This window comes from Telmatherina bonti (genome assembly GCF_933228915.1).
Source record: "Telmatherina bonti genome assembly, chromosome: 3".
In the NCBI taxonomy this organism is placed as follows: Eukaryota; Metazoa; Chordata; class Actinopteri; order Atheriniformes; family Telmatherinidae; genus Telmatherina; species Telmatherina bonti.
Window position 1 is genome coordinate 34,550,730 of NC_136621.1, and position 72,089 is coordinate 34,622,818.

The following is a 72,089-nucleotide window of genomic DNA, read 5'->3' on the forward strand; positions in this document are numbered from 1 at the left end:
GCCGGTCGGATTTTATCTAAGGCAGATCCTATCCATCTACAGGATATGCTTTTATCCAAAATCATGTTGTGTGTGTGTTTTTTTCCTGCTCTTCTATTAGTGCTGATGGCAAAGCTTTGATGAGCTCCAGCTGATGTAACCACGAGAAGATGAAAAGAGATAAATGACAGCCCGTGGAGAAACACAGGGAGAATCAAATCTCATATCATCTGTCACGGTGTATTGGTGAGAGAGAATGTTTACAGCTCAGCGGCGAGGCTTTCCTGAACAGAAGAGCACAGCTCTGACAGAATTTTTCATTAAGCTTTTCATGCTCCATTGCTCCAATGCCAAATGACTATGTGGTCTTAGGAGGTAACAGCCCACTGCAGATGTTAACTGACTGGAGATCTCAAGTAATTTCCTCTAATCAGGTTGCACAAAAAGAGTCAGATAGAAACACATCAGCAGATTAGAAGAAGGTGCATTTTCACTTTCGAGCATAAAAGTCAAGGTCCTTGCTGTGAAGGCGTTTTAAAAGAAGTTCACTTCAGATTGATGTAATGCAGAAAAAAAAAACCCATCTGCTTTAAGCCATTAAAAGCTTCAAACAGCTTTGAGACCATTTGATATACTGGACAGTGTATATGGAGGTTAACGGCAGGGATTTACTTCACCAGGAGCTGCGGTAGCCTTACGTTTATAAAAATCAATAAAATGCACCTCCTCTGGGTCCTCTACTTATATTTAATTAAGAGTTCAAAACAACTGACATCCCTTTTTTTTTCCTGGTGCAGAAAAATGCCTTGTCTGTTTACCTGGAGAAACACTGATTTATCTGCAGGTCATATGTTGCGTATCTAATTGTTATGATTCCTGATGCTTCTGATGTTTCAGAGAAGGTTGCTAGCATCTATTACTGTGAGATTTAACCCTTTAAAGTCTGACCCAAGGAAAAAAAAATGCGAAAAAAAAAAATTGCAATTTTCAAAGATGTAGCCTTTATTTGACCAATTGACCAAATCTAAGAAAAGAGGTAATTTTTATTTTTCATTTATCTATATTTTCCATTTTTTTTATTGTGTGATATGTAAGAAATGATTGTTATTGTCTTCTGGCTCATGGTATGTACCAGAAGACTGAAAATAAGTCTTACATTATGTACAACAGGGTTTTGAACAAACCTGCATAAATATTACCTTCAATCACCTTGTTTTATTTTCTCAGATGCAACCCCTCCTCTGCTGTAAACCAAACAAGCAAACATGTTGGCTCAAAATTGTTTGGTGGTTTGGCTGAAATGAAGAAAACTGATTTATCAGAAGCAAGATATTGACAAATCTAAAGAAAATCACTTCTTTTTTTTTTTTTTTTTTTTTTTTACAGTGTTCGCCTGTGAATACTAATCCTGAGCACATTAAAAAAGACATATAAAAATGTGGACAAATAACAGTATAGTAAAATGTGACCACACGGTGTCAGTGTTGCATATTAGACAAATGAAAATATTCATTGCGGGACCCCCTTTTTTCCTTCCCTTCCAATGTTTTTTTTCCCCTTTTTTGTGACATTTTAGAGTCCTTCACGCTAATCTTTGCAGCAGTTAACACCTGTGAAGCATTTACAGATAAGTCTTAAGTCCAAATTGCTTCCACATTTAAAAAGTTTTCATAGAGCAGGATCAAGTTCAGAATATGCACCTTTCAAAGATTAAGTTGATGGAATGCACGGCATCTTAGTGCTTCACTAGATATGTCACCGTGTTGTAAAATGACATGACAGGCCTACATTGAAATAAGGCATCCGCTGAAAATGGAAAGATTTTCCCGCAGTGGGAAGCTGTTTGGAAGTTAAACTTGACAGCACATTCATGACCTTGGAAAATAGAAATTGCAGAACAACCTCCACTCAAGGTCCTCGAAGTAAGTTGTTCTAAGCTTGTGCAGGAGAAATACAACAGGTTATACTGAAATGTATCCTAAACTAATACTGAAGGTAAATAGTGTGTCGGTGGAATATTACGTCTAAATAAATAGTCCTAACAATGCCATCAATGACTCCTAAATGATTGTATTTATCAAAGGAAACCTTGTTCATTTTTTTTTGTCTGTTTTATAAAAAACTGGAAATATTTTCAAGCTGTAATTCAATTAACAAGGCAATAAAACTTAAACATTTTAAGATGCAAATAGAAAAATGACTTTTTTGTGGTTTTCATTATAGCCCACATCACAGCTTATGTAAATGTATCTTTTTCAACTAAAATAAAATTTTCAACCAGGTCAAGGAAATGACAAGAATGTCTGTTTCTATTTAATAATGCAGGGACAGCTCTAAAAACTTTTGATGAGGGGGGCCAGGCTCGGGCAGATTAAAGGGTGGCAAATGTAAACCCAAAAAAAAAAAAAAGAATCTCGATTTTAAAAAAACAATTGAATGAATATCATTACTTAAAGAAACACTACAGAACTTTTGCCATTTTCCTCGTCACGTGCCCCCTCTCTCCCCCGATCTTACGATGACTCTTGTACTCATTGCTTTCAATCTTCTTGAATTTCTTCGCTGAATCAGCAATGTGCGTGTTTAAAACAGTCAAGGTATTTTCTAGTGTAAAAAATTCTGCCGCAATGCATATTATATACTTTTTATATATATATTATATATATATATATATATATATATATATAATATGTAATATGTTTATTGAAAAAAACCTGCTTTCAGTTATATGAAACTGCTTTCAGTCAGCTATATGAACAGCAGGTATATGTTTCTTTTCAGCATTATTGCTGTTGAGGTAGTTTTATATTTTTACATTCTCTTCATAAAATGAGGTTTAATAAATCTGGTTTTAGGGGTTGCTCACGCCTCCCACCCCCCTGGTTACCCCTCAGGCCCCGGCAGTCAGTGTATGATCTTGCTTTGATTAGAATCATCTGTGAAAAGTAAAAGAGTGAAAGTCAAATGAGAGGGTTTGAAGTTTTTAATGCCAAAGTCAAACTTTTACATGATTCATCTTCATACCAAACCAATCATTGACAGCTTCTATTCTTCCTCATCATAGCAAATGCAATTAGTTCATTATGTAATTACAGGAGGGGAGCAGCAAAAAGAAAGAAAAAATACTGAGCGAGTTCCTTGAGAAGACAAATAAAAAACGTAAAAATACATTTCTTTTTTTTTTTTTCTTGCTTTTTTCTCGAGTGCAGATTTGAACCTTAAGCATGCCATAGTCTGTTATGGTATCCAGTTGTCTTTCTACAGTGTAGCTTAACCTGTACATGGCAAGGAGAGTAGCATGAGGGGGAAATGACAGGTACATAATGTCCATCGAAGCGTCTGTTTATAAAAAAAATGTCTTGATTAGTAGGTGATAGACTCCTTCTCTGTCTAGCTTCCCTCTTTACTTTGCAGTAGATTGAAACATATTAACATTTAAACGTGCAGTATAAAAAAAGTACACATCCACACAGATTCATGTACAGCAGGATCCCTTCAATTCAGATTCGAGGGGTTTGAAATGTGCCATTGAGGAGCTGCCATAAAACAGCAGTTAGAAGAATTATGTGCCAAGATGAGGAGACAAGGCTGTGTCAAGAGTCTCTTTACCAAAACAAAGTTTCTGCCCAAGTTCTTCAAACGTATCCCAGTGCTTCGACTCCACAGCACAACCGTGCGTCTTTTAGTTCCTCAGAATCGGCACCGTTGCAGGATATTGGAATTTCGTTATCATCTTGTCAACGCCAAGGTTTCGTGAAAACAAAAATTCCAAAGTTTTGAACTTTGGTACAATTTTCAGCACAGTCCATCAAAGCAGAGCTCAGCAAACAGTCAGTGTTGGCGGATTTTTCTTCGGGGGTAATGAAGGCAAGGGAGCAAATTCACCAGTGGCCTCAAAAGCTTAAAGAGTGTTCACACAGTAGTAAAGTTTAAAGTATATACAGGTTTACAAAGTGTGGTCACACGCAGACAGAATGCCTCGCCCTAATTAATCCTTAAAAATGTAAGCAGGCGTCGTGATTTCAGCTGTTTCCTTTTCCCAGACGCTGACTTCTCTGCCAGTCAAGCAGCAGCGGCATGACTAGTTTAAAACACTGTTGCACACCTGAGCTGGGCGCGTTTCTTTCTTACCCCTCATTTCCTGAACAAAGATGTGTCCTCTGCCTCTGATCCGCTACAAGCACAAAAAAAAAAAGATGAAGACACATTTACTGGCAGTTTCCAGCAGTGTTCCTTTCACCTATCCAGACATTAATGAGATCAGTGCAGATCACGGGAGGAAAAGAGAGGAGAAAGGAAACTCATTAAGACCGCAGGGACGACCTAACCCTATTATCCCTATCACACCACTGAGCCACACGCACTGATGATGGGAATTAAGATGCGTTGGCCTCGATCCACACCCACTCTTCAGCCCAATGCAACGGAGTGTGTCGGAAGTCGTGCAGCAGCTGATTGGAAGGACGGATGTGAAGGAGTTTGTTCTCTGTGCAGTTCAACACGGCGGTGTGGGCCCGCTCAGGTCAGCGGCGTGCATGGCAACAGGTAGCGGCAGAACTCCGCTCTCTCTTTTAGCTACAGCCTCTGGCACACTTTGTGCCAACTCCAGGGCTGTGGAAAACTGAGAGAAAAGGCCCGAACACGTTCACCCACTGAAACTAAAACTCACTCCATTCCCCCCCCCCCCTCGAGAACGCTCACTCTGCACAGACGTATCCAAATAACCCTGCTGTTCGAGAAAAGCACGAGGTTTACAAAAAGAGAGAAAAAAAAAAAATCCGCATCATCTTTCTGTCATGCAAAGTCTCTTTTTCTTTCCCATTTTTTCTAACAGTAAAAAACAGAGATTTGGTTTTTTATGAGTCCTACTTACAGTGCGCAGAATATCTCCTGCTCCAACGTTTTCTATCAATTACTTACAGTAGATGTCATTGAAATTCTCTTTAATGCATCCGCACGCATCAGTCAGCGGGATGAGTAGTTATTTAGATACACTTCATGTATAAATACTGGCTGGAGAGGAGCAGGCAAATTGCTACAGCTAGTTTAATGAGGCAATATGCTAAAAAATGATGATCCAAAGCACGCACACACACTTGCGTATGAGCCGAGCTTTCAGAGCATCTTAATACCTGTTTGAGCTTCTAGTTAGGTTTTAATATGTGTGTGTGTGTTCGTGTGTGTTTGTGTGTGAAAAGGTTTTTTCTGTCGTCTGAAGTGAGTAAACTTTATGTCACACAGCCACTAAAACTAAAGCGTGGCCCTACATGTGTGTCGACATTCTGTAAATGCACTGCATGAGTTGGAGTTTACATGCTCATGTTTGTGTGTATACGTGTTTGCATGCTTGTGCGTGTATATATGTGTGTGCATGTGAATGAGACAGCGCTTATCATACATTAGGACACAGTAGATGTGAAATGAGTCAGGCACCTCTGTCTGTTCTGAAATGGCTGAAAGCAGCAGAAACAGAATGCTGCCGTTTTTATCAAATACACACATGATATATACATACAGACTGGGCGTAAAGGGAAAATAATGAAACATTTTCATACACAGCAGAATACTGCGGCGCTAGAGACTATGAAAACCTTGTATTCTGAAGTAGTACTATCTGAGTACATCTTAGAAAAGAAGTCTTGTTTTCACCTTGTTGCTGTTCGCTCTGATTCATGTTTTTAAAGAACAGACTTGACACTGTTTACACGGCAAGATTCTCACGGAACTGGTTAATATTTCCCACCTGTGTTATGATACCGGTGATTAGGCATTAGAAAGTTTGATTGGTTGGAATTAGATCCAAATTACTCATTCAAAGACCCATAACTTCTTTTTTTAAATCTTTTCTGACAGAAACGAAGCCTCGGCGGTTTTTCAGCAGATGGTTCATTAGTTGTGTCCAAATTTGGACCGCTTTTGCCTCAGTTTTTAGATGCAACCAGGCTTTTCGAGCATCGTGACGTACGCAGTTTTTAATCTCTCTTATTTGCACAGATACCTTTGTGGTCAAAGGGTTAGGCATGCATTGGATTTAGAAAGGAAAAATAAAAGAGAAGATTGTCCTCTTCTACATGAACATACAGTCTTCGCCTGAAGGTAGCTTTCAGTATTGTTAAAAAACTTTTCTTTTGTTGTTTTTTTTTTTTTTTTGTTTGTTTTTAGAAAGACTTTCTGTTCAAATCACTCCAATGAGTTTATAGATGACTTGAGTTGAAGTGCCTGTGAGCATTAGTCAGAATCCAAAAGTTTGATGAAGGTGTTCGGAAGAGATCCTTTTTGATATTTTTCCTGTCTCAGTTTTTAAGTGTGGTCAGAAATTCTACGTGGAGGCCGTCACAGGTAGACCTCACGGCGTGACAATGTGAGGCAGGACGTAGTCTTGTAGTCCCCTCCAGTTCGGGTCAGTGGTATGACCTCAGGCTGGTTCTGGCCTTCTCCTCCCTCCTCCTCCGGCTGGCGCCTCCCAAAGCCTGCGCTGCTGAATGTGTCGTAGGATGCTGAAGTCATCTTGCGGTTCAGTAGGTTGCGGTTGTGATCGCCCACATTCCTGTTGCGGTCTCCACGACCCAGGGTGCCAAGAGGATCCCCGTTGACTAGAGGTAACCCCTGACCTTCTCCGCTGACCACAACCCCGGGTTCAGAGCTTCCTGCGCTGCCGGCGCTTTCACTGTCGCTCTCATGGTTGTTACCGCGGAGATTGTTGTTGTCATCTCCCGGGGCAAAAGTTGAGAGTCGTGGGGGGTCGCTGCCGTGGCGCTGACGCTGCCGTGGTGAAGGGCGGACAGGCATCCAGCATGTGTCAGAGTGGCCGAACTCATCACACTCTCTAGTGCACTTTCCTGTCAGAGCGACATCTGGCAGCTGTCTGGCATCTGGACACAGGACAAAAAAAAAAGTGATAAAAAGGAAAAAAAAATTAAAGACTTAGATTTCAGTTTCTGGCTTTATTTTTGTCATTTTTGTAGCTGGAAGCAGAGATTTCTCACAGAGGGAAATGGAAAGGTGTGATTTCAGTATATCTGCAACACCACCTGGATGCCCCATGAAGAGGCAATCAAACTGAAAGTACAACAAAAAAAAAAAAGAAAAAAGATAAGCTAAACACTGAACAAGAAGAAAAGAAAAATTGAAAACAAACCACACGATTAGATTAGAGCTGTAAAGGAGAGGATTGAGTTTGAAGGGAACAAGAAAGGGAGGAAAAACTGCTGTTGGAGCAAAATGAAAATCGCTGACTTCTAGAGAACGTTCAGAAAAACCCAGCTGTGCTCAGCATTACATGAAAGGTGAAAGGTGAGTTCAAGCCAAACAACTATCAGAGCCACAGGGAATGTAATTATCAGCTATCTGAATAGCAAATCTAAACTTCTTATGTGCAAAGACAAGACTACATGCTTTAAATATTAGCTTAATCCCACGAGTGCGAACAGTTCAGATGGAATGCTGATGTCCTGCAGGGCCAGATTTCCTTCTTATCTCCAGCAATCTATCATAAATCCATACAGAAAACAAGTCAAAGCAAGAGATGATTGGCAAAGAAAAGTGACATTCCTGCAAATTATTACAGTACAAACAGGAATCAGACACTGAATATGTCTCGTCTTTCCCATTTCACAGGTTTCAGGCGTTTTTATGGATGAAAAAGGTCTGCAAAACTATAAAGATTGAAGTTTTTTTTATAACTATTGTAAAGAGAATAGCAGGCTGCTGGTTACTCCAGAAGGTCGAAATGTAGGTTCTTACTTATAGATACAATCCACTGGAAAAAAAAAACATAACTGTGGACATCCAGAAGGAGAAACTTATGAAGCTTTGCTCATGAAGCAATTAATACGTTGTATTAATGCAAGAGTTGCAACATTGTTAAAGAAACCAGAAGAGAGGAATTTTTCAGGAATTACTTTCATCTCTGGGAATATCTTGGATAGTATTATTGTATCTGGGAAGATGCATCACTTGGTCAAAAAGCACGAGTTTACTGTTTGCAGACGACAGAAACAGCAGGTGAGTCGTGTAATTTTAAGATCACATGTGAGATGCAAAGTTGTGTTTCATTTAGACTGATGTACATCTAATCTCTCTTTAATCAAAGTGAGAGAAAAAGCATAAACACCTCAAGTCAGATTCGCTTTTTGCACATTATTAAAACTTTTTTTCAATATTTAACCTTTTCATTCACATTTTTTATTTAATTGATAAATATGAATAAAAATTCAGCTTCTGGACTTCTTACTTTAGACTTTTCTGTCATTTCTGTGTTGTATCACCATGTAACAGACTGGCACCCCACCTGGTTGGTGGCTGGTGTGAAGAGCGTCAAATGAAAATGAGCCACTGGCTCATATGCCACCATGTTTGACGAATCCGCTGACTAATTGGAGCAGTCCTTTTTGGGAAGGATGTCCAAGACACTTGAGTAAAAACTGAGCAATTGAATGATTTGTTTTTTGTCCCACAATACTGAACTATTTAAACCTAAGAGCATTGTATCTGTTGTAGGCCAATCATCAACTTATTTCTGGTGTCTGCTTTACTAATAAAACTAATAAAAAAGAAAAAACAAATAAAGAAAAAACCCCATATCAGTTGTAATCTCATCTGCATTTTTTATAGAACATGTCCAACAGCAGCAGCAGTGTCTGTAAATACACATGAAACCAAACAAGCATTTAATTATGCACAATAATTACAACCATTACTAAGAATTCACGGTTCAATTCTTCTCTTCATCTGACAGACAGAAACTTAATAAGCTCCACAAAATCCACCCAGATTTTCATACAGTGAAAATGCATAATTTCACTGAAACTACACTGAGAGTCTCAGAGGCAGTCAGTTGCCACGGACACGGTGACCTTGGTGAGCTGCCAGCATTCCACCGTACGATCTCATGCAGCAGAAAAGAGATGGAAATATTTTTTGTGACTGACTGGGAGGCTTAAGGCCTTGGATGAGACTCTGCCACAACATACTGCAACATTAGCTTTTCAAAAAAAAAATCTCCTCACATAATACAAGGAAGCCTTGCACACAAAAAACAAGGTGTGTGTTTTGTGAAGTAATGCATGCATATACACAAAGGACAACTGCTTTATTGTGTAAAACACATTCCCAGCAAGACGGGAGAAAAGAAACTCTGGAAACCTTGACAGCAAGTCAAGGTTCCAACGAAAATGTTTGTCTAGCATATTCCAATATCTCTGTGTGTGTGAGCAAAAGAAAGAAAATGTGTGTGTGTGTTTATAGTCGAAAACATGTCCATTCCTTTTACAGTATGACGTAAACATAACCTCGAGACGAGAAATATTTTAGTCGGTGTGTTTGGCAGCAGGTCAAGTTCAGTGAATCTTACTGGCTGAGCACCAATAGACGTCAAACAAGAACGGCGTACCATTCTCCACGTGCTCCTCCTCCCCCACGCTGCCTTCCGGTGTGGTTCGCTCGTAGCCTTCTTCAGGAAGCGACAGGGCTCCCAGCCGCGGGCCGGAGGAGCTCTTGCTGCTCGGCGTCTCGGAATCTTCCACGCCGCTGTCATAGCAACCACCTTCCTGGGGTTGGTTCACGACGGAGAAGGTCACCCGGCGAAGGGTCCCCTGCAAGAAACACACACACACACACACACAATATGGGATTAATCATCCAGGATTCCTAATCTGAGGTTCTAAATCTGAGGATTAGGCAGTTGGGAAGGGTCTGGAAAGACATATTGGGATTATCTGATCATGTTCGCCTTGATTATGGGCTTAGCTGTTACAATGCAGGGTAATAGTCAACCAATCGTGGCGGTCTTTCAAAGTTTTCAATTGTCTTTTAATCTCCGTTTAGATTAATGCTGCTGGACATGGCGGGTGTGTTTACAAACCGCTGGGACACTTATTCCCAATCTGGATTGGCGCCTAATAGTAGCAGCTGGGGTAATAGAGTTTAGTTTCAAAATGCTTAGGACATTGAGGACATTCCAATACTGTCAACTAATGCAAGCGATGCTCTGATCTCATTAAACATTTTGTCTGTTTCCAGTGCTCCACTTCTCAGCTAATGCAATTCAATATCAGCCTCAGCACTGAGGTTACAATACACGAGTAACAGTGTTTACAGTGTTAAAATGCAGCAATCATGGAATTCCTTCATCCTGGCATTCACATGGATGCAACATGGATGTCTGTAGACTAGAGCAGCCTTCACCCAGCCGAACAGAAGAGTCCCGCAAAAACAGCTTTGACAGAACTCAAAGAAAATTACAAAGAGTCTGAGTCTGAGTTGTTGACCTGGTTACCAAACTCTCCACATGCTATTCTGATGGCATCTGTAGGATGCAAACAGAGTCCACAACTACCCCGTCCTATTACTGGCAGGGCACAAAGCATCTGTTCCTGATGTTTTTCTACATGATGCCCTACTATAAGTCGACCTTTAGATGTTCTTTCATAACAGTGCCCGGATGGAGAACTTCTGACCGCATGAGGAGTACTGATATGAAATCTATTCCAGCCAGAGTCACCTAATGTAGTAATAAATGATTATTTACTAGGGTTGGGGAATCAAATTTGCCTCACAATTTTGAAATAGATTTTTCTGTTAAAAGATTATTTAAAATGATTAAAAATAATACATTATCTTTTTTTTTTTTTTTTTTTTGCCATTTTTATCGTTTTTATTGATCTTTTTACTTGTCTTCTTGGGCATTATAGCAACAGAGTGATGGTCTGGCTACTATGTTGCTATTTCCTAATTAACATGAAGAAAAGTGACGAGTAAAAAAAACTTTCTTACATGTTGCAGTTTAAACAAAATCGGCCCAAATATATTCTAAGAATCAAGTTACTTGGAAAATGAGCACATTTTGTTACTTAAGTGTAATTATTATGAATCAAAAATCTGTTTGAATCAAGAAATCGATCCTGAATTGAAATGTCACCTAAAAAATCTGAATCGAATAGAATTGTGAGTTGTTGTTAGGTTCACATCCCTAATATTTACTTCTGTCTCGATCTAAAAGATCCACATCTGAATGGATGGATGGATGAATGGAGGGATGGATGGATGGACGGATGGATGGCGGTATGGAGGAATCGATGGATGGATGGATGGATGGATGGACAGATGAATGGTTGGATGGATGGATGGACAAAAAAAAAAACTATAGAATACATGTTTCTTATTGTAAACTTGCTAAGTATTTGACCATTTTCCTGACACTAGGTTTTGTCTTCACTTGATTGTTTCTTTTTTTTTTTTTTTTTTTTTTTTGTTTCAAATAAAATTACTTTGCACTGGCCAAAGTAATTACACTGATTAGTATTTCAAAGTCCATTATGAGCTTTGCAAAAGCTTGAAGTTTGTTCATGAGCCCTTCAAAAGAATAAAACTCTTACTCTAAACAAGACAAATAAAACAGTTTAACACCAATGACCATAAATAAAGCAACTCTGTAGTGGAATTGGTTTCAGCAAAGATTTACAGTTTGCCAACCATTCAAACTGAGAATCACAACTGCTGTGGTTTTTTAACGCACAAATACACCCCTCCTTTGTAGTCAGCCAAGTGGTTTTAACTTTGGAGAGAAAACAAGACTGTAAGTTCATGCTGAGAGAATATCAGAGAGCGCTAAATGACTCCATCTGGCCTGAAGGGATCAGTCTGCACCAGGACACCTGTTTTTATTTGACATCCATTCTATCTCGTCTCATACTCATTTATCTGCTTACAAAATTACATCCCTTAAATCTAGATCTGCTTTGAAACAAGCAGTATGCAGTGAGAAAGAGAGGCGGACAGAAAGGAGATTAGGCTGAAAAAAACAAACAAAAAAACTATAGCTTGGAATGTCACCTCTAGATGATCTGCAGGGAAACTGATGGGATGCTGGAATAAAAGCTCAAACTGCACAGATTTATTCGTTCTCTTCCAAACACAGAAACGAAACAGTTCATCTACTGAACACACAAGGCAAAAGGAGAGAGGAGCACAGCTAAATTAATTAAGCAGAAGGAGGGAATTAGCGGCGGACTTGTTTCTTCTGCCACTTCTTAACAGCATTCAGATGAAAGGGGGAGGGGGGGGGGGGGGGGGGTGAGAGAAAGAAACTCAGACAGCAGGAAGGATGAGCAAGGCTGAAGGAAGAGCAGGAGATACTCAAGTCCATGGAACACCAGCAGAATCACCTTAACTCTCAGACATAAACCTGGATCCTTTTATTCCATGTTCACATTGGAGTTAAACAAAAAAAATGCTTAAAGAAATAAGAATGAGTCTAAATACTCAGAGAATGATGGTTTTTGTTTTCTTTTCCTATAAATCTACATGTGTGATCCCATCATAACAAGTTTCTCCTGCCAGCAATATCAGGGGATACAAGTCTTCTATTTCTTTGCTTTAAAAGGCTGTTAAAGCTGTTTTCTTCGGATTAGGGTAAGATTATATCAACATCACTGCAAACTGTGTATCTGTGATCACAGTGTAAGTATTTCTATGATAAGAATAATAATGTACATTTAGAATTATTTCTGATCATAAGTCAACAAGCTTAATATTTTCAACACAGAGATGTTCATCTTAGTGTTCGTAGAATCAAAATTGAAAGAAACTCTTCAGAAATTATTCATAGGATCATCATTAGCCTCATTTTATGCTCCTTGTGTTTTGCATTACTACAGCAAAAGAAAAGAAATACTTAGGGATTTAAAAAAAAACAAAAAAAAACTGAACACTTGGAACAGTTGTGGACATAACTAAAAGAAGAAAATACCCCAGTTTTCTGCAATAAAGAAAAAGCTTGAACACATACTTTTACAATACTGGACTTTTTCCGCTTCACATTTAACAAAAAATGTCCTTGCTGTTTTGACGTGCCATTTATAAAAGCCTTCATCTTCCATGGCCAGAAAATCCAAGTAAGGTTCATTCTTTTGTAAAGCATTCTGAATCTATTTTCATCCAGGAGGTTAATGATTCTGGAAATACCTTCACTGGCTAATGATCAGAAAGGAAGCAGCTCAGTCAGGCTGCATTTCAGCAGAAAAAGGCTAATTGCTACATTGCTAATGTATTAAAAGTCAGCAGTTGCAATGTTTACCTGCTTGATAGTTTCAGTTTTGCATGTTCATATGAGAAGTTTTGCTAATTTAGCAATAACCAAGAACAGAAGAGTTAAGTATGACAAAGCTACTAAATAAGGCAGTTTGCTTTCATTGACAGAAAGTTTCTACTTAGTAATTTCATATGTAATTCTTATGTCATCGTAAATGTAGTAGCCTGCTGCTAATTATGATGTTATTTCAGCTTTGGCTTTGGATAATGTGTCTGTATGAGAACAAGTTCAAGTTTCTGGATCTTGTTTAAAATGAGGAAAGGCTGCCATGCTTACATTAAGCATGGCTGAGAAAGTCCTATTTATAGAATTCCAGGTTATGAATGAAAAAGACTGACAGATTCAGGCGTTGATGGATCTTTATAAACAGTCAGGGGAGATCTGTGTTTCATGGTTTCCCCCCCTCTGGGAGACATAAAGATCTTCTAAAAGATCTTATGACAAGTCATCCCCGTAGTCGTTAAGTAACACGGTCTCATGGCAGCTCATAAGTCAAGCTATTTTAGCTTTTAGGTTCATGTTCACCACCATTATTTTTAATACAAACATCAACAACGGTTTTCAATGGTACAAGAAACTCCGCTTTTGAAAGTTGGAGGTAAAACAAACCGACATGTCTCCTAAAAGAAACTGGATTCAACACCAGCTGGCAGCCATCATTTCTTCCATTTTCACTACCTTGTTTACTACTTACACTGTTAGGTTTAAGCTTCTAAACAACTTGGCACTTATCAGGATAAAACACATCTATCCACATGTTTAAAAATCTCATGGGTTCCATGCACGTGTGCTCTTCACATTGGGAAGCTTAAAGGGGTGCTATTATGGTATTTTGAGTTGTCTGAGCTTTCTACAGTGTTACAGTGTTGAATCCGCATGAGAGATTTGAACGGCACTGTTTTTTATCACCTAAACGCATGTTTGAGTTTGAGTCCCAGCACACTCTCCGTCTGGTTTCCATGGCGATGAAAACGCATTGTTTTAAGAGTTTTTTCTACTTGGAAATCCTTGTGACGTCCCGGGGGATAAGGTTCGGTGATTGGTTACCTTCTACTGGTTAACAAGGGCATGTACAAATACATCAGGCGGGTGGAAAACGTGGGATAAAGTTATTTCCAACGATGGCTGGTGAGTTTACCAAAGAGAGACATCCTGCTGCATTCGTTGCTGTGGGTTGCTGTTTTCCACTTCGTTTTCAGGCTCTGATTCAGGTTCCAACATGTAGGGCTGTATGCTATGTGTTGACATTGTATTTTGTTTTGTTTTTTATTGAGTTCATATTAGCCTAATCCTTCTGTTTATGAGATGTTACAATGACAGTGAAAGCAGGTGCGGTGCGCGCTCTCAATGTAGTGGAGTGGCGGGAGGCGGGGCTTAATGCGGAAGAGTCTCAATCCACTCGTTTTGCCCACAGGCTGATCTGACAGCCTACGGAGAGGGTCGGTCTGAAGTAAATAAAGCCATTTGTGACAATAACTCCATCAATCCCAGCCCTTCTGGTCTCAGAAATAAAAATAAATTAGCCTGAAATGCACATAATAGTTCCACTTTTTTTTTTTTCCTTTTTTTTTTTTTTCCTTTTATAATAGTTCCACTTTAAGTATCTGAGTTAAATGTGAGGAAGACACTGACTGGCGCTATAATAATAATAATAATAATGTAAATGCAAAGATCCAGCCTGCACCACGGGGCAGGTGTCCATTGCCAGAGGATGAGTGGTATTAGCAGACTGGTGGGGGCTGCTCTCTCTCTGTTTTCCATTACAGAATTCATCTGATCAGCAATGATTCCATCTAATTCAATTTCCCTCTTTCCGATCAGAGCTACCCAATCTAAACGCTTCATCTGGATCATTTTGTTTTCTCTTCCTCCACCTTTGTCCTTCTTTTCTTCAGCTGATCTGATACTGACTACGCTGTATGAATTCACTGCTGTAACTCTGCTTTTTCTCTGTTCCTCCAGCTAACTTCCTCCACACCCCCCACCTCCTCCTCCTCCAACCCCTTCCTCTCCTTGCCAGTCAGCTTTATGATGTGGCAATCGATGATGAGTCCTTGACCTCGTTATGAGTACCTCTCCGCTTCCCCCCACAGCAGGGTTTATTGACCCATAACTCCTCTTCAGCCCCTCACCCCCTTTCTCCCCCCCCGCCCCCCCTTTTTTTTTTTGTTTTTTTTTGTTTTAGCTCTTATCTTTTCCTCAGTCTTGAAGGCACTCGTTGACAAACCTCTCTTCTTTTGCCAAATCCAATATTTATATTTTGGCTGCTTTTAGTTATTACTTTCCACTCACCGTGCACTCAACATGTTCCGACCTGGTCCCCTATGGCTTCCTCTCAATTCTACCTCCCATTTTAAGATACTCCTGCTTCACACAAACTATTTGAAAAGCTTGTCTTAATAAGAAATCCTGTCAAATTTCTTTCTCTCTCCTTTGCTTATGTCTTAAATGTATCTTTCATTATTTTCTCTCTGCTTTAGCAGCTTCTGTTGTTGCACAAAAAGTACTTAATGCTTTCAAAACCTGACTGACAAAGTGGTCTTTTGTGTATATTTACCTTCTATCAATAAAGGCTGACAGCTACATATATCATATTTCCACAAAGAGTCAACTCACATTTATCATAAGTCTGGACACACACACACACACACACACACACACACACACACACACACACACACACACACACATATGGATAAATTGGCATTGGTCCAGTGTGGCCTATGAATTCATGCCTGATGGAATATTAATTGAGTTTGACGGAGGACATCAAAAAAACCTTCCTCTTAATCTGACACGGCCCATTACAGTTCAATTCTGACACGGGAGCCTCGCTCATCTGCATGGCACCATGAATGTGTGTGAGTGGGTGTGTGTGAATGCAATATTGTAGGGACATATGAGTGTCGTGATACAGCACAGGAGTTATCATGAAGCTATTTCTGTGAGATGAGTGTGAATCAAAAAGATGCATGATGGGCCTGAGCTAAGAATAAACTTAACCATGTGAATCTTGAAGCTCTGAAGCCAAAAAAAAAAAAAAAAAAAAATTAGAAAAGAAAGTTCTTAATATAGCTTTCATTTTAGGGCATGAGTGTGTTGCAGTGCACAGGAGCGTGTGCACATGTTTCTGTATGAGTGAGACTTCACACCTTTATGTTTGCGTTTTATGACTGCGTGAGCCTAAAAGCCTGCAAGATGTGTTATGTCAGCCTGTGAGAGCGCGTGTGTTTGTAGTGTGAGGACCAGCATATGTGTGTGCACGCACAGGCACAGGTTGGCTCAGTCATCAAGGTAATTAGTGTGTAAACCTCCTCGCTGTCGGTTCAAAGAGAATTAACGAGCTCTAGTTAATTAACAGTCTCCCTCTCTTCTTCTTACATGTGTCTGCATATTCAACACATGTGTATGCATCTGCACATCTTGGTGCGTGCGTGTGTGTGCACATTTGCTTGCAAGTGTCTGTTTGTTTGTTTGTTTGTCTATGTCCTGCTGCACTCTGGTCTGCATAATGAATTTACAGGTTGCGGCTTATGCATAAACCAAAACTACAAATATGTTTGTAAGAGAAGAGCTACATTTCCCTTCGGCTATCTGCGCATTCTCATATTTGACATCGTCTAGGTATGTGGGTAAAACTTCCATGTAAAGGCTGATTTTACTATTTATCAGTTAGTTACAGCTGCATGAGACTCTTTGGCTCCTCTTTCACACACAGAAATGCCCTAGGGTAAAGTTGTGGGTCAGATTCCCACCATGGAAGCAAATTTGTTCATTTATTCCCTTGCCTCTGTCACCCAATGCATGCAAAATAGTGAGGATGTTATCCATAATCTATAACTGCATTGACCTTTGCTGTATCCTATAGAAGATGCACCTTAACCTTCTGCAGTCTACATTCAGAGTAGAGATGAAATCAGCCTCTGATAGTTTGCTTCCTGAAGTGAATCTGATGGGAGTTTGACTGATATGGCTTATTCATAAATCATGCTATGGCTCATCTTGACACTGATGTGTAAGTGGGTGTTGAAAGGTTCGGCTGCTCTGCTTGATATTTAACAACAGCAACAACAATGTCATGGCTTGTTTGCATTTTATTATACCGGTCACGATAAACGTAGGGTAAACCTGGAAAGGAGAGAAGGCATAACAAGAAAAATGTTCAAATATGCCTGTTTTCACAAGCTGACTATTTCCTATAGTTCTGCTGCAGAAAAAGGTGGTACAACAGCTTCTTTTTGTATACCTTTCAAGCACAATACATCCATATGACCAAGTAAATAACCTGCAAGCTCACAGTAGCAAACACTGCAAACCAAGCTGAGACCACCACACATGGTAAACTGTGCTCAAACATTTGGACTTATCTGCAGTTCTGCCACACATTAAGTCTGGTCCTTTCCTTTCAGATGCAATCTTGTCAAGAGGGACACATTAAACTGGCCCATAAACATCAGCTCCATAAACTCTGGGCGTCACATTTGGTGCATTTCTGTGTTCTGTGCAGGTTTGTAGAGACTAATGTTAACTGTTGCTGTTACGAACTACTTGTTTGATGCTGCTTTAAATGGGTTGAAACTGTTGGGCTTAAACCCAACTATTGGAGGTTAAGACTAGGCTGATAAACATAAACTGTATAGGAACATGTTTCGCTTGTTAACTGCTACTTAATGGAAAAAAATCTAATCAAACTAACATATAGCTGGAATTAAAATGTATTTTCTCACACTAATTTTTGGTCAGAGAAAATAAGGCTAAGAACAGGAATGAAGAGACTGCAGATGAATAAATTAACATGCCTTCCAGCTGAGAATGAGGAAGGATTTCCAAACACTGGTTGGATCTGGTATGTTGGCCATGATCACAGCTAATGTGATGGATTATTATGTGACAGCAAATGTGTGACTTTGTTATTATGCCCCAAAAATAACAAATTCGAGGTAAAACTGTATTTTGCCTCATGTTTTTGTGTTGTATCTGATCATTTTATGAGCCAAACATAAATCAACCAGACGTTTGACATCCTCTTTGTAACAGCTCTCTCCAGACACTTCAAATTTTCCTAACATTGACTGAAGGGATTAGCTTTGTAATTTCCCTGCCTGTTGTCCTTGACTGCTGATTTAGGCCTGAAACACATCATATTTGATGCCAAGTATAAACAGTTTTTGAAATATGGCTCTCTTTTATGCCAGAAATTGGATAGTGTGACCCTCACAGAATAATAAGTCGATCAAAGGCCAGATTGATGGAATTCTTTAAGAGGTTTAGCAGTTCCAGAGAGCATAATGGCTCAACCCAGTTCTTTCAACCTACTGTGCAAAAAGCAAAAAAAAAAAAAAATCAGCCTTGGAAAAACTTAATGAAATTAGTGATGAAATGTTTCCAGTATATTTTGACTTGAGCTGCTCTGAACAAGCAGATATCGGATCTTCAACGCCAGATTAAATGAATTCTAATCCCATTACTTAAACTATGTCATCCCATCATGTTTCTCCTAATGCAAGCTCTTATTTACAACTCTAAACATAACTGAGCTGATAAAATGTCCGTCTCGTGCATATTTAAGCAAAAAACTGTTAAAAAAATAAGTAAGGTGATACAGCACTATGGCACCACGGCAAACAATGAAAGCTAATATGTTTGTGCTGACACGTCGTGGACGCAGCCCAGAGTTCATATCAGGAATGCTGATCAGACAAGATGACCTTTGCTTCTGCTCTTTTTGTTTTGCTTTTGTTTCGCGATGACATTCTGCTAATGCAACCAGTAAGTTCGAAGAAGGAAACCTGCCCATACTTTGAGGATAGAGTAAATGCTGAAGTAATAAGATGAGCGAAGCATCATGACGTGCAAAAAGAATTAGAGTATCTTTTGATGGAAAATAATGTTTTTAAAGCAGGGATGCTGCTGTCTATTCACACGGCTCTGCTGCTGAGGTTTATCTTCATTCATTCACTTTAAACAATCGCTTTCTTTGCCGTTCTTTACTGCTCTTTTCCTACATTTCCTCTGCTGCTTAGATTATCTTACCCATTCCAGATGTCTTGTTTCTTTCCTTGGGGGATTTCTTACGAGAACCTCAACTGTGAAATTTACTGCTGAGAAATCGCCTGAATATCTCGGGTGATTCAATCTCATCAGTGCAGATAAAGCTCAACAAAGTTCATTCATTTAACATTCCATTTCAATGCCTTTCTCTGTTGCTGTGGTCTGTCGACACACTGATGAGAAAAGTAAGTGATTAAATAAAACCAGTGTAAATTCTGACAAAGCGACTGAGTCAACAGGTCACATTTCTCCGCTGTAACGGTACATTTGCTGGGATATAAAAAAAAAGAAAACCTCTTTTGAATCTTTCTGCTGTCAACTGTTAAGTTAAAACACATAAAAGGATGTGAGGAGAAAAAAAAATATAACTGGGAAATACACAGAGAGGATCTTGCAGCTTCTAAATAGCCAGTCCACGGGTTGGTTTTCATTCGATGAAGACGTATTTGCACAGAGTGTGTAAATGTAGACATGATCTAAAAATGTATTCAACCCTGCTATTGTGAAGAGTGTGTTGGGATTTAATTGTAAAAAAAAAAAAAAAAAAGAACAGGTCTTGCTTACATAGTGCCCTCATTAGGTCACTGGCACAGTGGGTCATGTGATTACCAAAGTGGATTCTAAAAGTCTGTGCACCCTTACTCACATTTTCTTCACCATGGATAGTTACACTGGCAGAAGATGAGTTGATCTCTAAAGGGCCTCGATACATAATAGAATTTCCTCTCTTTACACCCCAATGTCTTAATTATAGTTTGAGTGTGAACTTGTGTGTAGCCATGGGCTCGGCTAGGCCGCTAATGGCCACGCTGAAATGTTTTGGAATTGATGCCAAAAGCAGAAGGTGGCTGTAGGACAATAGAGAAAACAGGTGTACCTCTACCTTCACAAATATGTCCTTCATGGAAGAGTGATGGAAGATTTCTATTTCTGATTCCCAAGTCTGGAGGTTAACATGAAACCTTCTGGTTGCAAAGCACAAAGGCCGATTTAGATACAAAAGTGTTGTTGAACCAATGATGTTAATCCAGTGGCATAACCAAATTTCTATGAATTAAAAGAGAAAATGATGCTAACCACATCTACAAAACAACTACCTCAGTGAAGCTTGGGGTCTCACCAAGACCTCCACAAAGCCGACACCTTGAAATACTCAAGTCAAAGTTGTCACTGATGCAGAGTTGTTTTCCAAACAAGAATTACCCTGAAAGCTGTAAAAAGCTAAGATATTTGTAAAAGTGAGTGTGTGAGGTTGGCAAAATTTCTCCTTTTTGTTTTAATCCCTGAAATATATTAAAAAAAAATTAAATTGTGTCTTTGGGCTGCACGGTGGCGTAGTGGTTAGCAGGATGCAGCCCATTGGCTGGGGCGAGGTTTGGACAGTGGCCTTTCTGTGTGAAGTTTGCATGTTCTCCCAGTGTATGTGTGCGTTCTCTCCAGGTATTCCGGCTTCCTCCTACCGTCCAAAGACATACATGCTAGGTTAATTGGTTACTCTAAACTGCCCTTAAGAATGAGTGTGAGCGTGAGTGGTTGTCTCTGTGTGTGGCCCTGCGATGGACTGGCAAGCTGTCCAGGATGTACCCTGCCTTTCACCCACAGACTGCTGGGATAGGCTCCTGCTTCCCCGCGACCCTTCATCAGATTAAGTGGTTTGGATAATGAATGAATAAACTGTGTCTTTTGGTAAGGGTTGCTTTTTAAAATTGGAACGTGCCTGTGCTTCCTTCACAGCTGAACAATGGTTGAAAAAACAGAACAGATTCATTAGTATTTACGATACGCACAAAAACCAAACTGAGACAGAAAAACAGTTTTCAATCAGAGTCAAATCACAGTCAGGCAGAGTGAGAGCATCATGTTTGGCGTTGGAGTGCTGTGGTATTTGCAGAATGCTGAAAATTGTTTGGAGCAGGTTGAAACTCAGCTCAGGGAAGGAAGAAGCAATATGAGCAGCATTTCATTCATTTGTCTGACCCACAGATGTTGAAGGCGCCTTATTACCACAACACTCACACGGCCTCCATGCATACACCCTAAACGCACCCATTAGGCACACCTGCTAGTTTCCGCACACACTTGCAGGTCTGCATGTGCACATATAAATGTGTTGGAGTGTGTATAACTATGCAGCAGCATGTTGCAGTGGGACCACCTCTGCAGTAAGAGCAATACCCCCCCCTCTGCATACTTCCCCCTATTCCCCCCTTCACTGCCATATTTCTCCGCTACCCCTCTCCCCTTTGCTCACTCTCTTCTCTGCATTCTCCTCCTCTTTCTCACCTCCTCTTCTCCTCCTTTCCTTGCCCTTCCATTCTATCTTTCCTCTGCCTCAGTCTCTCCCCTGCTCCCTCCAGAAGCAGGTGATGTAGAAGGGTGCTCAGCAGTATCTGACTATCAGGCCTGACTCTGTGAGAGGAATGATAATCACTGTGCTGCACTGCAGAGAGAGAAAGAAGAGGGGGAGAGACAGGGAGAGAAAAGAGGGAGGGGAAGGGGGCATGAGGTGCAGGAAAAGGGGGGCAAGTGCGGCAGTAGAAGTGAGGGAATGGGGGATTGAGATGAGGAGGGCAAGAGAGCCGGACAAAGAGAAAAGAGGGAGAACGCAGACAAAGAGGAATGTAGGAAAAAGAGTTTGAAACTGAACACTTTAGTCGCACATATCCTCTTTGGTATCATGCCCCTATCCCCCCCTCTTTTCCACTCCACTAATCTATCTGCTTTCGCATTCACACAAACACACCTCTAACACTGCTACCTGTGCCGTAACAACCGCTCGTACAGCAGCAGCAGCCCTGCAGTAGGAGGGAGAGCCTTAGCCCTGTGTCTGAGCAGTAGAGAACATTAACTGCAGCAGCGAGGTCATCTGATCGACACTATGCGGACCCTCTTTCTCTCTCCTTTTACTCCTCTTCAGACTGCTGCAGTCTGCTGTGAGCCCCCCCATGGCCAACAGTGGAACTACCAGCCTTGCTTCCTCCTGGCACACCTGTCCCAAGTAAATGTTTTGTGCTGTTCTTTTTTATCAGCAGCCAACTTCTGTTATTAAAACCCGCTAGCCCACGCTCATTACCGTGCCCTAAACTGTAAGTGTATGAGTACGTGTAAATTTTTGTTTGTTCGGCATCAGCTGTGTGTATGTTTCTGCAGAGACACAGAGACTGTTTCACTGCAGGCGGATCTGCTGCATCGCCATCCACCATGGCTTTGTTACCGTCAAGCTGTCCACTCTGGCATTGTGCTCGCTCCCATCTCCCTGTCTCCATCTGGGCTCTCCACCCTGCAGATATGCATTGGAAATCACCGACTCTATTCACAGTATCAGTCTTTTGAAATGTTTATCCTTTTGTGCAGCTGTGGCTATCCATGGGTAAAACACAAAACAGAGACAAAAGCTGGTAGAGTAAGACATAAAGCGAGGCTTTCCGGACAAATGCCCGTGATTCAGATTAGCTCCTTTGTTGGCGTGTTTGTGTGCGTGTGCTGGTGATGTTCATCACTTTCCACTGCTTGTTCTTAAAACAGTCATCTCTTTTAATGCCCTTGACAGCAGTCATTGTTAAGAAAGATGCAAACAGGATGGTGGCACACAACCGGCCCTCTGTGTGTGACTGGGAGTAACAGAGACCATACATATGTATGTGTACTATTTATTGGCCATTTTGTGTGTAAAAGTGTGTGCGTGTATTTATCCATTAGACTAATGTGTTAGGGACATGCTTTTCCCACCCACTTCTATTGTCCATTAAGCTTGACCAGATGAAGAGGGGACAATAGCTTCTCTGTAGGGTCCAGTGTATAAAAAAGTGTATGTGGGAACGTGGTTTCAGATACGTGATCTCACACACAAAGCTGGCAAACGAGCACACACACATACAAAACCAAGTTCCCTGTTGAGAGTGATTAGGATTGCTGCTGTGAACAATAGACAGAGTCAATAAAAGACCTCAGAGACATCCAGGTACAAGAGCAAGGTCTCCCCCCCACACTCGCTTCTCCACCTCCACCTTCATTCACTGTCACGTTTTTTCCCTTCTCAGCATTCTCCTTTCTCCTCTTTCTACCTCACATTCCTTTTGTTTCAACCAAAACTGCTCTCTCTCCTTCACTTTCCAAACAAGTTAATTTATCCCACTGTACCCAGCTTTTTCTGCGCTTCTCTCGTTCTCGCCTTGTTCCTCTGTGTCTGGCGCTGATACCCTGTCGCCTTTGTGGCGCCCCTGTCTTTCGTAAAACCAGCGTATGGGCTAAGCTGACAGAGGCTGACACGACGGAGCGCCATGGCAAAACTGAAATCCATCCTGGCAGTTCAGAATCCGTGTCACTCATTTTACAAGGTTAAAGATAGCTTTGCCTAATGTGTTGTCAGATGCAAACAAACATGCACTCCACATTGCCTTTGCCTCACGTGCACCATCACAATTACACATATAGTACAAGCATAGGCTGGCACACACACTCACATGCTCTCTGCACTACAGGGGAGTGTCGCATTAAGTCAAATACCTGCATTTGAATATGACCTAAAATGGTAAGACAGCACATTTGTGTATGAATGTTGGATATTTATGAGGGTGTATATATATGTGTGTGTGTGCTGTATTACTCATGTTGAAGGGTATTAATTTTTTTTTTTTATTTTTTTTTACACAGTGACATCGTGGGGACAAGCTTCCCTTTTGGGAGCAAAAAGCAAATCCCCATAACCTCTAAAACTGGGCTGAGGTTTGAGGTTAATGCTTCAGGCAAGTCGTAATAATTATGGTCGGGTGAAATCTAGAGATGCTCCTGACATCAATGTCCTGGATGGTTAAACAAAAAGGGGAAAAAGCCCAATCAACTGGTGCAAAGCTGCTGTCAGGACTGCCAGCTCGAATCTGTTCTTCCACATTAAACGTCTGAACAGCAGAAAACTAGTGCTGTCAAGTTAACGTGTTAGCAGCATGTTAACCTAATTTCCTCTGTCGACCAACAGAATGGCTACCAACAATAACAGGTTTTTTCTTTTTACTTTTGAGAAGATTCTGCTCTGAACTCGGAATATTTATGAAGCATTATTAAACTTCAGAAAAAGCTTCTTTATGAACATTTATATTTTCCAAATCAGCAAGAAACAACTTTAATGAATAATTATAACGAGAAAGTTTGTAAGTGCATAATTAACTCCATCCAAACATTATCACTGGCTACTTTGTTGGGAAAAAAACAAGAACACTTCAACAGAAAACATCTGTCTTACTAGTTACAAAGTTGCTACATTAATAATCAGATTACAAATTAACGATTCAGACACTACACAGTACAAATGAACACCCTTGTTTTTAGCTGCTGTGTAATTATAATAAAAATGTTTTTTATTTATTTTCAAATCCCTTAAATCAACATGACTTCAGCACCACTGTGGTACATCTAGTTGACAATGTGACATTCCAGCTAAGCTAAAGCTGACGGCGTTATTCCTGATGATGTGACAGGTTACAATTTGGATGACTTAGCGGAAAAACAATACGTCAACCCCGATGCCAACATCATGGTGTCAGACCCTCGATAGAGTAGAGTATTGTAGTAGTAGTGTGTTTTTACTGTAAGCTGATGTGTAGCCTTACTGCTAGTCACCTTTAACGTTTGAAGTAACTCCAAACAAGGGCAAAGTGACAAAGGTTTTCCTTTTCATGTCTGCGACACTTCTATAGGCAACAACTTCTATTATAGCTGCTCGAGACATTTACATACTGATTTTGAGCTAAGATTGTATTATTACTTTCAAAGTAACTTATAAGTTTACAGGATTAAAGCATTTATACAGTAATACTCATTGTATGTTGATGTGTTACTTGCTGAGGAAAGTCATGCCCTTGGTATCACCAAATACCAGCAAATCTTTGTTCCTTTTTTGAAACCTTGGTTTTAAAATCCTTCAACATTTCTCTCCATGTGTGAACATACTGGCTGCTTAAACTGGTCACATCAGGGAACACCAGCTCCAAAGTCATTGGGACAGTTTCCAGCAGATTTGAAATTTCCTTGCTGCAAAACACCTGATTAGAAAGTAATGACCCCTTCATTTAGTCAGATGTGTTGCAGTATGGAAGCATCTAAAACTTGCTGGACACTTCATGGTCCAAGAGTGTCCAGTGTCTTGAGCAGGTGGTTACTTCATTAAGTCTTTTCTACTGTGTTTATTCTGAAGCTCTGCAGGAACTACAGATGCACTAACATATTTATATAGCTTTATTAATGATAACGTTTACAAATTAACATAAAATCAATGTGTAGCTCAAAGTGTACGACTTAGAAGAAATTATTAGCTGATGTTCATGGAAAGATGGAGACTCAGAAGTTGTTGATAGCATCTCCTCTGCACATGACCTTTGAAAAGAATATCACTTTGTGGCTAATTCAGTATCCAGCTTGCATCCTACCTGACTTGTTAGCTCTCTCCAGCCAGCAAAAGATGATATTATGATGACTCTTGTTTTGTCTCGTTCTCTCTTTTAATCTTCTCATGTTTCTTTGGCAAATAAGCGACATTGCATGTTCAAAACAGTCAGTTCCTTATTTTACTGAAGCGAAGTGTAATGTCCCGTCACGCAACGTCACGTCCCAGAAGTTCTCTAGTGTCAGTTTTTCCGCCTTTGGATGCTGCTGGGTATCAGCGGCTAAAGAAATGCACATGGTAGATGTCACTGTGTCATCGAACAAGTCTGGGACGTGGAGTTTTAATGCCAAAAAGTCAAAATGTTATGGAATATGAACATTTCTGATTGCAACTTAATGATTGCGATGTGATTTCCAGATATCAAGTATGACGATATTATTCGGCATGGAAGCTGTTTTAAAATCTGATTAAAGAAACAAATCTGTATCAAATATAGTGATGTATTTAAGTTGTTTTATGCAGTTATTCCTAATACAGTCTACATAATGACAGGAGCAAAGGCAGAAGTTTTTACTTTCTGAAAATATATTGAAACCAACAGTCAAATAGTTTTATAAATGAATAAAACATGAAGGATTATTTTACCTCTTAGCACTTCTGGTGCCATCTAGTGAGGGTAGCAACCTTCAATTTACTCATTGGCTAATTGGGCACGTCCCTACAGGAAAAGATTGAAAGTCCGTGTAATGTCCTCTTAATTGAAGGAAACATGACTGCAAGTGTGCGCGTTTGTGTGAACCCCATCTCAGCCCTATCACCCTCGTGACAGACACAGTGCCACAGAAATGTCTCGGGGCACCTCGCCCAATGTCTTGACAATAGTCTCAGTGTGTGTGACTGACAGAGAGTGACTCGGGGACACAGAGGGGGCGTTATATTGGGTAGACGACACGCACGCAGATACTCACACACACAAAAACAGTGGCGCACACACACTCACACATTAAAGAAGGAAGACAGTGCGCTCTTTCTCTCCCTCTGCGCTATTTCTCATTCCCTCTCTCCCTGACGCAGAGAGAGTCAATCATTCACACACTCTGTCTCCTTTGACGCAGAGGAAAAGCATAAAATAGCGGCTCTCTCACTCTTACTGTCTCCTTCTGTATTCCGCGTGTGTGTGTGCGTGCGCAAATGCGGACTGTATAATTAATACAGCTTTCATTTTCTTTGAGCTATGAAGTATGCTTTTGGTATGCAAACAGACTTCTTGCTTGTGAGCGTGCATATATGTGTGCCTGATTGAGTGTGCGCGCATTCAATCCACCAGAGACCGAGTGCAAAGTTGGACCATTGAGCGGAAGGAGGAGAGTTAATGAGAAAGCAGGGGAGAATCCAAGACATTCCCATCGATAACCCCTCACAACATTTCAAGAGTATATGTATGCATTGGCTCTTTTTTCGCAATCCCTTTTGAAAATTATGGTTCAGCATCAGGGTTAAGAAGTGACTTCAGAGAAATCATTTTCAGAGTTTCACGCAGCCGAACCTCTGCTCAGCATTCTGCCCCATTATTATGCAGCTCGTGGCATTAAAAATGTTTGAAAATGCTAATTAATCCACAGCTACTTCAGTAAAAGAGCTCTGCAGCAGCTGAAAACAATACTGTACATTCACACAATGGGTATATTTTTCACTAATTACTTATACTGTATAATTATATTTATTATATTGTTTTCAGCTAATATCAGTGATTGTGAACCATTACATATAGCAGAGGCGTATAGTTATTTGTTTGGGGTACAATAAACTGTGCTTTTTTTTTCCTGATTAGGTTGTTTTGGGCGGCAGGATCTTACAGTGTTAAAACCACCAATGAATGTTGTTTATTCCATATTTTAACTGAATATTATTTTCACAACAGGTTAATCCATTTAGTGCAGGGGTGTCAAGTTCTGGTCCCCTAGACCCACAATCCTGCTCCAACACACCTGCCTCAAAATAATAAGTCATTGTGCAGAACTTCATATGCTGCTGGATTCATTTAATTTGAATCAGGAGTGTGAAATGTGGAAAAACTGCAGGACTGTTGCCTGCAAGGACCAACTCTGAACACCCTCTGACTTAGTTTTACTGGTCAAACAGGATGATAGATCTGATTAAAAGTCCAATTAAGAGCCAGTAAAGAGAAAAAACATTTTACTTGATAGGAATTTCTATTAAAGCTTTAACAAACACCCGTCATGACTTCACCACCAAATACTGTACTTTGTCCATGATTTCAGAAACTTGCTCACATCTTAAAAGACATTATGATGAATACCAGTATTTGTATGTGGTCAGTATTGGGTAAATCTATGATGGGGTTTTGAATGCCATGCTTTGTGGTCATTACAAATTTCATCAGATTTATTGCTTTTCTCACTGGAAAATGTAATATTATTTCCATCATCTCTGGTGTACCGATCACTGTATGTGAGCATCTTGGTAAACAAACATTTTGCACTGTCATTGTGAGCTTGTTGAATGAGCTGCACTTGCACAGTGGCTGTAAAAGGTGCTTCCATCCAGTGATAAAATTAATTTTAATTTTTTAATTTTTTTTTTTCATTAAATTATTGAATAAACTGGGTTAAGTTGTATCATCAGAAGGTTGTAGTACAGGCTAAGTTGCTCAGGATATACAACAATGTCGACCTCAGACAAAGGAAAAATGGGGAACAAACTCTTTACGAATTTTTGTGAATTGAGCTTATTGTAAAAATGAATCACGTTTCTAATTATTAAAAAGTTTATCAGCCACATTTGGGATTCCTGTACCCTTTTCGTTATGTTATATATCCTTTTCCCCCTAAATATTCTAACTCTAGTTTGATAAAGGCATAATGCAATCCAAGTGCACATAAAAACCTTTCTGCAAAGTTTCTGAACATTGCCTTTTCATTGAAAAAACACACAAACAGTTGAAGAAAAAAAAGAATATTAGGGCTACATGGCACAGTCATGGCTGATAGCTCACTGTGATTTCTGACAGTTGATGTTCTGAGTTTTATCTTCCACAAACATTTCATTATATTTCAAAAAAAAAAGAATGGTATTGTGTTAGGGTTTGTGGAGATGTGGAGACCCAAATGCTGGTACAGAGAGGCAGATGGCATACAAAAACAATGGTTTTAAACCAACAGAGAAAGACCTAGAAGATAGTCTTGACGGTGATCTGACAAAAAGGAAACTGAGAACCAAGGGGTGTAAATACACTGAGGGACTAATGAGGAACAGGTGAAGTAAATGAGGAAATTAAACCAGGTGAGTTAATGAACGGGAGGCAAAATAGGACGCAATAAGCAAAGATGAACAGGAAAACCTACAAAATAAACCTTAAAAAAAAACCCTAAAGACCACACAAAAACCCCAGGTCATGACAAACTGCTTGATGTTTTAAGTGTTTCAAAGTTGAAATTTGTAATTTGATCTTTTTTTGCTCACATGCCTCTGCTTCCATACTGGTAACATAAAATACGTAAAATAAAGGCTTGGCAATGCTTTAGGCTTTTTTTTGTGCTTTATATACACATCTCCTGCGTCTCTTATGTGCACAAGTTTTCAGGGTGCTTGTACCACATGTGTACTGCAACAGAGCAGCGGTTCCATCAGAAAACCATGAAGGTAGTGTTGAGCAATGTAGCTTAACACAACCTCAAAAGATACAAAGGCTGAAACACCACTGAAAGGTACAAAGACAAAGAAAGAGGAACCTCCAACATACTCAATCTCTGCACAGACCACCTCTGTCACTGCGCCGCCTCTCTTAATCTGTCTTTCTAAGACTGTCATTATCTCATCAAGCATCACCATGTTTGCTTTTGTCTCAACCTGACGTTGGCACTCTAAACTCTGCACTGCCTTCTGATGCACGGGCTAACAAACAACCATGCCGAAGTAAAGGATGCATGAAAGCTTTAATACGGTGACGTTTGAAATGGATCTATTTACACACGTAAAGGGAGCATAAATGAGCATTAAGATTAACTGCCACTGTCTGAAAAAAATCATTATCTTTGTTGATTCATTATTAATAATGTTGGACATCTTATTTCATGGGTTATTTGTTTTTTGGTTTTTTTTGTCTTTTTTATTCAATAATGAAAACAAAGTATCAAACCCTGAGTTGGACATTTATTACCAGAGCAATGGAGTGGATGTGAAATGTTCCAAAGTCTAGAAAATGTTCAGGAATTGTTAAAATTACAGACAGTGCTATTCTTTTGTTCATTTTGCTCCCCAATAAAGTTGAAATAAAACTTGGTATCTTTAAAATGTGAAATTTTCACTGCCTAAAACAAACTACTCTGTGTGCGGCATTGTGCACACAGCTGCAATTTTTTTACGTAAATTCCTTTAAAAGGAAAATTTTTCAATTTCATTTGTCACTTTTTTGAAGAACTACAAAAAAAGAGGCAAAGTTACATTATTTCCATAATTCAACAAGACCACTAATTCATGCAATATTTGCATGACTTCATTTATGTTCTGTACATCTCAAACTCAGTCAGGCACTTTGTAGATGTAAGTGTGCTTGTTAATATCTACATAAGTTCTGACATTCTGTGTTTAAATTGGTTTCCTCACAGTCCGGATCACACTCTCACATCCTACACAATTCCCACATGGGAGTAGGGAATGAATTATTAAACCATTCAAAATGATCATACCATTTGAGAGAAACCATGATTTGTAAAAGTCATGCGGAGACATTTTTCCAGAGGAGGGGCTCAAAAATCAACTTTGAAATTTTTCACCTGATTGCTTTTATTTCATGAATTGAGTCAGAAATTTAGTCAACAACTGTAAATTCTGTGTTTGATCATCCTTGAAAACTCCACTAACGCAGTAGTTTTCTGGTTCAGCTTGATGTGTCCGTGCATAGTGGGCACTCTTGATGTCTGTCTTTTAAAAAATTCAGGAAAAAAAAGTAAACTGAATAAAAAGGGGAGAAAAAAAAAAAAACCCCAAGGGCAGCATGTTGAGGTGAAATCGTTGATTCAACATATTTTTTGACGGAAGGCTCCCTGCAACGGCTCTGCTGGATTTAAAAGAGCCTCTGTCAGCAAAGGCTGGCATTGAGAAACACTTTCACACATCACATTCTAATCAAAGCTCGCTCTTTTTAACAGGCGTAAAAGCTTTCATGTTAACACGACACCGCGACCGAAGCTTTATTCACGCTTTTAAAAAGAGACTGACCGGTCAATGAGCATGTGCGTGTGTGCCTGCGCCTGACAATGCACCATATCTGTGTCAACACACTATACTTGCTTCTCATCTTACCGGCGACACTTTGTGCGACTCCCCTTAACCATGCATAAATTGTCTGTGATCCCCACTCACACTGTGCACACCTGCGCGCTTGCAGACGGAGATGCGTATATTTTCCGAACCATCTCAGGTTGTCGGCTCAGATGTGAGCATCCACTTATTCAGCCAATTAGAGGATGCCGTTTCATCCCCTTGGAAACCTGTTTGGACTCTAATTGGCAAAAGCATTTGCATGACTTTGATTATAAGTCTTTTTGTTTTTTGTTTTTTTTTTCCTTCTGGTGTATGTGTGCTTGTTTTTAAGTTTAGGAGCAGATCTGACTAACGTTCAATAAAAGCGAGTTGTTTTGTTTTCCCTCTTTTCCTCAAGTGTTTTTAGTTGCCATCCTCATAATATTACTGTATTGCTGAAAAAGAGACGAGAGCCTCTTAAATAATGTATGTCTGATTTGTGTCTGTGCAGCGTTGGCCCATTAAGAACCAGCTTTATGGTAATGGTGTGCAATTACCATGATGTATTTGGAGCAAGCCATTGATTTAAAGTGCAGTTTGAATCATCTGTTTGTTTTGCGAGGTTTGTACCTGTATGTGAACAGGTAAAAAAAAAGCCATTTTTTTCTAACATGGTGATAGCTCCCTCATATGTAATGTTCATGGCAATGGGTTTAAAATGTTGTGGAGTGTGTAATTACATAGGCAGAGTATGTTTGTAGGTCAAATAGATCAAACTATTTTCCAGTCCCAGCTTGAGGGCACCGGTTACAGTTCAGCTTAAGTATATCTCTTAGTATGTGCTCATATATTTTTAGGCAGGCATCGCTTATCTGTTCTATATCAACAGGCAAGTGGGACTCAACAAAGACTCAAAAAAACACACAAATCCACACTTATACACTCACAGATACATTGGGAAAGGCTTGGGTCAGTGGTATAATATGGAGCATCGCTGCAGGCAGAGGTCTGCCCACTCAGATTTATGTAACTTCTTCAATAGGGCAGGTAGAAAGCTCTCTCTCTCTCTCTTTCGTACACACAAACACATACACACACATACACACACTTACACCAAAATAGCCTGAAGAGTGTGAGCTGGCCTTACTTTCAGAGTGAAGTTCCTTCCCCTCCTCTCCCCGCTTCTTCTAACCAAAGACCCATATATCTCATTTTGGTCCTTCTCATTCCATCTCCTCCTTCCCAGTACTGCCCCCATCAGCTTTAACCCCCCAAGGCAATACCTAAGAATGCATTCTCATTCTGTAGCTTCACATCTCCCCTTGCCACTCACTGAAGCATTGCCTGTTATCTCAGTCACCTCACTTCTCTTCATCTACCTTCCCAAATCTCACAGCTTCCGCCTCTCCGCAATCCACCTTCTTCTTTCTGCATCATGGCTACTGACCAGGGATTTCCTTTTTTTCCCCCCTCCTGTTCTTGACATATTTCTTGTCTTTCTCTGCTTCTTTTTTCCTTCCTCTATCTTAATCTTGATCTTCTGATTTATCTGTCTTCCATCAACAATTCCAAAACAGATGGCTACACTTAGCCTGCGGCAAAAACATTGGCTTAGGACTACAGCACTAACAGGGCCAGTCTTTTGCACTCACGCAAGATATAATGAGCTGATACCCGGCGAGAACTGTGCTCTGATTCGCCAGTGGCAAAAATGCATAAACCATATTGCACAGTGCAGATTTTCACACCTTAGGCTTGTTCCTTGGTAGCATGCTTAATTATATCCAATCAGAAAAAAAACATGAAAAACAAAGATTAAAGCTGACTTTAACTACACTTCTTTATAACAGAGGAAAGAAAAATGGCGGGAGCTTTAAGAACCATTTGTAGAATTTAAAGAAACGATTCAGTGTGATGGAGAAAAAAATTGGGAACCATTAAAAACACGTTTTGAAAAGATGGATCCAGATGGTGAGTGATGAAAGGAGATGAAACCACTTAGCGAGAACAGAGAGATCAATCAGGATGAAGACAGACGGAGGAGGATGTCATTGTCTGTGTGGGTGTGTGGATATGTCTGGGAGGGACCTCACACACGGGGATGGAATGCTGGAAAGTGATGCTTTTTCTTGGAGTAGTTAAACAGCTCTGACTTCAGTACAACAATGCAGGTGACTCGTACCTGTGTTAACAAGATTTTCTCCCCTCTGACCACACCAAACACTCGTTCCATCCCACAGAAAACACTCGTCCTGCTTCTTTACATCACTTTATAAAACATTTACATAGAACTTGCCAACTAGTTTTGGGGAGTTGCATCATTAAAAAATATGAGTATTACCAAAGTGATCAGAAAGAGGAAAATTATGTGTATTTTGTAGCATTAAAGCACAAAAAAAACAGAAATACAGAAATAAAATCAGGAGTCTGTGAATAAACCTAATATGAACTCTTAAAGTTTTGAATGAGTAACGTCTGTATTAAAGACTTTCTGTTTGTGAATCTGTGCTCATTGATTTAACGTCTGGTTTTATGCTCCAAGTCCTTTTTCAATGCATTTTAGCTGGGTCAGCATTGATACAGTAGTAGAAAATATAACTGATTTGCACTGTATATACATGATAGGTGTAACAAAATATAAGTCTGCATCAATATATCACTTCAATAATGAAGGTTTGAACTGACAGTATCCACGAAACATCATATGAGTGGAAGAGCAGTCGTCTTTCAACTGGAAAGTTGGGAGGTCAATTCCAGGCTTCCCCTGACTACATGCTGAAGTGTCCTGGGGCAAGACACTGAAACCCAAGTTGCCCCCCCCCGATGTGCCTCTCGGGTATAGCCTGTTCCATCTTCCACGAGAAGCGAGAACTTTTTTCTTGTTCTCGAGGCTACGAGAAGAAAATGACGTCATTTTGTTCTCGCGGACGTGTTTGAGGACAGTTCTTGACACACCGGGCTGGCGGAACTTTTTTCTTGCGGGGCTGCGAGAAGTATCGTGTGATTGGTCGGACATTTGAGGTGGGCGTCGTTAACACGGAGAAAGCATGAAGCGGAGTTGCTGCTTCCATGTGTTTACTGTTGCCAGCAAAACGGATTGTTTTGATAAAACAGCTGATCGAGGTGGTGAGAAAGTACGAACATTTTTACATGTGGCATTAAAGCACCCAGCTGCGTGCACAACCCGCCCTGCCATGGATGAAGTTGCTCGTTAAATATGAAACTTGAACGGAAACCGCCGCCAAGCACAATGTTAGAAAATACTTTTAAAAAAACACCTGGATCCAAACTGTGATCCGGATCACCACCAAAATTTAATTAGTTACCTCTACGGAGGTAACAACCGGGTTCATTGGACATAGAAGCAGACATCGCCCCCCCCCCCCCCTTGGAGATATCCAAGTTGTGGTGTGTGATAGGTCAGACTGTACTACAGTGGTTATAATAGCTAAATTCATAAAAACATTTAGTTTTGATGCTAAAATAAAAGGAAGATTTACATGACTGAGTGGTTAATTTAGTGGTGTATCAAATGCCGCAGTAAAAAAGCACCTACATGCACAAAATTCCAACTTTTAATGCAGCGTAATAACTTTGTTGTTTATGTAGTAATGCATTAAAAATTAATGCATAATTCCAAAGATTAATATCTTTACATCAGGGTGGTGATTTTGAACACCCTAATAAATTTTGATTGAAAATTAGCCTTGACTAAAATGCTGCAGTATGTGCCATCATTCATGGAGCATACTTGTCCCTATCAAATAAAAATAAAATAAAATAAAATAAAATAAAACAAAATAAAATAAAATAAAATAAAATAAAATAAAATAAAATAAAATAAAATAAAATAAAATAAAATAAAATAAAAGTGGCAATTTTCAGTACATGCTACTTTATTATTTACTTTTTGCAATCATCAGGCAAAGCTCTGAAATGATCTTGGGAAACCAGTGGTGGTCAGGAAAAAGCAGATTTAATCAATATATTGATATATTGTATTTGTGATTTTTACATATGTAAAAGTATTAACAGACTTTAGATAAGGGATCGCAAACTTAAGTCCTCAAATGCCAGTCCTGCAAGTTTTAGATGCTTCCCTGCTCCAACACACTGGATTCAGATGAAATGGATCTAACAACTTGTTGTGACCAATGACCAGTTAATTTCTGTCAGCTGTGTTGAAACGAGGAAATATTTGCTAAACACTCTCAAGGACTGGAGTTTGACACCTCTTTAGATAGACTAACTAAGACATAAGATTGGGTCTGGGAGTTCATAACATCCATAAACTGTTTTACAGGGAAGTTAAATCATTTATAACCTTATCTAAAAAAATGACACAAACATTTTTTCGATTAACCACATCTATCACTTATATTCTGGATACTGAATTGTAATAATTTGCAAGACAAGCAAATTAAAATCCTATCAGCTCAAGCCAGGTTGATTCAGTCCGAACTGAATCATTATGACGTGATTCAATCCTGTCTGAATTATTCAATTGTACAAAGTTGGGCTCCGTCCAATTCAGCTCACTTTGAGTTCAATTCAAGACAATTTAATTCAGCCCAGCTCAAAACCACTTAATGCAAGGATGATTCTTTTGTGTCAGTGGATAAAACCAGTCACACGGCCACTAAGCTGTCTAGAAGTGACGCTTTGTGCGAGAAAAGAGCGCTTTTGTTTAGCAATATTGGGTAAAATTGCTCAACCCTTCGACAGCCATTAAGGTAATGCTGGAAGGCTGATGAGCTGAATGCAGAGCTGCACAATGCAGAGCAGCGTCTTCACAAGCAAATAAAAGGAAGCATCTCAGCAAGGGGCTTGCTATGTAGGTCTTTGTGTCTGCTCAAGAGTGTGTCTGTGTCAGAGTGAAAGTAGTGTGTTTGTAAGCCTCTGCGGTGATTCTGTGCGTGATTCAAGAAGACAGCGTGTGCCCGGGCTTGTGCACATGACTCCATCCAGAGGGAAGAAGAGACTGATGTAAGAGATGGAAAACTTTTCTATCTGCTTGTGTGTCATCATATTCTTATCAGACTTTGTTTGCTTGCTCTGAAAAGTGTGTGCATAAAGATCTGGGAGGGTGTATAATTATGTGCCATTATGTACACACAAGACCGCGTTTCAGTGGGCTGCTTGTATGTGTTAAAATCGCAAGTTTGCAGTGTGTAGCTCTGCCTCAGCTTGCCTGAGTGAGTGTGAGGGAATGACATCCCCACATTCCTGCCATTTCACAGGGAAGTTGAAACAAAAGCTGAAAGGAGGTCTTGTTAACATGGTAACATTATCAGCTGAACAGTGTGTCCGTATTAACTCCTGCTAAGCAGCCAAGACAGATGGGAAACTTTCAGTCTCATTCCTGATCCCCGTGATCTCAGCTGAAGGAGAAACTTCCTCTCCTGACGTTGCATGTCTTTCTGCCATTCTCTACTAAATTCTGTCTTTCTTTGTAGTCCTGTGACTCCAAACAGTTTCGGACTCTACACTACCCTTGATCATCACCATTCACACATGTGCCTTTACCTTTGTTATCATCCAATCCCTGTTCTTACTTAAAGCCACACCAGAAAAGCAGATTTTTAGCACCTCAACAGAAAGTCTGTCAACAAATGTTACTGTTGCCGAAGTAAAAAGTTATTACTCACAGCCTGTCATTAAAAAACATCTAACAGCTTTTATAGAAGTCTTTTTAGTATTTGAGGTAGCCTAAATATACTCTATCTACCATTAAGTCTTATGTAATATTTCTAACTTATTCTACTTAATACTTTAATTTTACTACATTTTAGCTGAGAACATTATTATCCCTGCTTCTTTACAAAAACATTAAAAACTGTGTTAAAAATGAAAACAGAGCTTCAAAAATGTCCTTTTGATGACAAATTTATGATATCTGACTCTGTCGAGGAAAACAGATTTGTGAATAAGAACATTTTTCTTCTCTCATTATTCATCTCACATATTCTTTCAGAACATTTTCATGTGTCGGGGTGATTTTTACATCCATATATTGGTTTATTTTACACAAGAAAAGTTCTTCATGCAGAGTCCAAAACTTAACTGTAACAGCTTAACAGATATTAAATAAGGAGCAAGTAGGCATAAACTGGCTGCTTTGAGATGAAAATGTGGCGTGTGTTCACCTCTGACATATTAGGTGTGTTTTAAACTACAGTAAATTTAGATGCTTGTACAAATTAAATCTGCAATTAAACTGACCTTTATATTATATTATATTATATTATATTATATTATATTATATTATTTTATATTATATTATATTATATTATATTATATTATATTATATTATATTATATTATATTATATTATTTTATATTATATTATATTATATTATATTATATTATATTATTTTACATTGTAAACTGCAAGAATAGAAGGAACATTAGTGTGTGGAGAGTGACAAAATCTGTCTCTCTTTAGAAGTATTATGAGGACGTATATTCAGCCCTAACAAGTGACCTGAAAATCCATTAATCATCTCATTACATGACAAATATATCTAATGCATTTTCTAGGGAATTGTGTTTCTTGGGGGAAGCTACTTTAACAAGGATCACACATCTAAACTCTGCTGCACATCAAGCACAATCCCTTATGTCAACAGCACTTCAAACAACACCGGCCACCCACGATGTTTACCCTCTAAGCCTCTAAGACCTGCAGACCCCGGTCTCAATTAGATGTTAGTTGGATAGGTCTGAACAAGCCTTAATCATGAAGGCTCCATTCAGCAATCCACAAGCCACAGGGAATCCCAGTGTCATCGGCAGACACCTTCAGTTTCAGTGTTTATTACTGAACCGTCCTGTCAGCACAAAGTGCAATAGTAAACTGCATTTAGTTTGAAGTTTACTGGAACTTAACTTCTGCTGGTTTTATTATGTCCCTACCGCAGACCCTCATGCCACTGATGAATGACTGTTAATAAAACCCATAATAAACAGCAAATTTATGAGACATAAAGTCTTCAAATGTCACTCTTCCTGCAATAAACTCCACTAAAAGATGCAGAAGCTCTTTTTTTTCATTGGGATCTGGACCATTGCAGCTGAATTACAGGAGTGGTAACACCTTTTAACACTCCACATTTGTATCCATACAGTGCTGGTCAAGCGGAAAATCAATGTTTACATGGTAAGCATGTGTTCCACCTCCAGCGCGGGCATCTAACAGAAACACACAACTGTCTCTGTTTCCCTGCAACGTTTAAGTGTTTCTCCGTCTCCCCTCATCGCGTACACCTCTCCAGCTCTGTCTCACATCATCCTGCGTGGTTCATGTTTCCTCTCTGATGTCCACCGACTCGCTTGGACGTCACCTCCCCTTGCTCTTTGTTGCAGGGTCAGTAGATCAGTTTTCAGTCTTGCTCAATGGGTGATCCATGCTTTGGTTACTTTGTCCTCCTCACCTCTCGTTTACCCCCCACCTACTCACCCTTTGAGCATATGGCTGGCTGCGTGGCCTAAACTCAGTGCAGCTTTAATAAATACATCAGAGAGCTGGTATCATAGTGACAAGGGTCATGGGTCGGTTACACGGTGCATGTATAAAGAGAAAGGGACAGGGGGTATGCGTGTGTTTGTTTCTGGTTGACTGTGCCTTCACCTTAGTAACCAAAATGCATGCCACATGTTGCCATAGGAGCCAGAAGCCTGCATGCCTGAGTGCGTGGAAAGGGGGAGTTTGTGACAGATGCTCATCATATTTAATCCCGGAGGGATTTAGCAGAAATGAAAAGCTGCTTTTCAATTTTTATAATCCAGTGGACCTAATCTCCGCACCCGTGCTTGTCCACACAGTCCAATTAGGTGACCAAGACTGCTTACTGAGTCCAATTCGGTGCTAACTCCATCATCGATGGGAGTCTAGCGCTGACCTTCACTGAGTGTTGCAGAGCCGTGCAATGCGTAAAAAGCTGCGCTGTCAACCCACCTGTTTCCACTGCAGTCTTGGCCTTGTTAACAGGACATTGATTGGACTTGGACTCAAGTTGTGCGGGTGTGTGTGGACGTGGGTGTGTGTCTGGTTCGATTCAGCCTTCGTGGCACCGGACTCTCACCCGCCCCCACACGCCCACTGGGTCCAGAGAGAGTGAAAGTGCACACTACAGTAAAAGAAGTCACACTAGTGAAAACGCTGAGTGGAGAGTTTGTCAGAGGTCAGTGTGGCGCATGCAAGATGCGAAGAGAGCAGTGGTGGGCTGTTTAGATTTATAGCAGGGCATATGGCGAAGGAAGCGGGAGACTGACAGTTAGGAACAAAGGGTGAGAGTCAAAAGGAGAGGTGAGGAGAAAGAAAAGAGCGATATAAGACGATATTGCAGGAGGAAAAAAAAAGGAAGAGCAACAGAAGGAAAATCTGAGGACACTGAAGCATGAATGCTGGATTCACTGACCTTTGTTGTGGTTGATTGAGGACAGCAGACAGGAAACCTGTTTCACGGTGGTGTGTGTGTGTGTGTGTGTGTGTGTGTGTGTGTGTGTGTTACATATGTGCGGCTGGAGTTAGAGGGTAGAATCAGGCCACTTTTCCCATATTGGCTGCAGTGCCATGTGACTGCTGTGATCATTAATGTCTCCTGATGCCAACGGGTATCCTGATGACCCACATCTCAGCAGTCCACTCTCACTCTCTGGCTGCCACCCAAACCAGACCTCTCTCTATCTCATGCCTACCCATCCCCTACCCATCTTGGATGCATGTGTACAAACCTTCCTCCTCTCTCTTTCTCCATTAGAGTTCAGAATCCACGCTCAATACATTTCAGGCGCTTCCTGGAATGAGTTTGCAGCTAAGAACTGAAAGTGTCAGATTGGTTGACTTGTCATTACCTGCCGACACATATGATGCCAATTTAATGAAAATCTGAAGGTTGCTTCACTTAAAATTTTTGGATTTGGAAAAATATTTGAATTTCTCCTGTGAAGGAGTCAAATGATGACTAAACTTCAAATACTGGAGACATTGGGAGATTGTTTTCCAAATAGATGCAACAGAGGTTTGGGTCATATTTGCTATTTTCTAAACTGGGGTTGGTAATCTTGCTCAGAAACTTTTTTTTTTTTTACTCTGAAGTGGTAAAGTGGTTCCTCGTACTGATAGTAGTCTATACATTTTGTAATCATGAACAATAAGAAATATAGTTAGACCCCTAAATTTACTGTGAATCTGTAAAAACTCCAACCAATCAAAACATTTGAACTGAAATGGAGTTGTTCATGTCTTATATTTGGTAAGCTTCTTCTCCCGGCTCCCCTCCTCCCCTCCTCCCCCTCCCGCAGTGCATACCTGATAGCCACACCCTGCATATAAACAGTGTGTTAAGATGAAAATACAAAGCAGTGAAGAAGAAACTCGGAAGGCAAACATGGCTGAGAAAAAGCAGGAAGGACTTCCCCGACCCGGCTCGGTTTATTTGCCTCCTCCTGCTAAACAGCCAAGAAAGAGGAAATCGTTGGTAGGAAAAAGCAGCGAATAAAAAAGCCTTGGATCACGTAAGGAGCAAAACCAGAGGGGGAGGAGCCAAGGGCGCCACTTTCACATCATGCTAGCTCCCCAACATTACCTACCCCAGCTTTAAGACTTTCTGTGTTTAGAAAGACATTAGTTTGACATTTAAAGCTCCCATCAGTTTGTCTCGTTTGAGATTTTCTGCTAGTTTTTTAAAAGCATTAAAATTTTCAGAGCAAACTTTTATGGGTAAACTGGCCTGAACAGATTAATGGTCCCACTTATGTGAATAAAATGTCATTAGCTATAAATAAAAAAAAATATTATCATAGGAACGAAACTCTATCCAGACCTTTTCACATGCAAGAATTTACCCTCAGGACTTTCTTTCTCCTGCACTTCTAACTTTTTAACAGTTTGCTAACTCACTTATCTTATTTGTTTCTTTGTCTTTAGAGATAATTAATACAACTGCAAGAATTTCCCTTTGGGAATTAATGACATAACATTTAATTCACTTTGGTTCAGTTACGATCAAATCAGTTTAATTTGTTTCATTAGATTTGATTAATCTTAATCAGTTCCATTTAATTCAGTTAGATAAATGGACTCTCATAAAAATCTCAAATTTGTGTATGACTAACAAATGATTTCTGTCATATAAAGCTAAAAAATGTGGGAAAAAAGTAGAAAAGGTATTAGGAAAAAAAGTTTTAAGATAAATGTAATTTTCACACCCTAAAAATGTTAATTTAGGATGGAATTCCAGACGATTACACTCCAGAGGTCCTCTTTTAATTAAAAATAAACCTTGACATATTATTATGTTTAAAACTCTTAGGATGAAAAATATGGAGGAATGTGTGGTTAAGAATATTTTTTTTAGCAGGGTCATGTTCATTTAACAGATGTCACTATAAAACACTGTCAGTAAGAAACATCCCAAGGTGACTACTACTTTTGGTATTTAAAAATTTCTAAATTCAATGGTTAGACCTGCAATTTCAGATTCGAAATCTGAATAAATATCTGCACATAGTGTTTAAAGTCATGCAGACATGCCATATATAATTATATTATATATATATACATATATATATATATATATATATATATATATATATATATATATATATATATATATATATATATATATGTATATGTATATATATGTATATGTATATATATAAGATAATTAGACTAACATTTTTGCCTGAAAAAAGCCAAATGAAATCAAAGTTAAAAAGTATTATACATTAGTAGAATACTAATACATAGATAATACATAGACATAATAAGTAGAATACATTATCTTTATCAGACAGATGCTGGTTAGTCATTCTAATTCACCCATTTCCCCGTTTCATGTTTATATTATTCATATCAACATACATATCCTCCTCAGTGAACAGTTTAGAAGCATCTCTAAAACTCGTAACCAAGCTGTCTTGTCATCTTGTTGCCACTTTGAAGCAATCTTGCTCTTCACCTAGGATGTCCACTTTTACTTGTCTTTTTGTGTTTTATTCCCCCAACTTGAGTAGCCCGGTTGGGCCGTTGCGCTGACTTCAGAAGGACAATTGCTTCATGTTTTCATTGACCCAGTAAAGTAGCTTTAAAATTCCCAAGTTTTTCCCCCATCTCGTTTGCTCAATCTCTCTCCCCCTCCTAACCTTTCGTAAATCTCTCCCACTTCTGATCTAATGCTATTCCTGTTTCTGTTGGCGTCCCAATTCCAACATTTGGCACATACATGTCACATATGTCTCCTTAAGTCTATCTCTCATTTGCACTCGTGTATAAAATGCACATGCTTTCATAAAATAAGTAGTCCCTCCAGCACAGCGACAGGAACCCACCGACTCCAACCTGCCCATGTCGTCAAAATTGTTCGAATTAACAAATCCTGACGTGTAAGCGAACGCAGCCATGCGTGAGCACAGTCTTTAACACACACATACTCAAAGAGCTGTGGATAAAACTACTGGCTGTTGGATATTTTGGGAGGTGGTAGGAGGGGGCACACCCCACTGCACCAGGGGAGTTAATTACCCCATGCGATCAATAATTCATTACTCTGTCAGTTTGTGTGTGTGTGTGCGCGCAACTCTGTGTGTGCTGGCATGTTTTGAGAGCACGTAAGCATGAACGCCAAACTCTCCCAGTAAGCAGTTTCTTTCCCTGGGAATGGCAGATTAAGAGGATTGACTCCGTAATGGATTAACCTCCGCAAGTTTGTGCGCATATGCATATACGTGCGCGCTCCTGTGTGTGTATGTAGCGCGGGATCACAGAGCCCATGTATGAATTGATTAGCCTAAGAAGCTCCTCTCCTTCCCCTTTTAATGACCACATCAGCATTTTTTTTCCACCACAAGCTGGATAAATGTAAAACTGTCTGTCAGAGACACCGCCCCTTTAAGCGGGGTTAGCTGTCACTTGGATATCACTCTTGGGAGGACTCCCCGTGGACAACGGAGACCCTGCTGTGTCAGTGTGTCTATGATGATAGATGGTGCCTGCATCTATGTGTTATTGTCTGTGTGGGTAGAAAGGAGGGGGTGAGTGACTGACTAGATCCAGTATTTATTTGTCAGGTTTTAACTAAAGTGAACGTTAAAGCCGGTGCACTCATTACCTATGCAACTGATATTGTTTATGGAATAAATATATATGCTAAATGGAGGAAAGGGAACAGCTTGATAAGAGAAACAGAAATGCAAAATGACCAATTACTCTGTTGGAAGAAACTGTTCGCCCACTCCTTCTGTGTCTCTGCCGTGACTGAACTCCTTAGGGGTTCAATCAAATGGTCTCACTCACACACACATACATGTATAAACAAGTACGCATTCACATATCATTCCGCTACAGCATTGGCTTGACTCATGTGCCCTGCAGAGGCTCTTGCCAAGCAGAGGGCAGATGCATACACACTGGCAGCAGGCTACTGTTACACTGCTTGTATGCTTAGGATGGTGACACAAACACGCAAGCATGCGCACACTCTGACGGTTATTTTGCGGAGATAAAATGGGGTGTAGACGTTAGCGACAAGGTGAGCAGGACAAATGGCAGCAGATGTGGGAGCGGGAGAAGATGAAGCCTCAGAGCATATGAAAGACTCAGAGATCTGTCTGAGATTTGTAATGACTTAAAAGAAACAGGGGAGAAGAGTTAAAACAATATTGGGTTTGCAGAGCTCTTACCTGTTTGCTGTACTTGTTCCCAGTCTGGCAGCCGTACTCTGAGCACTGGTCAGATCCTAAGGACATTGCATCTGCATTGCCGCTGCCGCCGCTACTGCTGCTGCTGGAGCCAGCGCTCCCCACGCATCCACCGCTGCCCACAAAGGTGTTGGAGGGAGGCAGCTCCTGGACCGCTTGGTGTTTCTTCCCCTCTGCTGGAGGCGAATGGGGCTGTAGATCCACTGCAGGGAGAGGTGAACTGGATTTGTAGTGCCTTGCCAGATCTGGGCTTGACTGGTGTCTCCGGCCGCCACCCATGCGCGGGCTGCCTGGGTCGCCGTCCACTGCACAGTAACGGGCTGCCAGGCGCTCACTTGCACTGCTCAAATCCTCCTCATCATCGTCATTGGCGTGGCGACGCAGGCCGTTCACTGTGACAATACCGCTGTAAAGCGATCTGTCCGACTTCCCTCCTCCTCCAGCCACACCACCACCACCCCCGCCGCGTTTGTCCCGTCGAGGTTTACGTCCGCGGTCTGAACCTCCACCTCTTCCGACCTGTGGCTGAGCCCCGGAAGGACTGAAGAAGTCTTCCTCTGGCTCCTTCTTCCCGGCTTCATAACCGTTCTTGCCCTGAGCGCCACACTGCCTGGCTGTGACGACGAGGAGAATAACCAGGATGACCGCTGCGGCTCCCGCCAGGACGCCGATGGCTACGCTTAGGCGTTGTTTTCCCAAAGCCCGCTCATTGTCTGGGTCCCCGGCGATGTCCAGTGACAGGGGGGCCATCAAGCTTCTGGCCACCTGGGATAGCAGGGAAAGGTGTAAAAAGGAAGTGAATTGCAATGACGAGAAATGGCATAAAAGAGAGAAACTATCAATAGAAAAGGTGTCCAGAGTGGTGCCTGCAAAATGAATCCACAGTGGGTGTGAGCCACAGAGAAACATCAAACAGCATCTTCATCTTAATTAAACACATCATTCTGTTTAGTGTGGGTGTTTCTCCGTTATTCCCAGTCACATCGAGTACCACTAAATATATAATTGCTCTTGCTTCCCAGTTGCAGCATTTCCAGATGAGCCTGTAATTTTTCACTTATGATCTCGCATCATCCACGAGAAATCCATCGGATTAGGCTGTTTGAAGCTGATTAAAGGAAATACAGAAACTTTAAACACCGAGGTCAGGAGCAGTTAGAAGACGCAATGCAGGGAAAAGCAGTCAATAAATGTGAAAAAAAGGCAACAGACAGACTATGACTACACCCTCAGGCACAAACTCATCTACTGTCTCATCAATGAACAATATCCCCATTGTAAACGATTGCGTAGGTGTGGATTTGTTAAGGATTTGCTATCACAATTTTTGCACTAAGAGCTGTATGGCTAGACAACGAGGAGGTTACTCAAAATATGTGTGCTGTGTGCAATTATTTTCACAGCCATTCTCTTTTTTGTATCTTTACAGTCCTTAATTTGTTCTGAAAGACGTAATAGTTTTTTTGTTGCAGGGCAAATCTGTGCAAATCCATTTCAATATCTCCACTTAGAAAATGTTTTGTATTTTGGCTGGAGATACAAGTAGCAATGATCTTCCCTTCTGAACACATATGCAGGACTGAGGGCATTCAGTAACACACACACGCACACTAAGCTTCAACACTAGTAGGAGGATGCTTATATAAAAAAAAGGCTTACGCTGAAGCACAGACAGCCATTACAAGCAATGATGATGTCTTTACAGGAAGCACAGAGGCTGTGGAGTTCTGGTCTGCTGAGCCCTGCTGCTAACTTTGTTTGGGGGAATCATTAACCACGATGATGCATATCCACGCATGCAGACATGTCCACACCAAGTGGAAGCTATCTGTCTGTGAGACTGCTCGTTCAACAGACTGCACCTTGTCTCAGAGCTCACACCACAAAGTCTGGCCTGCCAGGGGTGGAAATAACAGACTACCTTAATCCCTGTTGCATTAAGAGTAGTTGGTAATAATGCTTGTAGGAGTGTGCAAGAGACAGAAAATGAGCCCTCAGGCTTTGAAATAGCCACATACCAGTACAAGCTCCAGTATTGGTAATACAGTAGATGTGCTCATACAAGTGGCACAGTGGAACTTAGCTTATTACATTATCCAAGACATACTGGGCTTACTCATACAGAGCTATATTACTCACTCTTTCCCCTTGTTTCCCTTGAGCTAAGCGTGACACTGTGTTATATTTCATTGATTCATTACCGTCTATCTCTGGGTTAAATTTCATTGTTTATTAGTGAGTCGTGTTGATTCTGTTCCATTGTTCTGCTTCGACCGCAGAGGGGCTTTCTGCCAGGCTCCACTCTCGCGTCAGCCCCACTGCTCTTCTTTTGCTTGCAGTATCCCTTTCCATTTTCATTCAGTGCAGCATCTCTGGCACAGCACTTCCCTGCACTATATGCCGTATTGTGTGAACAGACCAAAGAGGAAATAGAAAGGCAGTGTAATATGCATGAATACAGTACTATTCAAAAGCCTAGAGCCACCCCTTTATTCCTTTCAACATTGTCTGAAAAATATTTGTGTATTGTCCTCCTCTTGTGTAATTTCCCCTGTTTTATTCTAAAATATGCCAAGTTTCAGGTAATAGCTCTTTGAAAATCACCCCTTTGCTGTGCACATACTATTTCATGCCAGTCTACCTGTTTTGCCTATAGATACATAGCTAGATATAGATATGGAATACTTTCATGATCAAGAAGGTTTCTATGCAGGCATAAAGACCTGTGCAAGAATAATTTCGTATTCCTAGACAAAACTGCATTTACGTGCAGATCAGTTTACAAGTGCATCAGGGGTTTTGAGACTCTTAACTCTTCTGGGAGCCCCACAGCTTCATGCATACACGGTGCGTTTAAGTGCTGATGGAAAGCTGGGTCGTCCGCATTTTCAGTAGATTTTTTGTAAAATTGAAAAAAATGCTTTCTATGCCAGAATATTTTGGTCTTCTAAGTAGGTAGGTAGGTAGGTAGGTAAGTATGGAGGGTAGGTAGGTAGGTAGGTAGGTAGGTAGGTAGGTAGGTAGATAGATAGATAGATAGATAGATAGATAGATAGATAGATAGATAGATAGATAGATAGATAGATAGATTGATTGATAGATAGATGGTTTCCTTTGCACATTAGCTACAAAGGACTTAACAGAAAATGAGTGAGCCAATGCCAAAAAGAAAAAAAAAGGAATGACTTTAAAAGCAGGGCTGAAAAGAAGAGATATAACACCATCTTTAAGCTCTGCACAGCCATTCCAAGTTCAGACCTGTATACATTTTGTGTCTACAGGCATATATCGAAGTGTTCAGGAATATATACAGCCACCTCCTGTCCTGCATCTCAGCACATCCCTCTGACGCATCCCAAAATCCCAGAGGATTCATCCATTCTGCTCCGTGCACTTTGCTTTAGCTGGACTTAGCATAGCTGTCTACCGGTTCCACTCTCCTAGGATTAAGTTATCACCATGTCACTGCAGATACCCATGATGTGACGGAGACAAGGAAGTCTCCCATGACCACAGTGCTGACCTTAGCTCAGAGACAACCGCAACTTCACCACAGCCTGGTGCATTCACGACTCCCCAGAAGAACAGACAGCTACAGTTTTGTGACTGTTAGCTCTTATATTAGAAAAGTAAAACTACACCAAGAGAATGTGCTTTGGATCTATGATGAAAAACAAAGAAGCATACTTAAGTATGATTGCTTCAGGTAATCATCAGCTTGACAATACTGCATACCTCTGATATAAAAAGTGCCGCAAAGGTTCCCAAATGACAGCAATGACACATAATGTCTGAAATGTCACTTCTCTCTTCCAGGAGCTCAAACTCTGCCGCATAATATTGCAGATAATTACCAAACATGTGGTTCACCCAGTGCTGTTGGATAGAAAAGACTGGAGCAATTTTCTGCCGCGGTGCTGCAGCAGTAGCAGCCGTTTTTGTTCCCTAATTGCATCTGGCACCCATCCACCACACGCTTTGACTTCATTATGAGATGGAGGTATTCTCTCTTAAATGACTTCTACTCAATTACTCTGCCAAGTTCCTCCCTACAATCAAACTAAACTGTGCATATTGTTATCAATGACGCCTTTTATACCAGCTTGGACTTATTACACTGTATTGTTTGAGTCAATAGCCCTGGTCATTTAGGCACACTGCTGATAATTTTACCTATTGTTTAACCTCTTACCAAATATTTTGCTCCATTTTTAATCTCCTTGATTATTATCTCTGCATATTTGCTTACTGTTACTCCCATAAAATTCTCTTCTTACTGAATGGTAATCAAATATTTCAGCTTCTATCCTGACTGACTCCTTTATCATAAAGTGATCAAAGTTCTATCCAGATGAACTAAGAGAAGGCTCACAACTGGCGTTTATGCTGAGCTTTTGGGTTTATTCTTGCTCAAAGGCAACATTTTACTTGAGGTTCATTGCAAGCAAGGACACAGATTGTATTCAGAGGGCCCACAAAGCTCAATTTTTCTGTCCTATGTGACTGGTAAGAATAGCTACATTGACAAAAAGTGCAACACAAAATATAAGTGTATGGTTCAGCAATGTAGTTTAAAATGGTTGGATCTGCATTGTGAGGAATATTCATAGATTTACATATTTGAAGATGTAGAAAAATCTACATCGATGAAAAATGAAGGCATCCCTCATCTAGCAAAAACCACAGTTCCTTGTCTATTTGCTGCTCCATATGCACATCAGTTCTCAATATGACAGCATATAAAAATGCCCATCAATCTAGTAAAAACAAAATGTTTTAAAATACACTTTTTCCTGGTTGTGACATTAATGTGGGTGAATTTTATGCTTGCATTTTGTGTTTTGCACAGGTTAGACAGAATGCCAAGAAGCTTCATTTCTTGTGTGCTTAATGATCCTTTCATCGTATTTAAGAAAGCCATCAAGCGCCTTGCCTCATCTCTGGAGATGTGTGCCTCTCACTTTGTCTAAGTGCTCTTTTCCTCCTAAATGACTCAGAGCTACTTTAGAGTTAAACTTTCTGCATTGTGTTACATGCACAGACTTGACAGAGCTTTTACTAACAGAAGAAAAAACAAAAGAATGTGTCCAATACCAAGTTTCAAGTAATGGCTGAAACCACAAGCTGTCAGTCTCAGAGCAAACACTGGAACCACAAGGCAACCACAACAATTTAACTCTCAGTGGATACAAATTACTTGGCTCATTTCGGAGATGAAATTTTTGGTTATTATTACCTGCCACAGTTTATAACTTAACTGAATGCTTTTAAGACATAGAAGGAAGAGTATTCCATTAATACAAGGACAGAGAGGAAAGCATGCATTTCACCAGCAAAGAACAAGCTAAATTTGAACACACACTGTTCCAGTTATTTCTGGTATCTCAGTAATGTCTTTGAGTCCAGTCAATTACCTCTGCACATTGTGGATCTTTCAAGTCGGCTCTAATCTTGCTCTGTTCCCAAAGACCACACAGATTTATTCAATAATGACACATATAGCTCCCCCACTCTCTCTATTCTCCAAGTAAACACAACTCATTCACATTTTATAGGGTTTTTTGTGAACCATCTCGAAAATACTGGCAACTAACTCCAAAAATTTAGTAAACAGCCACTTCTGAGATAAAAGTCCCATTCAGATTTGTTCAAACATTCTTCAAACTACTCAGTATTACAAGGCCAAAACTGGGACAGGCTCATCTCTCTCTCCATGATTCTCCAAAAGACTTACCCTTAATGCTCTCCCACTTTCTCTCTCTCTCTCTGACACACACTTGCACACATATAACCACACCTAATACTCTCAGATCTGAGTTGAATGTACCATAAATGAAGGAGCACTTCAGTTATTTTAACCACGCGACCATTACAGCAATGCTTGCTGAGCAAAGAACAGTACTTCAGTACCATTAAAGAGACAAAGAAGTTGGTTCTGCCCAAAGAAGCAGTTATTTATATGGAGGAAATAGAGGTACAACTATTTCTTCCATAACAAAAAAAACTGCAGCAATCTGTAGGCTTTAAAACTTCCCATTTTTCCTAGTTTACTTTGGAAAAGTGTGCCTTTTGTCATTAATCTCTTTAGTTTTAACACCCATAATCTTCATCATCACCAGAAATTGTGCTATTATCAGTGCAAAAAGTGTAATAAAACAATTTAATCACATTCAGGATCTATAACTTTTAGTCTCAAAACAAGTAGAATTAGCATTTGACAAATCAAATTAACTCCCAAAGGTGATTCTTAAATTGTACAAATGATCATTTTATTTCACTGTTTAAAACATCTCTGAAATTTTATGTCATAAACACCATTTCCCACGGCATTAGGATGTTTTTAGAGATGTTTTAAGAACGCAATGATTTTCAAATCTTTTTAAGAAATATGGAGAAAGTTGTTAAAGTGTTGAAACTGAAATATAACCAGGTCATGAAAAATATTGGCTCTTCTTGACTTAATGCCAGCACTCTGTTTACAACTCTGGTTCAAGCCTTGTATCAGAATCTTGATGTTTAGTCAAAGGTCTTTATTGTTGTAATTTGTGCCTCATGGTGCAGTGTTTTATAGCTATGTCCACATAGCTATACACACACATAGCTGAGCCTCCACCAATCTTTACTCCTCAGAGACTCTGCCTCTCTAAGGTGCTCTGTTTTTATCCATGTTACTGACCTGTAGCAAATTAACTTAATTAACCTAACTATTTACTTTCCAGTACCACTTAAGTTAGGATAAGTGCAAAAAGACTTTTCTTTTTTACATATGTTGACATCAAACTCAAGATGAACTTTTATTTCTCATGAAAAATTATATTAAAGCAGCTGTTTTCTGTGTTGTGTTGTAAATAAAATGGTTTGAAAAATTTGTCAATCCTTTTTTTTTTTGCATTTAAAAGTGTCCTAACTTTTGGGGTATTGTGATGGTTTAGAAACAAGTAAATGATCTTTAAAAGATTTACATTTGATTGTGCTTGTGTCTATTAAAAAAACATCATTAAAACAAAACACATAAGGGTGCATTATTTGGTGGATTTCTTTTTTCTTTTAAATAAAAGAAACTAAACAGATGAAAAAGGAAAAAAAAAAATGCATTAAACTTGTATCTCACAATACCTGTATTGAAATGTTCGCTCTTAGCTGGCTGAAATCAGAAAGAATAACATATATACATGCAAAAAAATTACCTGTGCATCCACCAGGGTGGCATTGGCCAAGCTCTCATTAATGAAGACATGAACCAGTGCTGTGGCACAGAGAGAAGGGATGCCACTATCATTGACTCGAACCACCAGGCGATGTAGACCTCTGTGGCGCCGCTCCAAAGGCTCTGCCAGGGTGATCACTCCATTGCTATGGCCAATCTCAAACAGTCTGTGTGGATTTCCCCCTACTAGTGCATAGTGCAGATCAGCATTTGGACCTGTGTCTGAGTCTACAGCTGTTACAGTCCTGACAATGGTGCGGGCACTACTGGCAGGTGGTAGTAGGGTATAAGATTCGTTGGCCGGAGAGGTGATTGAAGGGGCGTTATCATTTTCATCCGTCACAAAAAGTGAGACTGTGGCCGTGGCAGTCTTGCGGGGCTCTCCTCCATCCACAGCCCGGACACGGAAGGTGTAGGTGGAAATTTTTTCACGGTCAAACGATGCAGAGGAGAAGATTGTTCCAGTGTTGTTCTCAATGGAGAACACTTCTTCTCGCTCCTTGTCACCATCCTCTCCTTCCACCTTCTCCCCTGTTGCCTTCATATCGGCTGCATCCATCTCTACAAACAGACTAAGTTCTGCATTCTCGCCTTCATCAGCATCAGTTACGGTGACCATCCCAACTGGACTGTTGGCCAGCAGGTTCTCCTTCACGTAGAAAGTGAAGATTTCTTGAACAAACTTTGGCGCGTTGTCGTTGCGGTCGGTAACCTGCACAACAACGGTTGCAGAACCTTGCAAAGAGGGGATACCTTTATCCTTTGCAATAACCCGCAGTTCATACCTCTCTCTTTGCTCCCGGTCCAGAACCCCAGAAGCACGGATATCTCCATTGTCTGCATCTATGTAAAAAGGTCCATTAGAAGCAGGGTCCAGGGAATACGCCATTTCAGCATTCTTTCCACTGTCTGCATCGGTGGCTACAACAGTGATCACCCTTTCACCTGGAGAGTTATTTTCGGCAAAGTGGACCTCCACAACACTCTGGGCAAAGGTCGGAGCATGGTCATTGATGTCTACCACTCGTACCATCAGTGAGCTGTTACTGGACAGACTGGGGCTGCCAGAATCTACTGCCACAATTGTTACACTGTACTCTTTTGTGGCCTCAAAGTCCAGCAATGCAGAAGTATGCAAGAAGTATTTTTTCTTGTTCCTGTGGAAAAAAGTGAAAAACAGCATTTCATAAATGGAGACAATACCTCGAATGTCAAAAATACTGGTCAGGTCTCTCAATGTGGTCAAACAAAATAATAGTTATGCTTCTAATTAAAATAACTGACTTTTCTGGTAGTCATTGGGTTGTTATTTTTTTAATGTGGAATTTCTTATCATACCTTACTGAAAACATAGAGCAATTTTTTTGTTTCACAAACTCCATGGTCATATCCTCAAAAGAATAATTTAGTCCAGCCAATGGGAAAACAAAAAGAATAGAAATAAACAGGTAAGAAATGCAATCATCCAGCATTTGAAAATCTGGGACCAAAGAATGATGTTCTTCGAAAAGTGCCTTTGCTTGCTAATTGACTGCAACGCTTAATAAATTGCTAAACTAGTGAGGCAATTACTTTACTGTCAATCAACTACTGGATTAATGAACGAATCATTTTAGCTCTAATATGCTTTACTTTAATACACATTACATTTGAGAATATCTTCATGCATGACTGCAGTGATCTGCAGAGACAATAAAAGTGGAAAAACTGTGATAGTGACATTTTAATCAAATTAACTTATTGATTCTCCGAAGCCCCCTGATGATTATTGCTTCGATGAAGTTTAGACAAGGAAATCCCTACATTCAATTTAACAACCAGTATCATTGTAAAGGTCATACTGTGTGATGGCAGTAATATCCTAAAAGGGCCTTGACTGGTCCCCCTCAACCCTCCACTCACCCCTCCATTCAATAGCCTCTGGCAGTGTTCTACAAATGACTGAAGAGCACTGACATTTGGAGTCTGCACTGTTGAAATTATATTAAAGAGTGAAAAGCTTTTCGCTTTGACGAATATTTATACTCAAAGTTTACAGATTCCATGACAGCCTAACTACCCTGTAGCCTTAGTAGATGAGTGACACTACTTGAACTAAGCTTAAGTGAAATTTCCATGCAACAACACTTGGAGCGCTTATTCTTTGAATTCTTTGGGGAAGAAAAAAATGTTAAAAATGCCCTAGTGGCAGCTGCTTGCTGCAATAGCAACTGTCAGGATGAGAAGTCCTACAGAGGCATACAGTAATGTATTTATGTGTAGAACACACCTGGTTAAACACCAAAGGATGAGTCAGGAAGCCTTTTGTTGGCAACTATAAATCAGGTGCTTAATGGCACATCCAAATATTATCACCTTTTTTTCGAGTTAAGTTTTATGCACCCTCGGGTGAAGCAGTGCTTCATGTTTCACTTTTATTTAAAATGCATCATTACTTTATAATTACCTAACATTACTTACTGTTTTCAGTGCCCTGAAGATAAATAGACTGCAGTCTTGTGACAAAGACTGAATCTTTTATGAAAGTTTGGTCAGGTATTAGGCCGGAAACTGCCTGAGTTTTAGTATCTATGAGTTCTTGTTTCAAAGTAATCTTTGAAATGTCTATTAAGCAGTAATGTATTCAAATAAAAGTGGTTACTCTTGGCTTGCCTTACCTGTCAAAAGCTTCATCTGCAGGTAAGGGTGGGAGTGCTGTTTCACCAGCTGGCTTTAGTGTGAATGGCACATCTCCCACAACTGTGCAGGTCACAACCCCATTTTCTCCCTGGTCACGATCTGACACTTGAACCAGAGCCACCGGTGTGTCCACCAGAACATTTTCTGGCACTAATGCCGCTCCATCTCGCACAAGGATTCGTCCAATCTTTCTGATCTCGACAACTGGGACGTTGTCATTTTCATCACGGACAGCCAAAACTACCGTGGTGCGATCGGTGCGGGGAGGCTGACCCCGATCCCTGGCTGTTACCGTGAATCTCAGCTGTGCCACTTCCTCTCTATCGATCCTGTGAAGAACGCTCAGCCATCCAGTTGCCTCGTCCAACCGGAGGAGTCGCCGTACAGATTCGGTGGCAGCTCCAAAGACATACTCCACCTGCCCGTTGACTCCAATATCACGGTCGGAAGCTCTGACCTGAAGGACAGGTGTACCTGGAGGGGCGTTTTCTGTCATTTCAGCTTCATATGTTGACCTCTCAAACTGTGGACTGTTGTCATTCACATCAGTGATTGAAACACGAAGTAGAGCTTGGGAAGAACGCGGTGGACTCCCGCCATCTCGAACTCTGAGGACGAGCTCATAAGAGTCTTTAAGCTCGCGATCCAGTGTTCCTTTCACAATGAGCTGTGGCTGCTTTTCTCCATCTGGTGTATCTGCAACTTGCAGTTCAAACACACTGCTCCTGGCTCCTGCGCCATTATCTCCACTTCTACCCCTCCGGTCAAGTCCATCCACTCTTGTAATGGGGTTTCCTCCTGCTGTGCGTCTTGTTGAACTTGACCCAGCTCCATTATCTTGAATGAGCTCATATCGGTCAATGCCATTTCGTCCAAAATCCCTATCTGTTGCTGTGGTGAGCAGGTACAGGGTTCCAATTGGGCGATTCTCCTCAACTGAGAGCTGCAGAACAGGTGAAGGGAAGGAAGGTGTGTTGTCATTGATGTCTGTTATGACAACGCGGCCTTCAAACAGGTCTACCCAACTCTGCAGCGGCCCTATCACTGACACTTCAAAGTCCAAGAAGCACTCATTTTCATCAAATATCATCTGGCATTGGGGGAGCTTCTCTCTGTCAATGCGTCTTGGGCCTGTTGTCAGCTCACCTGTCACATTGTCAATCTTGAAGAACTCTGAGCCACTCTCAAGGGCGAAAGTGACATCCCCGCTGCCTGTACCTGCTGTCAGACCCAGATCTACGGCCACGTTACCAATTTTAACATCCGGTGGGCCCTCCTCGGCCACTCGGTACCGGAGAGCTGAGTCGGCACCCGGTAGCTGAGTCAGCAGCTGCAGCAGTACGACCACGAGGCTGAGAGCCTGCGCCGCGGAGGAGTGCACTGCACCAAGCCTCTGCATGGCTCTTTCTTCCTCTCGCCTCTCCTTTACAGCTCCGTCTGCCTCCCAGCTGGGGCTTCGTCTCTTCTTTATTGGTGTTTTGTGGTGTGGTGTACCTCACAGCGTGGGTGTTTGATTTATCCTTTCTTGCCTTCTCTGTATCGCTCCCTGCGGACTGCCGCCTGAGGTCCGGGGAAAGCTTCTGCACTGACTTCACTTCAGCGGTGTTAAGATCCCTTTTTTTCTTCTTTTATTCTCCTCCTACATTCAGTGGTAGGTTTTCAACTTCTATGAACATAATTCTGCAATCTTGCGAGGCTCGTCAAGCCTCTAAGATTAAAAAAAAAAAAAAAAAAAAAAAAAAAAAATCCATTCTGCTGCGGGAACAGAACAAAAAAAAAACTAATTCATCAGCTTGATTAATCCACTTCACTCTCCTCACTCATCTGTTCTCCATAAAACGGAGAGTTATGCCGCAGATGTTTGCCACTTCACAGTGCTCTCTCTAAGTTCTTCTTATTCCAGTCACATTTGGGACAGCGGCTTTTCCTTCCAAACTGCAATGCAGCACCACTACACAAAAGACACGAGAGAGAGAGAGAGAGAGAAAAGCACTGCTCAGATCACCGGACAGAAGCTTAAAAATACATTCACATCTCCGGAGAAGGATAAAAAAAAATCTGTTTGAGTGGAAGGGATCTTTTCTTACCTTCCCATCCAGCTGCGTTTCCAGTTCTTTCCCCCCCTGTTCCTCCCTCCCGCAGCGGAGCAACGTGCCAAATAGACAGATTCCTCCAGGTTAAGTTGTGAGAAGAAAAAAAAAAGAGTGTTTTTCCAGCCTCACGTCTTCCTCATGAACACAGAAAAGGAGCTACGAGCCTGTTTTTTGTTGTTGAGCTAACTGGGAATCCCGACACCAGTTTGGAGTAATCCAGTGCAGTCCGCGGGATGGACGCGTTGCTGATGGAGAGACTGGAGATGCGTCTTTTCCAAGAGTCCCGCATTCTCCCTCTCTCAGTCTCACTCCAGCTAATACTCCTCCTGCTCTTCCTCCTCCTCCAGCTTTTTTTTTTTTTTCTTCTCACCTGCACTGCTCGGGACTGCTGTTGTCTCCGGCGATGCTGCAGTCTCTCTCTCTCTCTCTCTCTCTCTCTCTCTCTCTCTCTCTCCTCGCTACTGCAACATTTTCCCCGGCCACGTAACTGGATCGCTGAGCTGTAACAGGAGAGGCAGCAGAGGCGGTGTTGGGTCGCTGTGTGTGTGTGTGTGTGTGTGTGTGTGTGTGTGTGTGTGTGTGTGTGTGTGTGTGTAGCCTGTGTCGGTTACCGGGGACAGACCCCCCACCCCCACCTCCTGTCATATAGGAAGATTAAATGGCTTGCTGTCCCGGCTGCTGACAGCCCCTGGTGGGAAAATATCTTTATTCACATATTCATAGAAAGGACAAAGAGAGACGGGTAGAGGAAAGGGGGGGGGGGGAGTGATCTGACTCTAATACAAGTCAGTTAGGATTCTGCTGGTGCAGCTCTTTTGTCGGGGCAACTCTAGGTAGTGGTTTTTTTTTTTTCTTCATTGCTCTCTGAAAGAACCAGAGATTATCACACAGCTATGAGCTTGTAGTTGTCTTCAGTTATTAGCTGTAATATTTATGTCTTATGATTGGTAATTGAGGTATAGTCACACTATATCATTAGAGCAAACAATGAAAGGAAAGAATCCAACCTATTGTCTGACATCTAAGCCAATAAGTTTTTTTTTTTTCATCTACCATGTTTGTTTGTTTTTTTTTTTATTCGTATTTTAAATAAATGATGAGTGTAAATGTTGTGTTGGTGTTGTTTCTTTGTCAGGAGCAGGATGTTGTCCCTCAGCGGTCCGACCTGCTCAGCGAGCAGCGCAATGCAGCATCGGTCTGCAGTCATGTAAACCTACCTGTGTTTCCACGCGTGGTGCTCTGCTTAAACCGTGTGTGCATTTCTGATTTACAAACTGAAGTGACAACTAGACTGCAAGGCAAAGAAGCAGGGAGTCCCCCCCCCCCCCCCCCCCCCCCAACCACACCCCCTCTAACATAATGGTATTGATGGAAAGCGTACTGTGCGCATCAGCCATTAGTGGATAGTTTATAGCTGGTGGACAGTAAACAAGGACTGACAAACTGCTGAAGGAGGTCACACATTTCTGTGCGACTCCCACCTTCTCCTGCTGACATTACAACCCCCCCCCCCCCCCCCCTCTCCTTCTGCACCCCCCGTTTTATCAGTTTCACCGGGAGGCGCGCGGCGAACAAAAAACTGTGCGGGTTCAAGTGGTGAAAGCGCTCAACATTTCAGAGGGAGCCGCACGCGCGTCCGCCCCCTGTTGTTCGACCGACCCGCGTGCGCTTTTATTTCCCTCGAAATCAACCGCGGAACTTGAATACAGGTTTGTGTGCGCGAGAGCGTGTGTGTGTGTGTGTGTGTGTGTGTGTGTGTGTTACATGCTCATAAAGCAGAGAACAGACAGAAAGCTGAAAAATCAGAGGAAGGGACTGGGATTTTACGCCTGTGCTTTCGGTTTAAAGTACTCCTCTAATATAGAGAGTGATAGATAAATAAATAAATAATATTTGCTCACACAAACTAGGATTTAGAAGCATTTGTGTAAAAAAGAAAACACACACACACACACACACACACAAATGGCCTTGAAGTTGCCATTGCAGTGACAGCTTTTTCCTCCAGTATGTATAACCTGATTTGGCCCCATCTGCAATATAAAAACCAACAACGGAAAAAAAAAAAACCTACTTTTTTGACACTACAGTAATCAGTTGTTAATGTTTTCACCACAGAGCGAAAACAATTTTCAAGAAAAGGAAGCTAAATCATGGAAGAACACAAGTGGATGTACCTGTATTCACTTTCTGTCACATTCTACAATATTAAGATGCACCTCTCTCCAGCTTCTGGGTCTCTCTGACTGTCTGCCAGCTTCCAGTTTTCCCAGCTCTCTTGATCTGGGCTGGGGCTCTTTCAGCTCAAAGTGCCCTCAACGCTCAGACCAACAGCTCTTAGCTCTTGAATGAAGCTGCAGCTTACTTGCATCTACAGTGTTCAGTATTCTTGCTGGAGCTTCTCATTTCATTGCTTCCTTGGAGCACAAACATAAATCCCCATCTTGCAAATTTTCGGATTGGTTCTCGTTGTATTGGACATGAAGTCTGATCATGCCTTGTAGAGACGGTCTTGATGGCTGACTTTCCTCATCATCCAAGGAGGTCCTAAAGATTATTGAACAAACCGTATCGTCGCCTGAATCAGAGCGTCAACATCTTGAATGTGCACTGGTATAAATCTATTTACTGGAAAGTAATTTCTGCTCCAGTTGACTATGATTGCAGGGGTTTAGATCTGGCCAGTGTGTACTGGGAGGCAGCACATGTACATCAAATAATTACTATTCACTATGAAAACCAGGATTTGGACAGTATTGTTTCAACAGATGGACACAGTATTTAGGCTGATTCTGGGTGACCACATAGGATAATCCCGTTTCATATTAATCCAGAATTATCTGAGAAACTATCATCTATATATGCCTGAGGGAGTCAAAGCAAACAGCCATGTGGTTGACATTAGATATTCAAACAAATGAAATAAATGGATCTCTAAGCTTGCTTTCCTGTGTTGTGGTCACAAGCAGGACTTTACAAGGTCAAAACATCAAAGATGGCAAAAGTTCTGAGATTTGATTTCTACGTATTTTTCCATATCCTTTGCTCTTCGCATAAATGTTATTGGTAAAAAGGATTAAGATTACATATGGACAGTAAATAAAAATCTGAAATATTCCAGGATTAAAATATGCCATGCCTACAGATTTTGTATAATCTCATACAGATAGCTCTTTAAAGAGTTTACTTTCATCTCTGCTGAATTAACACAACTACAAAATACCTAATCTTTGCTACACTTCCTCTTGTGATTTTTCTTTTTTTTCTTCCAACTTCTGGAAGTGTGCATTTATCTGTAAAACTCAGCTATTAAGTTTAGACTTCAAAAGGAGTATGTCACATCTGGTTTTAGAGAAAATCTTTACATATCACATGCATCTCAGAAAACTACCCAGAACAACAGCAGAGTAAGAGAACACGATCTTGTCGCCACTATTACAAGGATCAAACTGTGGTGGTGTATTTCTGTTTTTAGAATATGGTCAAACTACTGTTTTACCAAAGCTAAAGAACAAACAAGACATTGCTCTGGGGGCTTCTCTGCTGACGAGATCAGGTCATTTCACTTTTATTTCAATTGATTCGGGTTATTTAAGACACATTTGACCTGATAAAAAAAATCATCTAATAAAAATCTGTTGGCCTGAGCAGGCTGTTATATCCAACCCATTAAGATATAATTGAGCATGAATTCTCTTTCATCAGCAAATGAACTGCAATTTCAATTTGCATATTGAATTAAAAGTGAACAGGGGTGTGCTTGTGTGTGTGTGTGTGTGTGTGTGTGTGCGCCCGAGTGTCACCGTGCTTGTGAGAGCTCTAGTTAAAGACGGGATGTTCTTTGCAGAAACACAGCCTGAGCTGACATTCAATGTAGCCTAAAGGCCTAATCTGCTGTTTATGTCACCACAAAAGGAGACTTTTTGTCTCCTGCAGAGAGAAAAAAAAGAAAAGACACACAACAAATGCATTTAGAAAAGTATTTTGTTTTTTACAAAGCTGAATGCCCTGTGTCAAAACAGATACACTGATGTGGAAAAGTGAGGTTTGTTGTCCATTTTATTCAGATTTCAGTCAGAATGATTTTAGTATAAATCTGTAGAATTCATAAGAGTTTTGGCAAAGTTCCACTACAGGCTTCACTACCCATCAAAAGTTTGGACACATTCCTTTAGATTTAATGGGAAAGTGGTTCCATATTTTAGACTTGTGGTGTAAATCTACTTTAAATTGAAAAACAAAACAAAAGAAAACAAAACTGATTATAGCATGTAATCTTTCTGGTCTTCCATTCTAGGGCCTGTTTAGAAACAACAGTGCTTGCTGAATTGCGTTTGTGACATATTTGGATGTTTTTAAGCACTGCTGTCAAGCGTGGTTGTACTCATCATGGAAAATAGCAAATAATGGAAAAGGTCCTGGTGATATAAGCCTATCAGTGTGTCCTATGACTCACCTGAATTACATCACTGACAACCCACAAGACAATCTGCAATCCACCTCCGATGCAGACCGGTAGGAACAAGCCCGGTCATGTCTGGATTCGTGCCTGCTGATGTCGGACATCATCTCAGCAATCATTGATTGGATCTATAGACAGCTTTTACCCTTTGATTTACCAAATTAGCACGTCTTCTTTTCACAAAATGATCAGCTTTTTGATGAGAGCTCTAGAGCTTTTCATCACAACTAAGATGTGTGCTCATTTTACCTTTATTCATACACAAATCACTAGACCTTAGAAAAACACTTTAAATCCTTTGTAAAGTTTTAAACTTGTAACTCGGTTGCTATGATCTCATCTGGGGATTCTATATGACGTTAAAACACTGGGATGTTGAAGATCCATGACAGCCTAAACACCCTGGAGCTAACTTTCTCCAAAAGCAGGAACGAGGTTTGACTGGACACAGAGTTTTCGCTCAGCTTCTGCCTTGCTGACAGACTTTGAAGTGTGAAGCTGTATTGACCTTTGAATTCATGTCAACCACAGTGCAAACTAAATAGAAAGCTGGGGAATACCCCTCTGAACACGGGTCACGTGGATAGTGCATTCATTGAAGGATTGGATGAAAAAAAAAAAACTTCTGTTGGTCTGGTATTTCATTTAATCATAGATGACATGACGTCTATCCAAAGTTACATGGAACATTAGAAACATTGGAACAAAAAATAATCTGACCTGTGAGGTCAGCAACACAGAAAGATGTTCATTCAAGCAAACAGCTACAAATGATTCCAGGATTCTTTACATGGTAAAAAAAAGAAAAAAAAAAAAGAACAAATAAACCTTTCCATGTATTCAGCGAGCCGAGTAAAGAACTTCCCGGCAGGAGGTAGAAATATCACTATGACTGAAGCTTAAAGAGAAGACTTCACAAAAGCAAATTCAAAAGGAATCACAGGTATCCAAACCTTTCACAAGCCTCATAGAAAGACCAGATACCCCCTACCAAAAAAATAAGGAGGGGAAAAATACCCAAACATATTTCTAGCATTTTACGCCTGAAGACAGTAAGTGTAGACAGGAAAGCAGGGCCAAGCAACAAACTGTGTGTCACACTTGGACCAGTCAGCCATATCTGAAAATTCAGCCTCTGCACATGAAGGGCATTACCAAGTGAGCTATAGAGGCTTTTCTCCAAAACTCAGCTTAAAAAGGCACTGCAGCTCCGAAACAACTTTCACTGAAGAGATTAAACTAAATTCAACCTTCACCAGGATGACGTGAAGCACAAAGTTAGGACAAAACTTAGAAGAGGTCAAAAGTGTGAGCTGGCCATACATTGGGTTAATTGATGATTGGATGAAAGACAATAGAAACAGACAAAAACCACAAAGATTTTGGAAAATATTTATTCATAAAGAAGCTAATAACCCCCAAATAGGATGTGAATAGGCAGGAATTGAAGCTGAATCCAGAATATTCATTCATTTTCCAAACCGCTTAATCCAATTCAGGGTTGCGGGGAAGCAGGAGCCTATCCCAGATGGCTTTGGGTGAAGGGCAGGGTACATCCTGGACAGCTCACCAGTCCATCACAGGGCCACACAGAGACAAACAACCCAGGGGTTCACTCCTAGGGGCAATTTAGAGCAACCAATTAACCTAACATGTAGGTCTTTGGACAGTGGGAGGAAGCTGGAGTACCTGGAGAGAACATGCAAATTCTACACGGAAAGGCCACTGCCCAAACCCTGCCCCAGCCAAGGATTGAACCAGTGACCTTCTTGCTGTGAGGCCACAGTGCCACCGTGCAGCCCACTTTAGAACATCATTTGATAAATAGCTATTATGCTAACATCCAAATTTGCATGAAGTTATATTTGTTACATACTGAGAAATTGTGTACAGTAAAATGTTTAAAAAAAAAACCAAAAAACCACCAAATTTTGTAAGCCGAGAGCAGCCGTGCTCTTCTGTTATTCTTTTTTGATCCTTATCTAGAGAAAACAAGTTAATTTTCTCACGTTAACAATGACATTTTCTCGTCATAACAGGTTCATTTATTTTGTTATCTCACGAAAACTAAGTTTACTTGTTTTTTCTAAGATAACGAGATAATTAAGGTGGTCTCAAAAGTAAGTGGTTACTATGTTACATCTGGTTTCATGGATCAAAATAGACCCCGTGAAAGCTTGGGAGGGGCTACAGTCATGGTGTGTACGTGTAATTCTGCGAACAAGCAACCGACTCACGTCACAATTTCAGCATCAATTTAAGAATTTTTCAGACCTACTAGAAGTAAAATCGGTTTTACAGATCAGTAGACTTTCTTCAATCTGTTGTCAGCTTGTGTCCGTTGCTAGCATGACTGTACGGAGGCATCCCAGTGCAAAACAGCTCTATACTGGGATGCCCTTTGGACACACCAGTTGAGGTGCTGGGAGAGGAAGATAATGGCTAAGCTCTTCATCCATGATGAAGGACAGTGAGTCTGACTGAATGTTTGTCTCTCGGGGGTCGGTTCTCTGATGGACCAGGAATAGCTGCCGCCCACTTGCGACCCTGCATTTAAATATTTTGTTAACTCAAGAAAACAACACTTGTTATCTCAAGAAAACGAAATAAATGTCTCATCATGAGAAAACAATGTTAAAACATACATGAGAGCATGGCCGTTCTAGGCTTCCGTACCAAATGCCCTCTCGTAACTGGTGTTTAATACATTAGCATCTGACAACACCGATTCAGCATCTGCAGTCTGTGTAGAGTACAGAGTGGAACAGAGTCCTTCACTGGGAACAATACCTTTAGCCGGGAACTCATCTTTATAAGCATGAGAGGCAGCAGATTGACGAAGCTAAATGGCCCAATAAGGCAATGAAGAAGACTAGCTCATTCAGGACTGGGACCATATTGTCTGGAGGAGCTAAGCGAGGGTGGCAAGAATACAAGGACTGAATCAATCCTACATGACCTTCCTCCTTTTTATCTGAGTGATAGAACCAATAAATGAGCACCCTCAGCACTAACGCAGGACTCTGACACCAACCCTGCCACCGCTTCTGACTCCCAACAGAGATTGCTCTAAATAGCTTGTGTGAATTGTGCACTTTGCTGTGATTTATTGCAAGATTTTAGCGTTCTTGCATATTTTTTTTCTTTTATCTCCACCAAGGAGGCATTACTCTCTTCAGTTGTTTGTCTGTGTGTTTGTTAGCAGCTTCATGCCAAATCTACTGGATAGATTTTTATGACATTTTTTTTTTAATGAGAATAGGCTTTAGTCTAACTTAGATTCCAAGGAATTTTGGGAATGATTCCCAAATGATCCAGAAAAATTTTTAATGACTCTTTATCATTGCCATACAGAGCCATTTTCAGTATATATGCCCATAACTCCACACTAAATGGTCATCCAAAAAAAAAAAAAAAAAAATCATGATCATAGCTGCTTAAGGGTCGTGGAGAAGCTGGAGCCTATCCCAGCAGTCTTTGGGCAAGAGGCAGGGTACACCCTGGACTAGTCGCCAGTCCATCACAAGGCAAACACAAAGAGACAAACAACCATTCATGTTCACAACTTAGAGTAAGCAATTAACCTAACTTGAATGTCTTTGGATGGTGGAAGGAGAGAACATGCAAACTCCACACAGAAAAAAACAACCTCAGCCGAGGATCACACCAGCATCTTGCTGTGAGGCCACAATGCTAACCACTACATCACCGTGCTGCTCAGCTTTCAAAATATCAAAGTTAAATCTGGATCACTGCAATATTCTGGACGCTACCATCCAGAACAGGAAATATTTAGTATTTTATGGTGGAAATGAGCTGCTTGGCAGATGTCTATGCTCTCTGAGTGCTTTTCTTTTTTCAGTCATGAAACAAAACAATTAATTAGCAATACATGCGTATATAATTACTTATGACAGTGCATGACACTTGTCATATATGTTCATGCCTAAATGCTGATTATAAAACATTATAGGTAACATGTTGCCATAGTAACATGGACACATATTCTCTCAAGGTTATAAAAATAATGCAAACTCCCCCTTAAACTGGGATTTGGTTCAACTCATAATAGCAGAAATGTTCATTTTGTCTTCTTTCCCTAATGCGTTCACAGTTTCTTCTTTCAGACAAAGTTGAGGCAGAAAATGTTTGTTTTACCTTGACATGTTTCGACTGGCGTCTGCAGTCTTCTGCAGAAGTGTCATCTGACCACTTTGACGTGTTGTTTATGAGCCGGCAAGTTGTCGGATGATGTTTCTGAGGATGACTGCAGACGCCAGTCGAAACATGTCAAGGTAACCTTAACTTTGTCTGAAAGAAGAAACTGTGGATACAATCACATCCGCAAACTCTGCCAGAGAGGTGGGCTGTGTTGGACGGAATACCAATAAGTAGAGGATTGGGAATCAACTGCGAGATGCCTTATCATAACTGCATGACACAAATAGTGTTTAACAAAGTTTGACAGAGCCCAAAATATTTGGACAACCTGTTTCCAACTCATCACATACTGCCACTTGGTCAAGAGACATTTCAGGTGTCAGTCTCTGATATTGCAAATTAACTTTTTGTTTAAGCAGCGAAGACTTGGAGCTAGTGATGCTATGCTTGAGCTCATTTGGTCTACGCAATGTTGACTTTATGAATCAGATACATTGCGAGGACTGTTTCGAGACGATGTTTTATCGTGCCAACAATCGCGTGACAGAAGCCCTGTGATGTCAGACATCTTCTCAACTGCTTCACAGGGATTTTGCAGGGGCTGAGTTGGCCAGTCTCTCATTGCCTTAAATGGGGTTTCAATCCCTTAAACCTTTATAAATACATTAAATCAGTTGCATAAGCACCCTTTTTCTCCTACTTTTCTAGCTTTAAACACCCACCGGATGTTCTTTTGTTTGTATGAAAATGCTGCAAAGCAGTGAGTGAATTTCAGGACAATGATGTCGTAATGAAGTGATTCATAAGGCTTTGGGTTCAATTTACATTGTTTTTGTAAATCGCCATCAGTCCCCTTATTGTAGACATTTTCTTCAGGTGGTTAAACGCTAATTTGGTTACTCATCGTTGTTTACAAACACAATAATATCTTTTTTTTTTTTATTTAGCTATAAAAATTCGGACACATTCACATATTAAATTGACTGAGACATGCAGTTCAGCTTTATATGGGAAGTCCCCTGGTGAGACAGTAATAGAGTATCATCAGCATAATTATGAGATAATATTTTGTTTTTTTGACACAATCCCAGCTCGTAGGAACATATAGATATGTAACAGTAGGGGGCCCATTTGCTGAAACTGCTTAACACTTACATGGCGATGACTTTTACAGTAATAGTGACAGCATTTATATTATATTCACAAAACCTGTCAAATGATTTAGTCTAATTACATCTGTCTCTAATGCATGCTGGCGTAAGTGTTTAATCACCACCAGACTTGTGTGTGCAGCATGTGTACGTTCTCATGCAGCATATGCATATAAGACAGGTATTTCTTTTTGTATGTATTTAGTTTCTGCCTCTTCATCCTTTACCCCGTCCTACAAGGTGGTTTCTAATTTGTGAAAGTGATTCTAAATTTAGTCTGACATCCCACAATGTTTGTTTTTGTTTACACTGCACCCATGATTAGTCAGTCAGAGGCGATGGCAAGTCCTGAGTGGCTATGGCAGTAGGAGAACAAAGAGAGTTGCAGCGATGTGTGAGAGGTACTGGCTCATGTCCAGTCCTCTGCCACAATGAAGAAAAGCATTGAACTGCTCTGTGAAAGGAAGTTAAGGAACCGCGAGTGATGTTAGCTGCAGCTGCTCAGATCACAAACATGGTTCCAGTTCTTTTCTGAGTTATTTTTCCTTTAAAAATATATCTGTTTTGGGCTGCAGGGTGGCGTCGTGGTTAGTACTGTGGCCTCTCAGCAGGAAGGTCACTGTGGTTCAAACGGTGGCTTTTCTGTGTGGAGTTTGCATGTTTTCCTCATGTATGCGTGGGTTCTCCCCAGGTCCTCTGGCTTCCTCCAACCATCCAAAGACATGCATGTTAGGTTAATTGCTTACACTAAGTTGTCTCTTGGAGTGAGTGTGAGTGTGAATAGTTGTTTATCTCTCTTTGTTGGTCCTGTGATGGACTGGCAACCTGTCCAGGAAGTACCCTGCCTCTCGCCCAATAATTTGCTGGGATAGGCTCCAGCTTCCCAACCTTGAATGGACTAATCGGTTAAGAAATTGAATGAAAATATCTATTTTTGATGCATCTTGTAAACCTTTCTTTCCTTTTTAGATTAGTGTTAAGCTTAAGGCATTTTGAGTTTTTGATAAATCTGTTGAACATTGAGAATTTGTGGTCTGAAATGTGCAAATGACAAGATTACACATGTATTTTACTTGCCTTGTGCACCAGCTGAATAAAGCTGATATTTTCTTTATATTACAGAGCTGGTGTCATTGTGCTTTAACACCTGAGCTCAACAGTACTTCGCTGCATGGCAGTGAAAATTACACCATGCAAATGCAAAGTTACAGGCTTACTCCTATTTCTTTTCACCTAGCTTGATTAAGAATAGCAGAGAAAAGAATAACACAGTGTAACTCGATGATGGGTCAGGATAAAACATGTTGGATGTTTGTTTCGGGTTTGTAAAGTACATTATTGGTAAGACAACTCAGCTCAGCAGGTGTAAAACTCAGCATAAAAAAACCCAAAAAGGGTGTTAAATCCATTCAATTAGACATATTTGATCAACATTTAGCATCAGATTGAACTCAGAGAAGTTAAATATTAAATGCCTTGGATTGGGATCAGGTATTAATGGTATTAATTATTAAAGGCTGTAAAGTAAGAAATTAATTGCTTATTGAATATTTCAGACCTGATGATAATTACTGACATTTAAACTTGTTTATTGAAGGCATTGTTTTGCAAATTGTTCAGCCAAAGTCAGTTGTCTAAAGTTGGAATATTTCCCAAATGCAAGATTTAGGTAATAGGTTATTTATGCTACCTTTGGATTGGTGCATTTATACCGTACTTGAAAAGATAATGATGTTGTGTTTAAATTTTGCAGTCACTTTATATTTTTATTTCACACTATAATTTTTCTTATTACTGGGAAATAATGGGAACATGCTTCAAAAATAGGATTTTTAACACTTGTTTTCTTAGGAAATTTTATATGGACAAGCTTGTCTTCATCAGAGACCAAACTGTGATTTCCTTTTCAAGGTTTTATTTTCTGTAAACTGGGGAGGACAGAAATCAGTAGTGACGGAACTTTTCTTACATTTTTAATATCTCTGTAGTTAGTGGTGACAGTGGTGGAGACATTGAGGCTGGTAAGTGGAATACTAAAGAACATGTGACCAGACATGGATGGCCCGACATTAAGAGGACAGGGCAATGGAGAACTCTGGTGGAAAAGCCCAGGGGCTCAGAAGGTCAGCTCACAGTAAAAGCAGACAGATGAGGCAACTCAAAAGGATGACCAGCCGGGTGGGCAGGACAGGCATCAGATGTGGCAACTGGAGAGTATGACACAGATTCTGAGCAGAAGGAGGTTAGGAACAGCTCTGGATGGCTGCCCAGAGGCTGAGCGACCAGATGAAACCAATGAAGACAGAAGAACCTAACTGACAGCACGGCAAGGAAACAGTGGAGTGGGAAATTTAGGGGTTTGGACAGGAAGAAGACAAAGAACTGGCCAATAAATTTATGAAGGATTTGTTTGAAACTTGATAGATGAAAGTAGAAAAGAGAGCAGATGGATTCTCAAAAACCATGGGTTTGATAAAGAAAAAAAATGTCTGTTGATCCAAGGACATCTTAAGACCACCACTAAAGAAGATAAACAGTGTAGCTGAAGAAGTGTTAGCAAGCTCTGACTTCAGAACTAGTCTTGTGTTCATTAACCGTGAATACTCTTGGTGCTCAGTATCAACCCACTGGCTCACCACAGTAGTGGTGTTTATCTATAAGGACAATGCATGAGAAGCCAAATATCAGACAAGTATGTCCAGGTGTAATCCAGCTTTGCTCACATCCAGGTCACTCAGTAGAGATTGTGTGCAGGATTAGAAATTGGTTGGTTTGACTTGTAAAACATGATAAACATCCCAGATGGTATTTGTGACGTTGGTATTTGAGAAAATTGCAGAAGCTCAGCTCTTCAACTTTGTCTTGTCTTTATTAGTTACAAAAATAAAAACACATGAGTCAGCCATGCACCAGCTAGCAGTTGGACAAGCAATATCCAACGGCTGCTCAATCACAACAAAAATGTTCTCTCGCGCCTGAAGCTTCTCCTCCAGCTTTATACTGGAGGCCCCTCCTACAAGACAAACCAACATTAATTGACATTCACTTTACAATTAATACAATGCCTAGATACAAACTATATTACGTACGTCAACCCGCCAGTAAAATTTAGCCAAGGCTATAAACATTCCAACATGGCTCAATATCTACATATAAAAATAGATTATTCATTAAAGTGGAACTATTATGTGCATTTCAGGCAAATTTATTTTTATTTCTGAGAGCAGAAGGGCTGGGATTGATCGAGTTAAGCCCCGCCTCCCGCCACTGCACTACATCGCTGTCATTGTAACATTTCATAAACAGAAGGATTAGGCTAATATGAACTCAATAAAAAAAGACAAAATACAATGTTAACACATAGCATACAGCCCTACATGTTGGAACCTGAATCAGACCCTGAAAACAAAGTGGAAAACAGCAACCCACAGCAACGAATGCAGTAGACCAGTAGAAGGTTACCAATCACCGAACCTTATCCCCCGGGATGTCACAAGGATTTCCAAGTAGAAAAAACTCTCTAAAACGATGCATTTTTTGTCGCCATGGAAACCGAATGGAGAGTGTGCTGGAATTCAAACTCAAACATGCGTTTAAGTGATAAAAAACAGTGCTGTTCACGTGTCTGGTGAGGATTCAACACTGTAACACTGTAGAAAGCTCAGAAAACCCGAAATACCATAATAGGACCCCTAACCCTAACCCTAACCCTTTAAAGATCAGTCACATTAACATGAAAAGGAAACACCCCTTCAAGGTCTCTACACATGGTACATGCCATTTCACCTGCTTAATGACGGTATTTGGACACTCACCATTCTGGTTCACCTACTCACTAGGAGGCATGGTCTACACCATGACAGTGTTAATTCTTTGTATTTTAACATCAGTGACATTATGGGGTGGGAAGGGAGTAAACAAAACAAAAACAAAGCCTGTAGCACTTCAAGTAAGGACCTGCGTCCAACTAGACAGTCCACCGGCACCTTCCTACGATGTCAGTTTGATTTCGTGCTTGTGTTGTTCTCACTCATATGTAAGTTGCTTTGGATAAAAGTGTTTGCTAAATGACTGTAGAATAGAATAGAATAGAATAGAATAGAATAGAATAGAATAGAATAGAATAGAATAGATGTGAGTGGAGTTAGAGGAATCATTCCCCTGTATAGGTTCCAGGTTATGTAGAGGGGCTACAACTTTGTGAGTTAAGAGTAGCTTTTAAAGAAAGGAGGGTTTAAATATCTTTTCAGAGTGATAACACTAACTGAGAGCTACTTTAGAGCTCACCTCTGGCCAGCTCAGAAATAAGAGCCATTTCTGAAGCCAGGCTTTCTATATATAAATGGATGGATGGAAACATAATTTATGCATGTGGATGTGTAATCAGAAGAAATATCCTCTGAAAAAATGACTTATTTGTTCAGGGAACGGGAACTTTGCTGACATGCAGGACTGTAGTGCTGCTGCAGACACGAACAGTTGGTAGTCACAGTAAAGTAATGACTCAGCTTGCCTCAAACTTCTGCAAAGGTAGTACATATTAATCTGGAGATACAGTTTTAAGGTAGAATAAGAGCTTTTCTTTAGTATAAGGACTCAAAAACTATGCTAAACTATTTCTTTCATTAGTTTACTGGACAAAAAACTACCCCACATGTACAAACCATTCATTTTAGATTAGGTATAAAAAACAAACTATTTATGGTTTAGACAACATCCTGGTTTTCAATACACAAAGATAACATCATTGCCTTGATAAATTTTAGGTCCTGTTGTCATATTTGCATTATTTTTTTCAGAAATATAAAGAATACAGCAACTTTCTTGAACAAAATAAGATTTAATACAGCTTACACACTTTTATGAGCATTTACAACTCTTAATCTGTCTATCTGTACTCTAAAGGATTGAATAACTTAGTGACATTGATGTTTATACTAAAAAATAAGTTTAATCTTCTGCACCTATTAGTTTTATTGTAAAATAAAGTTTAAGGAAAAATATACTGAATAACTTTATATTACTTCTTGATCCTCTGTAAAAATATCTCACTTGAGCTTTGAGAGAGTTGCCAGAAATCCCATCAGGCATATTCATTAATTCAGTGCAATGTATACTGAGACTGTGATTCATTGCATCATCGGCGCATTGGGATTTAGATTCTGCTTAATGGACCTATGACAGTCACATTGCAGAGAATAAATCTCAGAGGTGAGCCTAAACAGAGGGAGAAAGGGATATCTAGCTCTGCTCTCACCTCTCTCTATGCCATTATCACTTCTGAATGCACTCACACACACACACACATAAACACCCACACACATCCACTCACACACTCACATTAAACTACAGTGTTAGAAGTAGAAATTCTAGTCATCTTTCAAGTGTATAAAACAAACTTACTCCAAAATGTAGATCCATAACACGCATAATTGCGCATGCTGTTTTTTTTCTTTTACGATCTCTATCCGTCACTCCTGTAAGGTGTTCCCACTACCACGTAGATGTGCACACAGATGCACAGTTATTTCCTTTTTACTTCCCATCTGTTGCTTTAAGAAGAGGAATAAATCTTGACAGGCAGCTTATACACCATGCATGAGCAGTCATTTACACACCGGTACACACTCAAAGTCAGTTACTCTTTTGTTTTCCAGTGATTCACAACATCTCTGAATCCCTCTTCAAGGCTGACCTTCAAACTCTGTCAAAAGAGATATCTTGCATTCTTGTTTCCCCTTTTTTTTGGCAAGGCATTGACAAGGGTTTTCCAGACAGACTCTTTTTTCATTTGTCACACTCCATCCATTGTGCATTGTGTAGCCAATCAGCAGTCTTACTTTTGAAATGTTGGTCAACAACCTGTCGGAATAAGCAAGGCCTCCTTTGGATATCAGAATGGTTTTTCTAAAATCAGCCTTATTGAGCATTAATGATACCCTCAGTAGTCGTGCTTTTCCATCACATGGTGTTGAACAGAATGGTACAGTGATAACTGATAACGGCTTTCCCCTTCTTTATATTTCATTACAGACACTTCCCTCTTGGCTGATCCTGCCCTCTCTTAGTGTGTGTCGGTTCAATTGTTTATCAGCCCAGTGTTTGTGTTGTTGCAGCAATGCAGACAAACTACACAACTTTGGTATTACATTACACTGATTCAGCTGCTGCTTTTAGCCAAAGTGAGTTAAACGAGAAGAGTAATGACTCTAAAGGGGTTATTGGACACTGCAGAACTGAGTTCCATCAGTGGAGGTGAAAAAGATTAGTAAACATGTTCATGTTTTTATTAGTCGGTTGTTTATGCCCACAGGTGATGACTCTGACCAAACAACATTGTCCTATTGGTCAGGATGTCTCCAGCATTTAAAGACATGGGGCTTAGCCGTCAGAAGAAGAGATACAAACTAGCTCCTTACAGCCAATGCTAAAACTATGACTATGATGGGTTAAAAGCAGTGTTGTAAACCAGTTATGAAAGAAACCAAATTTAAAATACTTAAAACTCTTTTTTTTACTTGTTTGAGGCTTGTTTGGTGTACTGAGGTCTTGAAACCTCACTTAACAACTTCTTCCAGCATGACGTTGCAGCAGTGTCATGCTTTAACACTCTGGGGACGCCGGCATCATCGGCGATGCCAGGGACCATGTTGTGTTTAATCGAGCATAGCTGTCGAACCATAAAAGATAGAAACTTACTTTTTTTCCCTTTTTAATCGGGAGACTCCGGGCTTTCAGACGGTAGTTCCAGCATCACTGTAGCCCATTCATAATTGACACAATGTTGTGTCAAAATAGGTGTTCCAATCAGAGCCTTTGTCTGTGGCGCATGACACATGTTTGTCCAATCAGAGCCGATGATGCTTCAGGA

General features: G+C 40.4%; 1 protein-coding gene across 1 annotated transcript; it reads right to left on the reverse strand.

Annotated features, from left to right (window-relative positions):
- Positions 1-4,730: 4,730 nt before the first annotated feature.
- On the reverse strand, positions 4,731-54,896 carry pcdh7a (protocadherin 7a). Its single transcript, XM_079263957.1, has 5 exons — positions 53,330-54,896; positions 50,653-51,829; positions 43,448-44,230; positions 9,371-9,572; positions 4,731-6,851 (listed from the first exon to the last, which is right to left on the reverse strand). The coding sequence occupies exons 1-5, from the start codon at positions 54,748-54,750 to the stop codon at positions 6,313-6,315; spliced, it is 4,122 nt and encodes a 1,373-aa protein (XP_079120083.1). The 5' UTR covers positions 54,751-54,896; the 3' UTR covers positions 4,731-6,312.
- Between the last annotated feature and the right edge of the window lie 17,193 nt (positions 54,897-72,089).

Coding starts and splice junctions, on each gene's coding strand:
- pcdh7a (XM_079263957.1), bottom strand. CDS start 54,750: ATGCAGAGGCTTGGTGCAGTGCACTCCTCCGCGGCGCAGGCTCTCAGC. Junction 44,231..50,652: donor CCACCCTGGTGGATGCACAG/GTAATTTTTTTG, acceptor CTGCTATCCCAG/GTGGCCAGAAGCTTGATGGC. Junction 9,573..43,447: donor GGAACAAGTACAGCAAACAG/GTAAGAGCTCTG, acceptor TGTTTCTTGCAG/GGGACCCTTCGCCGGGTGAC.